Source organism: Rhopalosiphum padi, chromosome 2 (assembly GCF_020882245.1).
Source record: "Rhopalosiphum padi isolate XX-2018 chromosome 2, ASM2088224v1, whole genome shotgun sequence".
NCBI lineage: Eukaryota > Metazoa > Arthropoda > Insecta > Hemiptera > Aphididae > Rhopalosiphum > Rhopalosiphum padi.
In genome coordinates this window covers 62,917,808-62,989,896 of record NC_083598.1, presented here as the reverse complement: position 1 = coordinate 62,989,896, position 72,089 = coordinate 62,917,808, and the positions used below count along the sequence as shown (strand labels likewise).

The window sequence follows — 72,089 nt, the reverse complement described above, 5'->3', positions numbered from 1 at the left end:
CGTCGAAGGACGTTCGTACCTAGGACACTTAGGTATATAACTATTACATATACCTACGTAATTTAATGATATACGAAATTAGGAGACGTCTTCCGACCATTGTCATGTAAAATTTAACAAGTATATACTCGATATATTAAACAGAATAATAATATGATAAGACTGTTGTAGACTGTCGCGGAATTCCGTTCGAACTACGACTAAATAACAATACGTGGACCTAATATTATTATGGTATTAGGCATATTCCAGAATGTCTTCATTAGGTACGAACAGTTACTCAACATGGCAATATATATATATATAATACTATGCTACAAACGTATAGGTGATTTTTTTGTGAATATATTATATTATAATATATAGTCAAGATTTCTTGAATTCATGACGAGGAAAAAAGAAAACGACCCCCTTGAACTTTTTACAAAAAAAAAATATTTATTTTTATTTATGAATTATTGCAATACATTTTAAAACAAATTATAATATTAGGTCATACGTATACAGGTAATTTGTAAATAATTATTATTTAATCTCTAAAGTATTTATGGCCGTTGGCGCATTTTTCGTTAAAAGAAATGTTTGGTTGAGTTCGTGAAAATAAATGAAACCCATGCTATACTTAAGTATTTGCGTTTTTAAGTAGACTTTAATAACCTTCGGTTCACAGGTGTGTTTCATGTCGTTTATTTTAAAAACAAACTTTACAATGGGATAAAAAATAATAATTACGTTTTTTACGCTTTCCATCGCACTTTCTTAAAGTTGGTTGAATTTTATGTTAAAATAATTTAAAAAACATTTTAGCTTATATTGGGTACCTTTATCTAACAAGCTCAAATATATACTGTAGCAGTGTAGCTTATACGTAGGTCAAAATATAGGTATGTTTAGATTTAGCTAATAACGTCTATGTCATTGATATTATATACATATATATATATATATTGAAAAAAAATGTCGCCGCTAAATTGACCTTAACCATTCGTGCAGTATATATAAGTTGGCTAATAAAACAAACTTTGTATGTATAATTATCGGACTTAAAAAGTAATCATAATAATTAATAATGCATTATTCATTAAATAATTATAGTTGAATAATAAACATTTGACATTTACTTTTAAGTATCAGTTATATAAAACAACATACCAAACACTGAAATACATTTTATTATAATATTTATTTCGCTTTATTTGCAAAATAAATTAATAACTTCAAGTTAACTATTATCTTGTTCTATTTAATATATCGTATACAATATATTCTGAAATTAATAATATTATATAACAGAATGTGTCTTTTATTAGGTATCAGATTCGACCGCCCGGACAATGTATTTAGGTATTATACCTACAATCTGCACTCTGCTAAACATATTTGTCCGGGAGGCTTGTTTATAATTGGTCAATTAAATCACCAGTTTGAACTAATCGCTTACTCGGAATTTGAATAGTTTAATATAATTTCCTCTTTCCACTTAACAAAAGTATTATTGATAACCAGTAGGTATTATAATTTGTTATTACCCATTATATTATTATAATCACACAATAATTCGTGTACGGTGAATAATATTGTGGATTATCGTGCGGTATAATACTATTAAACCGACACGTTTCACTGTTTAATCAATTAGACATTTTCACGTCGTTTTTCATTATACGATTAAAAAAATGTAAACACATAAATTACAATAAAATTATATTATATCATTATTATATTTTTATTGAGATACTTGATTACAGAATTTAATCCATTTATTTAAAAAAATAAGCAAACAATAATTTTGTTAGATTATTTATTAAGCTGCAGTATTTATCACTATTCTATAGGGGCGTATAAGACATCATTAATTTGAATTTGTACTATTTATTTACTGTAAAGAATAATTTATATTTTACCAAACCGGTGTCATCGAGTACCCACGCCATATTATATGTACTTGGCAATTATTTTTTTTTTATATAACTTATATACAATATACATGTATAGTAATGGTAGATGATATATTATTATTAAGTGTAAGGTATCAATTTATTCGTTTTCACATAAATTAATAAATTATATTTTATTATTATTATTTAACAGCGTTTAAGAACTTAAACTGCAACCTCTATTTTTAATGTCAATACCTATAACATATCGGTATGACTAACAAGTTCTATTTCTAAATTTTAAATCATATAATAATGTCTCAATGGCTGACGAATAAACACAAAATAATGAATAAACCAGTATATATCATATGAATAATTATTTAGATAGTTATTATATATAGTTTAATAATTTAATTTAATTACATTCGAGTCACGATTACTTGAAATAAATGACACTCGGAACAAATTATAACTATAGCAATATTAATGAACCACACTATTTTAACTCCTGTTTTACCGGATTATTTCGATTAGTCAGCGTTTATGAAGTATAATCATGGTGTGTATTATCAAATTCTCCAAGATTATAACTTATAAGTTATAACGAAACTACCGTGAAAATTCAGAACTTTTGGAAAAATTACAATTAGAATTTAATTTACTTGTCAATTTGACGAATATTACTATATAAGTATCAAAAAGTATCTTACAATTTTAACTTCATACCTATACATAAATAAGCATCCTATACAATTTACAGTATGTATATTATAAAATATACGCAAATCATAATATACAACGTAGTAGTAAACAATAATTTACTCAAAAAGTATTAATAACATATTTGGGAATTTTTTTTCTTCATATATATATTTAAATCATTACAAAAATAGAAATAATTTGGAAAACAATAATATTATTAATATTATACCTATAGGTACTTGAACATATATAGTGATAATTTATTACTAATAACTATATTATACTTGTTCAAAATTTGATATTTATAAATCAAAATTCTCCTGGTAAAATTATTCTACAGATTATGAAAATATAAATATATACTGTCAGTCAAAAAAGTGAGAAGCTCAAATATACGATAATGATGAAAAATAAATTTTTTTTTTTTGAAACTTTTGTTTTGTAATGACTTCTTATGAAATAAAATATAATAACTAACAACGTAAAAATGTTCTAGAAATAAATTCACCTTTAAAAGAATAATTGTTCCGTAAATATATTTATTACTCGTCCGAGGCGTATCAAAGTTTTTTAATATCACGTCCATGTACTATATTATATGATACACACATTCGCCTGGTATTTATTTTTTACGTTTTGTCCGTTTATATCAAGACATCTTTGAGGGGCGCGACGAGAGGGAGGACGCGACAGATATAATATATAAGTTTCCGGCTCGTGCAGAGGTTCCGCGATCGAAATTAGTCCTGCACCGAGTGTTTCGATCGGAAACGATCTATACACGAGACACATCATATTATATACATATAGTATAGCGTGCTGTACGACAGACGAAAGAAATCATAAATCATGCGTAGGTCATTACGTAGCAATAAAAAACATATAATGTATCTAAAAAAAAAAAAAAATAGTTTATATATCGGACAACCCCCAAAAAAGTCGTTATAACCTCATAGGCCATTAGTCGAGTCCGGTAAAGCGGAAAAAAATAACATATATAATATATATATACACACGCGCGCGTGCGCGCACAAGGGGAGCGGACCACGCAGTATGGAGAGGAAAACGCGCTAAGCAAACAACGATGCGATTTTTTTGTTATTTTTTATACACACACACATATAAATAATATATATATATTGTTTATACAAATCGAGGGGAATGTTTTTACGGCCCTTTTGTTCGCCGTCTTTAGCGTGCGCTAAATTTCCGGGTGCTCGACTTCGTCGACTTCCTGACGAGCGCCGTCGTCCCGGATACCGTTCGTCGTTAATCACCCGGTCCGGGCGCGCGCAAGAGGGACATTCGCCCCCGACTAGGTCGCGTCGCCAAAAAGCGTTTTGTGTGGAGAAAAATATTATATAATAATAATAATAATGACGATACTATACAATTTTTTTTATCCTACTATTTCACGTTCTTCTTCTTTTTCTTCTTCTCCTTCTTATTTAAGACCGCCGCCGCTACTGCTGCGTTTATGAAATCGGCGGCAATGTATCATCATACACGACAGGGTTTGTAAGCACATCCTGCCGCTATGCACAGACTTCTCAACCCCCGACCAGCTCGTATTATAATATATACGCATGATGGTATTATATTTACTATGTACTATTACAATATAAATATAAATACATATCACGACCGTGAAAATATAACTGTGCGCAGCCATTATCATCGTCTTTAGATATTTATCTATACGTGCAACACACGTTATAATAAATATGTTCGTATTCGTATACTGCATATAGGGCTGAAGTTTCGATAGACTTTACATTATTTTTTAATGATAGTTATGTATATAAAATAATGGTTGGTTTTTAAAATATCCGTTTCTAGTGGTTTTAAATGAAAATATGAAGTTTTTATTTTGAATTTTTATAATATTTTAGATTTTTTATGATATTTAATACGAAAATCCAATTTCACATTATTTAACAAGGTTTTTATATAACAAATAATAATATATATTATCATTTATTCATTGAACGATAGTAATTTTTGAAAGGTATCAATCTAACGTCATAATCGTGATAATAAACTGAGGTGGCAACAGATATATAGAATAACTATAATACCCCGTTCAATAATTTAACTGGGATCTATAATCTATAATCGATATCGATGCTTCACTGTACCTGTCACTCGCCAGCACTCATCTTATCACGTCAAACACCACACACATATAAATGAATGCATATTTTTTTTTCGTTAAAAACTTTTTTTAAATACATTTATATAATATGCGCATTATTTTAATTTTTTATGACGTTTAAAAGTATTTATTTAATAGAAAATATCACATTTCCAGCTTTATAAGTACAGATGGATATAACTAATAGAATAAAGCAAGGTAAAATATAATAATAGTATATTGTCATACCATCAGAGAACATCAGTGTAGCAAATTATGTGTTATCTATACAGTGCATTTGTGAAGTATCTGTTGTATATCAATTCAAGTTATGGTATTATTCAAATCGTAAAATTTTTTTTGTGATATTAGAGGATACATTTTTTTGAAAAATCTCATTTTTCGACTCGCAAAACTAATGTCCTCGTGGTGTGATACATGTTTACACGTGGCTATGCATGAACCTAAAGAATTTACGTATTTTTTCTTATAAGTTATAATTGAATAAAGAAGGAATTAATAGTTTAATTGGGTTTTAGTTAGGTAATAAGTATAATACTACGACAGTAGTAGTGCAGCAGCATAATAATTAACAAAAAATATTCAGTTAGGCGTTCAGAGGTTTTTTTTATGTAAAATATACCTACGTACAACTGTACATTTTTTGTCTTTTAACTGCAGTTCGTTTTTATTTATTCGTGAATAAGTACATCAATGATTTAATCATTTAGTGCATTAAACCCACAACCCCGATTTTTATTAAATACAATACCTAAATGTCGCGCCTAAAAATAATATCATACCTACTGTATAAACGCGGGTGATCATAATAATTATTGAATTATTTAACCTTACGGGCAAGACGCGAGAGGAAACATGTACGAATCGGTATCCTGTATAGTTATTATATGTACCTAATATTATACGGCTTTACTCTCGCCACCGTATAGAGGTATATCGCGTGTATAATATAATAATATGTACCTATAAACGTATATTTCGCAAACAGTAAATCGTCACATATATGTCCCCATCGTTTTTATCCAACGAACACCATCATCCGGTGCCGCAGAGAGCAAAAAAAAACATATAATATAATAACGCGATGTTCATTGAAACAACATTATTTGACGTTAACCGCGGTATGAAAAGCTGTTCCAAAGACTACTACACGCACTGCACACAATATAATATAACGCGTGTGTATATTATACGCGTAAATGGAGAAACGACATATTCGTCGCATATAAATCTACCGATATATATTACATTATTACGACGATATATGTAGGTTATGTGTATGCTGTTAATAAAACACGACCGGCGAACAAACAGTATTATTATTATTATTATTATTATTATACAACGATGAGTGTATAATGTTATTATATTTATTATCGCTGCGTCGCGGTGTCTGCAAATTTGTTTTACATATCATTTTATCGGTTATCGATTTCTGCGACGCGTAACGTTTTATAATAATACTAATACAATAAATTGATTTAAAACTCGTTTTACATAACATATTATGTATAATATTATAAAAAAACAAGAAATAAAAATAACATAAAAACACCGTTATTATATGTTATTGTATACACAATACGTACACGAATCATTGTTATTATTGTGTACGAAAACATTGTTGGATATACAATATAACTAGTTAAGACGTTTTTATTGATTTAATGAATTTTTTTTTTTATTTAGGCCATTTTTGTGCGTCTTATTGGGATTTCGGACGACGACCACAACGCATGACCACAAAATATCAATGATCACCCCTACTGTAACGATGGAATACAAATAAGTACATACAAATTTTAATTGCAATTGCACATAACGGAAACAAAGTGATATCTTCAAATTGATAATTTTTAGTTTAAAAACAATTTTAAAAAGTTTTAGAAAAATTCAAAAATACTAACTTTTATTTTTATTATAAATATTTGTTATTTTTTTTTTTAATAAGTATAACGCAAGTTGAAAAAACTGTATATTTTGATAAGCATTATAGTACCAATACCTATATATTCAATAGTATTTTATATATTGTATTTTGGTATTAAATATTTATATATGCTATTCATTTATAAGTTATTTAAATACAATTGGTGACTAATCCACATTTTTCCAACGCTTAAATTTATAATTTTATAATTTTTTTATTTTTAAAAAGTACATAATTTTAAACATTGAATTTAAAGTTGAATTACTGAAAATATGTGTAAAAAACCAATAAATAAAACAAGGTAGTTAAAACTCATTGTTGAATTAATAGAATATGATAATATTGTTTTCGCCAAAGTTGGTTATGAAATAATTATATATTTTGTGACTTACAATCATAACATAATAATATATTACGTTATTATAGTGGAGTATTGATTAAAAATACAATAAATAATAATTAATACTTATAAAAGCATATTATTATATATCTGCTTATAATATCTTATATAATAAAATATGTATATTATATAAAACACATTCACCAACCACAAGCATTAAATATTATTAATTCAGTTAAAATTGGCAATTTAATGCAATGTATAATTGAAAATTATTTCATTGAGAATTTATTATTATTTCTATTCGTTAGATTATTATGTAGATATCCATAAATTTAAATTTAATACGTTTACTTTATTTTATAACGATATAATATTTTCATCGCAATGTTTTTTTTCAAATAGCACAAGCTTCTTATAAACTGTACAGGTGTTTGGACCCATTTATTTTGACAAAATAGAACTTTCAGAAAAAGAAATCAGAATTGCATCGTTTGCCCCATAAATGTACTTTCTCAGTGTGTATTATTGACACCTCAAGACAAACAGGAACTGTCCGTAGTTTTTTTTATGTCTAACGACAGCGACGTGACACACAACTCAAGTGAAATGCATTGATTTCCGAAAAGACGTCGCTTGAAGTGAATAAAAACCGTCAGACGTATACAAGAAATGGATATTTACTTATATGGTATTGACGCAGACGTATACCGATTGATTGGTTGCTACATAGCACACCATGTAAGTATAACTTCAAAAAAAATCCAAACAACTTATCAACGGCGACTTAGAAACTTCTGAAGTGAAATTTCTATCGACTGCGAGTCTCTTCTAGTCAGTGCACGCCACACAAAGGCCGACAGATAAGCTAACAGTTTTGTTTTTTCGATTTTATACAGTTATATCGAAAACAATTTTATTTTGTGAAAATTTAAAAAAAACTACTATTGTGCACTCGTGTGTAATGAACGAAATGTTGTAATGCACGTAAACTACATTTGGGTTTTGTGTATATAGCTTTCTGGTTGGGTTTTTTGAAACTGCGTGTAAACATTGAGATTGATTTTATTGTAAATTGAAAAACGATAACGGTCCGTTAGGTCTGATCGGTATATATATGCCTAATTAATTTCCAAATAAACGCGCGCCTAGCAGCTTTATTACACATCGCATACTGCAGCTAGATGCCTATACCTACATACACAATATTTTCCCCTTTTCTGTTTGACCGTACCAAAAAACACAATATGTTTAATTAGATTTATGTGTCTAGACTGAGGAATTGCGGTCGAGCCCCTAAGAGTTACTCGTTTTCCTCATACACAACAGGTCCTCCGCGTGTTTTATTGACAGCTATTTTTTAACTCCCGCGCGACCCGCTCGAACACATAATACCCGAGACGGGGCGAAAAAAAATAACTAATAATAAATAAATACCTACATTTGTAAAAAGAGAGTGAGCATAACATAACATCGGAGGCCCGTCCGCGATCGAAGACCCGGTCGCGCGGTGGCTACTATTTCTTTTTTCTTCGTTTCTTCCACAGGGCGGGGTTAATTGTTAGCTGCGGGTGGTAGCTCGGCCGATTTGGAACCCCGTCGGGCAAGACGGCCGTACTACACTACATACTACACACACACACACACACACACACACACACACGCATGCTGCACTCACACGCGCGTGCACACTTTTTATATATGCGCGGAGTTATTACAACGATTTCGATGTCGGAGAGTGGCAAGCCTTTTTATTATTATTATTATTATTATTACTATTACTATTATCGTTGTTGTTATATTTCGTAAAAGTTAAATGAAATGAAAAAAAAATTGATATTATAAAGAAACACTGCGCCGCTGCCGAGCCGAGACAAGCGTGTCATATAGGATTTTCGTGCCGTATAGGTGATTCCCACGCAGGGCTCAGTCGCTTACACACATCATATATATATATATATATATATGGGATTACGAAATTAAATAACGGTCTGACAGCTCAATTTTTTAATGCCGCAAAATCAAATTGGACTGTTTTCCGTGAGTAATAGTCTTGGTATTATATATCATATAATGTACCTATTTAATACACACACACACACACATGTATAGATATATATATATAAATGCCACGCCAACGATAATAATCTAAAAGATATAAAATATTACATTAAACGTTTAAAACAATAAAAAGTATGTATGCGTGATTCGGTTCGCTGCCCGCAGCCGGCGCGCGGCTGTTTGGACCGTTTACTGCCATGTTATCATATTATATTCTATTAATAGTTACTATATTATAGATACACGATGTATATGTTTTTAAAACGATTCCTCGTAACAACTAATCCGGGGAAAAGACTTTTAACGAATTTAAACAAAAGTCAACTACAGTCTTATTTCTTCGTCGACGGTAAAACATTAACCTTAGAAAAAATCTATTATAACTTAATATATTTTCATTTAAATAATATACTTCATATTAGGTAAAAATATGTTCTAAATATGTTCTAAGATATTATTGAATTTGTTTTAAAATATTAGAAATATTCTGTAAAGGCTGTGTTATAATTGTATCATAATATAATAATACAAAAAAATTAAACAAAAAGTTGATTTAAAGTGTTGGAACTCGCGTCGTATGCTATCTACCTGAACTTTGATCACGTTATATGTTATCTACCTTTCGGTTGATATCTACTTAATACTTTGTACGGAGACTAATATTGCAGGTGTAACCGTATAATTATAAACATCAATAATACACTCTACAGTCTACACTTTACACATATCATAGCTAGTAGACATATGACTTTTGTAAAAGTGGTGTATGCTTAAATTATTTTCAAATTAAATTATTTATGTAATTATTTTTTGTTAAATCAAAATGGAACATTTTATTGACTTTTATAGACATGTTATTTACAATGATGAATCTTGCACCAATTTTTAAAACAATGTGGTGTCTTACCCACTGCTAAAGTATGCCAAAAAGTTAATTCAAAATAAAATATGGCATAAAAACACGTGGTGCCACTAACTTATTGGAACGGCAGTTGATGGAAGAGTGGTGACGTTCACTCAATGCATCAAAGAATCTTTTTGACCAGTTTTTTGAAGACATGAAAAAGAGTTCTTTAATGTAATTACTAATTAATGTCTAGATGCACAGACGACACCAACAATCTACAAATTGCGGGGTGGAAAATTGTAGATAACATACAACGCCAACACACAATTTTGGTAGATACATTTTTCATGTAGATAGCATACGACGCGAGTTCCAAAGTGTTATCCATAATGCTTAACTTCCAAAGTAATATTTTAAGAATCGATTTGCACATTATAATATGTATTATATGTATACCAATTTATATTGTTATTACTTACCGTTAAACCTTTATTTAACCCTAACTTATTTAGTTATCTAACTATCTTAACTCTTCTTTCAACTTTGTTTATGCTTTTAATATATATTAATATTGTTAACAGCTGTCTTTTGAATGATAATTATATTTGCTAACATATAACGTGATTTAAAATGAAATACAAAAAAATGACATGTGTGTGCTTATTAAAAAAAAAAAAAATGAAACACGTTATGTAATGTAATGTGGGCGCATGTAAATCCCAACCTTTCTTTGTGTAAAATACATGTTTTTTACACGAAAAAAAATAAAATTCCACCGTTTTTTATACAAATTTAAAAAACATATATAATAATCAATAATGATCACTAATTGGTAGTTGGTCGAAAAAAATACAAAATACAATTAGTAAAAAATATTTATATAATTATTAATTATCAATAATTAATGACTAGTTAATAGTAAAAACTTAAATCAAATTTAAAATTTGGATTCATAATGGTAAAATGTAGTTTTAACAAAAAATAGTAGTACCTAGTGGATTTTACCAACGGAGTATTGTGCAGGTATAATATTATAATTATGATTAATGTGTTATAGGTAGGTAATAATTAAGTTAATAATATATTAAAGGTAATAGGTATCTATGGATACTATTACTGAATTACTCTAAACTGTCATAATAGATCTATGGTTTTTGACATATTATACAATTATGGACGTTACAATATTTATAACGATGTTTTATTTTTTATTAATGATTATCAAGTAAGTAATATTATTATTCATCACTATATTTATGATCGTATTGCCTAATCGTCCATCGTGTTTTACCGAGTCCTCAGCTACAGGTTATTAATATTAGATATGTATTATAATGTTAATATAATAATATTACCTATGTCATCTTCACTAAGTTAATTAGTGATTTTCGAAATTGGTAGTCAGACCCATTTTGTTATGTTCGTATTATTATTATTATTATTATTACTATTACACACACCGTAGTAATAACCCTCAAGCGGCTACGGCCATCACACACTCCCGCGCAACTGGTTGATTTTTATGACCAACTGATGTCACCGCCATAATTATAAAAGGGTCGTGTTTGTAATATAAACGACGCGAAAACATCGTCCAGACGTCAAATTATATTACAGGAAAAATATTTTCACTGCGCGGCTCAATATTTTACTACCAGTTTTCATCGTGATTTCAGAATACGTGCATTATATATATATATATATATATACTATATAGAAATAATTATGGGTAGGCACCTTTATATAATAGGTAATAGTACCTACGACGACTGTAGCGAGGTATGCGCATCGCACTATTACCAGAAACAAATAACGATAATTGCCCGCGCGCGCATTTTGACGACTACCGCTACACTATATAATACACATAATACGACTCCGGCGACGACGTATAATACGTTGTTATTACTTATTGCGTATTACATAGACACTGATGGCGTTTTGTCGTCGCCGGTCTCAAGTCCTCATATATACCTACATTACATGCTATATATCTATACCAATATACACGTATAATATATCGTACGTCGATATAATTTGTGCTCGTCTGCTGGGGCGGTAGTAATATATAGGTACATCATGTTCATGTATAATATTATGTACGTGAATGCGCACGTTGCCCATATCGTATAATATATTATTTTGTTGAACGACGCGACGTGTACTTATTAATTATTATAATTGTGGTAGACGTAACTATAATATACGTGATATTATCATGTATACGTACGACGGTTTTTTACTCCACACTTGTGGAGGTATGGTCATTACGGTCCCGTCGAAGGATTTAACATATAGTCAGTGTTATTATTATACTCCGAAAAACGTATTACAGTCGACCGTAAAATAAATATATCAATTACGAGTAGGTGCCTAGCGCTGCAGTAGCTGTAAAATATCGTAGTGACCATTAGGTATAGGTACATAATATACAACTACCTGTGTAGGTAGATGCAGATTTACGGTGAACTGAATACTTTTTCAATGGTAAATGTTTAATATTGTTATGTTGAAATAACCGGCATGTGTTTAGAATTCATATTACGTTTAAATATACGTTAAAAAGATATAAGATAAAAAAAAAAATGAGTATAAACAACAATTATAAAGAATAAATAATGTTTCAATAGTTTTCCGAGGATTGATTTGAGAAATTTAATTTAAATTCATATTTTATAATTTTTGTCAATATTATTGTAGTCGAACACTGTACAGTCTCTATGCATAATTTCTTATTTCCTAGTAGGAAGGTACATATGTCCCTACAATATACTTCAACTAATCTCCAACTATTTGTATCAAACATACTCTTATGTGAATTTATTCAGAAACATTGGATAGATATACATTTTCACTGTAATATCATATAATAAATATTAATAATACATTAAATATATTCGAATCCTAAGATCATAAATCATGAACAATTTTAACCTGAATTGTTTTAAGTGAAATACATATATAACTATATGATTAATCAATTGTCATTATTATTATAAATACTATTATCGATTTTTTTTTTCATTTAAATTATAAATGTATGAGCTATACGAATAATTACTTCCTATAACGATTCCTAAATGTTGTATTTCACTTATATAAACATTTTTTTATTTATGAAAAAAAAAGTAATGATATAATCTCAAAAACTGTTGTGTTGTACCTACCTATATATTATTAAAATTCGTGGTGTGGCGAGGAACACACAATATGACACATATTATTATCATCATCATGACTATCGCCATAGCCCGCGCATACGAGTACAATAATATAATATAGTTACATGCTCACATACATATTGTAAGACCGTCGTGTTTTCGCGGTAGTCGTGCAGCAGCGAGCGTTACCGTTACCGCTGTCGGTATGTATACACTTATATAATAGCTCTACCCGCCAAATGAGTATAATAATGTCTATAGGCGAATATCACACGAGAGACATAATAGTAGCAATAGCAGCATCATCTGTACATTTTGTATAAACATTTATATTATCATATAGGATACCGCGCGCGGCTGTGGCGATCCGGGAGACTGCGATTGTCAGCGGCGAAGAGGAGTAACTCAGCTTTGGGGAGGGTGAGGGGAGCGGAGGGGCACGCAACAATAAAATATCATATACATATAAGAACCGCGTGCGTGCGAATTCGTTTATGCGCACACGTCGTGTCGCATACACTGCAGTTACGTCGTACGCACATAGTATTATATATATATATATATATATAACAGTATATATCGTCGCAACACATAAAATAATATAATATGAGAATTCCTCGTGGGCGCTCGGAAGGAAGGACTAGAGAAGATAATGTGATGGCGCGTACGAGGAGGGGCAAAAACGCCGTAGCCGAGGAGACGCGGAAAGAGTAAAGCGAAGCGAAAAAAAATAATATATAAATAATAATAATAATAAAACCGCGTGCGTGTATATTATTATATATATATAAATATATATTACATAGAAAAGACGGAGAGGAGACTCGGGCGCGCGCCCGCGCGAACAATGGTCGCGAAGGTATACAAATAATAATAATACGTTGGAAAGACTGAAAAATAATGGAAAAAAAAAAAGGAATACAAACACGCGCAGCATAGAAGTCGCACAAATATATATAAAACGTCCGAGTGAATTATTATACGGTCTGTATATACATATTATACAAATAATATACGATTCAAAGAAAACCACTGCGGCGGCGGCGGCGGCGGTGGCACTCGACCTCGGTGGTGCTGGGCGGGTGGAGGTGTCGTCGTCGTCGTCCACTTGCGGTCTCGCGCATTTGCATAAACAATGACACGAACCGGCTACCGGATTCCCAGCTCGCGCGGTGGCGGCAGTGGCGGCGATCTCGACGACCGCGCGTGGGTTAGCCCCTTCGGCCGTCTCCGCGCCTAAACGCGCACGACTTCCTCCCGTATATACGAGTATAATGCGTATATAATAATAATAATAATAAGTAATACGATTTTATTTTTATTTTTTGACGTTAGACATTATCGTTTTTAAGTCGACCACTACGCAGTCCCGCGTTGAAAAAAAAAACGTTTTTGATCCGTTCGAAACGGACCTACCTATATTAAATACATTTTACTTCAGAGGACATCGTGACCGCACGGTTGTCTCCGATGTATAAATATATTAGATACTAACAAATCTGCGTATTGGATTTTGACTACAGTTTATGATTTATACACAAAAGTTAATATATTAGAACAAATTTATTGATTGTCGGATTTTCAGAGAAGAATATGGTATAACTTTGTTCGGATGGGGAGTTGTTTTTTCCTTTTAAAATGAGTTATAATTCCTCGAGTAATTCGTGTTTTCCTTAAATTTCTTTAGCTCTTTTTAAAATTTAAACATGAGAAAATAACTCTTCACTTGGGCGCAATGTATATTCTGCTCTACAAATCCGATAATAAGTTAATTTTCTCTAATCTTAACTATAAATAAGCTTTGATATAAAAGTCCAGTACGTTAATTATCTTACTATAATATTACACGTGCGAGTAGTTTCTGTCTTACAAACACGTAAAATGTAGAAAATCTGTAGTCAGTAAAACCGATTTCGTGTATTGTTTGCCTTTATATTTGAGTGATCTGACCTATTATAAAATTAAAAATAAATAATATTATTTAAGGGCTTAGGGAATATCATAGGACATGAGCTTTTGTTTACATAATTTAATTTTAAAATAATTCCTGGAAGATTTCAAATTGTAATATTATACTTAACTTAATAACTCACTTTAAAATTGAAATAATAACAAAATTCTATGTGAATAAATTTCCAAGATAATATGCTCATATTTAAACCTGATTATAGATCAATTCATTTTATTACGATTATATAAAAGTTACACAATTAATTCTTCTAAATGCAAATTTGATATAATAATATTATGTTGTACGGTTTTGTAAGACGTTACTAGGTACATACATGCGTTCAGCGTTCTATACATTATAATATCTTAAGTTTAATAATATTAAATAATTAAAAGAATTTTGTGAAATACGTATACATGACGAGTAAAAATAAAAATTTTTCAGGAAACGATTTAAGAACACATTTTCTTCGTGGAGAATTCGCGGTGTTGAAGTTCCATATTATATTATACTTTATAATACGTGGTTAAATTTTATCACTTGCAATTATTTCATCGTCCGAGCAATAAAATGGTGATTATCTATACCGTTTTGATTTCTTCATTGTTTATACGCCTTCGTTGCATGCATCATGTATTGTACTAAATTGATAGTCGTTTATAAATCTAGAAAACTAGACTTTTTTTAAATGTATCGGTGCATTTTATTTGTGGTGTTAATCTTAAGCACATCACTTCAATACACATACGAAACTAAAGATATGAAAACTAAACTTCAAGCAATTATAACACCATTTGATATGCAATTTCATGAAGAACTAAATTTTGTAAATGGAGTGCCTATTCTTACCAATCATATTAAACGGAATAACATTAAAACAAAAGGAATCTACATAACCATATGGTTAAAAAAAAATACTCAAGTAAGATTGTTTTACAAATTCTCCAGTTAAATAGGTAGGTACTTTATGGAGGACGAACATCTAAACTGTATAGTGTTAAAACAAATTGTTAAGTCGCTTTTGTACGAATTACCAATATGTTGTCTACATTTAAACAAAATTTTAAATACTTACAAGTATAACTATAATTAACTAATCGTTCAACATTTTATTTTTATTTATTGATATTATAAGAAAATAATATTCTAAAATTTAATTCACGTTCAAAAACTAAAAATAATAAATATATAATTATGATTATAATATAATTTGTAAAAAACGTTAATACTTCTTAAGTAAATGAGTTGCTTATTTGTAAAAAAAATACCTTGTATATGTATAACAATGATATATATAAACGTACTTACATTAAACTTATACAATTATACAAATATGCATAAATTTTAAATACATAATATATTTATATTTTATATCATAATATGTATATTTATAATAATACTTAGTAATAATAATCATAATATTATATTCTAAACAGAAATTAATCACAGCAATTTATAACTGTTATAAATTTATCATGATTAATAATTCTTAACAATAGCTCATTTACGATGTATTAAAAACCATTAGATGTTAAATAGTATTATTTATTGACATATTTGGGACCAATATAATTTCTATTATTTATTTAAATAAATACTAGAGCTACAATTCAACACACGTTATAGCGATCCATCTGACTACTTACAATGAAAAATAAACGAAAACTGTGGGAAAATGTCCATTTTTATATTTTATAAACTTTAGTAATTTTATAATTTTTTTCCTAACTATTTATACAATTATTTTTACTATTCGGAAAGGTCCTAATATGTTTGTCCTTCTTACAAGAAACTAATAAATACCACTACGATACTTATTTAGTACCAATTTCTATATAAATGTTTAAAGGAATATTTTTCGAAAGATCAAGTGGTTATCATCGATCAAGTGTACGATGCTGTTACAGACAAAATTAGCAAGCTCATAAATCCGTACATAGTAGTTATTCAACAAGACGAAGTACTGGAATCGTACAAACTTAAGCACTTAAAGGTTAGCTTATGGAATTGAAATGGTTACTTATATTTATGGATATATTTTTAATGTTATTTTTGTATATTATCAGGTGGTCAACTCTGAAGTAAAGGAAATGGTGTTCAACAAGGAGTCGAACAGCCATTATCCTGGTTGCTACGCTGACTTAAAACGATCAAGTTGTAATTTAACGACGGCGAGGGAAGTAATCCCAACGCAATACAGTGAAGTGGGTATACGAGGAAATATAATTCTTATAATCTTATGACATTAATATAGTTAATAGTCATATATACATTATATACTATGTTATTGTGTTTGGTTTTTTTTTTTTTAGGGTTTTTGTTGTTCTTGTAAGATGGCGGTCAATATCGAGCGACAGATGCATGACTGTCAAGGACGAAGCCGGTTTAAGCACGTTATCCACGCAAAGAACGCGTTAAATGAAGACATCGAAATGCTGATCAGTCGAATGGTAAACAATCTTGATTCGGATGACGAAATAATTGCAGAAGTCGCAAACAATACAGAATCATCACATACTTATAAGGAACAAATACGTGGGGGCCAAAACTGTGACTCCACAAATACGCCAGAATATGTCGACGAAGCGTATCGATATCACGAAAGCAGTCATTGTTTGGAATTCAGTGATTTATGGTTGGATCAGTATAATATTATGTTTATGTGTCTATGATTTATCGACACACGATATAATATTATTCCTGTGTCTAGCAGGTACAAAGTAAATAAGTTGGAATCTGCGTCATACCATCATTCGGTTACAATAAGTGTTTATGAAAAGTATACTAGGGATGATAGTATACCGTTGTACAGGAAAATCATTTCCAAAGTTAAGTGAGTATTTATCGTTTCCAAAAATATTATATAATATTATCTGTTACATGTCTCTATATAGCTATAATAATATTATAATAAATAGTTACCTACGGAAACCTGACCTTCGTTACTGCAAATTGATATTTAATACTCAACGTTTTCTTTAATTACATGTCAAATGAAAGATTACGTTGGGTATGTGATAATCATCCTCCTGAATGCAGTTAAAACCTAAAGAATGTCAGGTTTCTGTCGGCCACTTTATATATATATTATATGGATTATAAATATAATCATATATTCGTGTTATATTAAATACACAGTCATTAATCATTATTGTATAGGTATAAGTAAATTTGTATATCTACCACTTGGATTCCTGGTTACGTGTTTAGAGTAGATTAAACATCGCATTAAACTATTACGCTTCAATCTGCAGAACACTTTTTTTATAATTTTTTCGAAATTTAAAAAAAAATTAATTTCTACTATTGCCTCAAAATATTATAAAAATGAATGTAGACAATAAAATAATGCACTTTCTGGAGGACGGTAAATAATTATACTACAACCAAGTTGACGCTTTACATTTTTAAAACTAAACACCTATTATTAAAATAAAAATTTTTAAATTATAATTTGTTACATAATTAGGTAAATTACCTACTATTTATATTATTATAGTAATTCATAAAGTCGTATTTCATTTACTAAAAAAGCGATGATGTTGGTAACACCCTCTATTATTATAATATTATCATATTATGTCATTAGTCATTACTACAGTTATCCTATTACAAAAAAGCAAAAACATAATATGGCGTTGTAAAAAAGTATATTTGTTAAGTAAGTAATATTTTATAAACGCTTGAAATAAATAAGTGTTTTAAAATGTAATTTAAATCCCAAAAGTCATAACATTTCCATGATATTTTAATGTATTTTTATTATTTAATATAATTTAAATATGAACAAAATTAAAAAATATTTAATCAACACTTACCAAAAATAAATTACACACGTAAAGTAATATTGAATAGTTATTAAAGTACTAATGAATCATTTGAGTATGCGATTAAAAAAATAACTAAAATTAAATAGGTTAAGTAACAATAACCAAACTTATGAAAATGACGAGACAAATGTGGAAGCAAAATATGTAGCATTAATATTTGGTGATGATCAATACTATAGTTTAGATATAAATAGCGACAGAATTTTGATACCAGAAAAAATATCATCTATAGATGAACTTCATAATCCACAATCAATAGGTGATTAAAAAAAGAAAAACTGTATTTATTAATTTTATAATATTCTAAAAACGAAAAAAAAAAATACTAATTAACAAAACATATTCTAGACGATCCAAAGAAATATTTGATTGTAAATGCAAAAAATATAAGTATCAAAGGTGACGAATGTAATAAAGTTGGTGTATCATATGAAGCGTTCTTCAAACAATACAATAGATGTGGAGTGAAAAGATCTAGCTGTTTGAATAACCAACCATCACATTTGTGGAAACATGATATGGTATATTAAGCATTGTTTAAAAATAGTAGTATATTCTTTGGGTTAGGTAACTAATAAAATAATGTTTAACAAATAATTTAATAATTTACTGCAGCTAATAAGTAATTATTCGCATCGATATAATTTCTTTTTTAAAAATATAGAGTATTTTACTAAATGCATTAATTAAATATTAAATGCAATTACTACAATTATCTTATTTAAAAATCCACTGTAGTATTAAATCCTGTTTATTAAATTAAAAATATTAAGATATTTTATTATTTTGTATTATTACAAGGATGCAATTGAGTCAGAAATTCCAGGAAGATATTTTTTAGAAAATTTTGTTAAATTTCCACAAGATGCAAATATAGTGCAAAATATTAACGGGACTGAAACGTTAAATTTGCATTATGAATTGGATTATACTAGTGAATTATTTATCCATAAGGAAACAAATTATAATAGTATACTTTCGACAAGGTAATATGTATATTTTATATAAAAAAATATTTTTAGAGTTTAATAATAAGATTAAATAATTATATAGTACATTGTATCAATAGTTAATTTGTCAAGAATAATCTGTTTAAGATGCTTAAGAGAGCTTTTAAAATTATACAATTCATATTTATTATATAATTATATTAAACTTATAATAAATACAAATTACTTTTTTTTTATCTTTTTTATAATCAATATTGTATACCTTCATTCATAGTAGGTTTATAATGTATAACTTTATTACATTCAAATTTTAATTTAAATAATACATACATTCAATGATTTTTTTTTTAATTTAAAAGGTATTCTTAAACATTTAAATTTATAAATATATTTTTAATTATCCTTATATAATTATTAAAATAAACAAAATATTTATTATTTGATCAACAATGTATAAACAAATAAATAAATATCATTCCTAATTGTAAATTTGTTAACCCATAGCTTAATTAATTTAAGATATTTAGTTGTATTGCAATTTGCAATAATGTTGATTAAAATATATTATATTTGAATAATATTATCTTTATAAAATTAATATATACATATTTTCCAGGATTAATGGACAGAATAAATTATTGCTCAAACACCTCTAATAATATATTTTATATTTTAATATTATAGATCTCTTATAGAAATTGTAGAAATATATTCAGATGCAACTAAAAGTGATCAAACTAAGATAGTCGCAGCAATCTATAATATTGGAATGAAGGCCGAATTATTCCAAGTGCAATTATTAGAATTTCCATTAAATCCAAAAAAAAATTGTACTCAAATTCAAAGTCGTGATGTATACATTTTCCCTTTTCACCGACATAATCACATTTTTAATTTAAATGGACCACTTATCAAGTCCAATATCAATTGCACACGTAAAATGATTTTTTTGAACGTCTAGTAATATAATATGAAAATTTAAAAATTTAAACTATTTTTTAAACAGTGCAAGTATTGGACAAATGGAATAAAGTAATGGCTTGGAGACACGTTCTTATTAGCGAAGCCAACCGTTGTTTTTGTGTGTGGAACTGTGAATGTGCTTGTACAACAATTGAAGATCAATTATTTGCATCGAACTGTAAAACGATGTCACAAAAAGCTTATAATGGTGCTGGCTTTCGAGGAGCTAAGCCCCAAATGAGTACACTCGATTCTATTTCCAAATTGAATATAATTAAATTTATATTTATTTTTTTATCATCATTTTTCACCATTAAGTTTTTAATTAGTATAATGTACAAAATGTATGAACACACTTGAAAATGTGTCAATATATTATAATATTATACAGATTTACAAAAATAATAAAAGCAAAAATGATAAGTTAAAAATTTAAAATAATATTTAAAACCTAAATATATATTATATTATGTATACATATAGTATATGTTATTCGGTGAGTATGATAAAATAGTTATTCCTTTTTTTCTGTACCTCCGTAGTGTAAAACAATTTTATTGAATTAAAAAAAAAAATGAGTTCAGATTTAGACATTTTTATATTTTGTTAATTGTTTTGGAAATAAATGATTAATTGTAAATATTTTCTTGATCGTTACTTATATAAATATTTCTATAATAACAATAAAAAAAAAAAACAGTATGAATAATATTATGTATACATTTCTACTAACTATGACAGTATGAAATAAAGAAAATTATATATAAAAAAAAAAACGTATAATATGTATAACAAGGTTACTTTTTTTTGTGATTTTAGGGATACTTAATGAAATATATTAAAATAAATTTAATATTTATTATTCAACTACCTACTTATTTTATTTCTACTCGATATGTTAGAACTTAGAAGACATCAATAATTCAGATTTTTAAATACAACAAGTTATACTGAAACAATAATCAACGCCGTAGGTATGAATTATGAATAGCAAAAAACCAAATACAACATAATATTCCGTAAACCCTCCTCAAATACGTGACTTAATAGTAAACATCATTAACCTACCTAACTCAATTTATTTCTTCCTTCGACAATTCAAGATTTGTAATTTATGACTTTCGACTATTGTAAACATCATTTCCTGCATAACTGTCGAAATAATATATTAGCCTTCGACCGACGAAAATATACCTACCTGGGTATACAATGGTTTGGATGGTAAACGTAATGTATACTATTGTGGGATATTTTTGATAATTATTATGACGGATGTAGGACGAGTCGCTATTTTGACTCGACGGAAACGTGCACAGAGGTGACGGCGTTAGGTTAAAATAGTGAGTAGTGTTTTACAATAATTAATGTATATAATACGACTATTTGATTGAAAATATGTAAATTTTTATGTAATTTATTCCTACTCCGATGACTATAACATTCCCATATTATATCTGTATGTATAATATATCAAACATAGATTCTCCCCTATATTTCTTGTGTTGAAATTGTGCAAAAATAACGATCAATAAGTTAGTTTCACATAACACTCGTAAATAATAATAACAATTCCATAACCATGAGCCACGACTATTAAATAACACTAAGAAGGTACTTTAATATAATATAACTACGCCTATTATTTATTTGTGAACAGTAAGGAATCGTCTCAAAAGTGTTAACATATTTGCCAATATTTTTTTTACACAATTTGAAGTCATTATAAAATAATATTTTTGAAAAATAATAATGATAAAAAATATAGCGCTTATAATTTATTTCCATATGTATATAGGTATTTCAAATTGTTTTAAAAGAATTATTTTCAAAAACTTAAATACTTTTTGAGATAATAATAATAAGTGTATACTGTTGAGATGATCACCAATATATAGCAAATAGCGAAAACACTCTACAAAAAAGATTAAAAGGATACAAATCCCTCAAAAAAGGATAAAAAGTTCGGAAAACTATATTTGAAATAAGTTGATTGTTTATTAAGTAGGTACTATAAAAATAAAATTAATTAATGAAATAGATTAAACATTACATATTTATTATTAGTCATTACTACTAGTAATAACTTCAGATTATTTTCGCAATAGGTATAATACATATTATACCGTATAATTTTAATGTCATATTACATTATTATAGGTAACGATAATCGATGATATGATGAAATAATACCTATTAATTATTATTGTAATAAAAAAATTCGAAACACGTGCATAAATTAACCAAAAATATTTCCGGTGTTTAACTGTACCTACTGCAATACGAAAATAATGACTTATCCATAATGCCATAATATATAATTTATATATGTATAAAAAGTATTGTTACAGATACCGCATAATACTATATTATATTATGTTAGCAGATTTAACATTATATATGTATTTAAAATACGATTTAAGAATGAATATCGTGGTCACATTGTTTTTGTTTATATTATATTATTACATTCGTTTGGTTTATTATTATGATTTTTTTTTTGCAGTTTCTACATATTGTATATTTTACTTTATAATATTGTGCCATATACGAGCGCCGCTCGCGATACCTATATAGGTATATTAAATGCCTGCCGCAAGAAAGACGTGTGTGGTTCGTGACCAGAGGTCGATTTTTGAGATCAAAAGAGTGGTAGATAGAGGTACACGCGGAAAATGCGGCCTTTATTATAACTTATAGTATTATAGGTACGCATATATTATGTGGTGAATATTAAGGCGATATTAATAATCCTATACACGACGAGGTAGAGAGCTGGTCTTCGGGAGGCACACACGAACTTGCGTTTACGCACGAGCTGCAGGAAATCAAAACCTTAAGCGAGTTTCATTCGGTCGCGGCATTATAATTTAAAATAATATTATTGTTATATATTAGGTACCTAAACCTAAGACTGGACGATACAGTTCAATTTCGCGAATTTGTTTATCCGATGTGCTGGCCATACGTTTAATTCGGGGTTGTTCGTTTTCTGAGAATAATAGGTATTATTATTATGTACCGTTGATCCGACAAACTTCGAACAGGACGATTTTTATCCCGTCTCAATTTTGTACCTTTTCTACCGTATAGTGTATATACTAATACCGTATAGTTATATAATATAGCGTAACAGAAAAAAAAAACCCAATAAACAAAAAACAAAAAAAATACAAAACAATAATTTTACCGTTTATTAATGATACCAAGGTTTTACTTATGAACAACAGTTTTTGAGTAACAAACATTGTCGAACGATACTACAGTTAGGGTAATAAACACGATACGTCATGTGTTATATAGTACAGTGCCATGATATTATTATGAACCCGGGCCACAATCACCTGTCCCAACCACTCGCGGGCCATTATTTAAAAAATATAAAAACCACTAGACGATAAGTGGTGGTCTCATATTTTTTCTTTTTTATAAATTGTTTATCTCTTTCTAATAATAAAATATATTATGTTAAGTTTGTCTAAGTGTGTGAATTTCCGTGATCTCAAATAAATCCTAAGTACGATATTAATATTTAATAGGTAATAAAATAATTATCACGGCGTCCTGTATAGGCTTTCTGAGTACACGACTATTATGGGTATAGTTTTCTGGTATCACAATATAAATCTCATAATAATAATATTATAATGAATTAATGACTAAAATGTGCAATATAGTAAATAACCGAGAATGACGTAATATGTAACTAACTGGCGACATTAGATTTTATTACCACGTTAATTTGTTACATCAAAATTGTAATTTATTTCATGTGTATATAGTGGAAAATTATCGTTATGCTAACTTCAAACCTGTTATAGCCACTTTTATTTTTACCATAAACTTTTCTCCCAAAGAATCTTTACGGATATAGGCTATAATATATATATATATATATATATACGAATTAACGTCAAACGAAGTTCACCTTTTTTGAATTATCATACGATATATATTAGTATATATCTATTAACCCAGTCACACTCATCATCTAAATTACTAGATGACACAATAATAGATTTACAATAGGTAAGTACGCGCAATATATTATTATTATTAGAATTTAGAATTAAGAACTATAGTACTCGTTTTAATCGAAATACTTAACTTTCTACAAATTTTAAAATGTTTAGCTGTCATTAATGTCGTGTAAATAGGTTTATTATTATATAACTTTACCCCGCTAAAAAGTGCTCACAGTTCTATTTTATATATAATATGTATATAAACGATTACATTGCGGTCGGGGACGGATGATTTATTGAAACATTCATTGTACGACGGTTCGCAAAACGCGACAACCGTTTGACTCGACAATTGTGTGAATCGCGATTTATTTCAATCGCCTACACGACCAAACCTGTTCTTTCATTTGCATAACATAAAATTAAAAAAAATATCAGCCAAGTAGCTATACTATGTTTATAATATATATAATATATATTATACGTGCTCCTTTCCGCCAAACGTGCTAATCTATCATTGATTTGCAGTCCGTAGATAAAACACACGGCGTGCAAATAACGTTTATAAATTATAATAACGTCGTATTATAATCCTCTACCGGTGTTTTTGAAAATGCTATAAAATACTCATGAAACGCCACTGGAATATAATAAACGCGTGTATAAAAGAAGTCGTACACGTGCGACTAGCGTGAAAAAATTCAAAATAATGCTTTGGTGACCAATCCGTGAATAAATTTAACAACGCTCGTTAAAAAAATAAATACACGATTTCGAAATTGTTGGAGCTAAACTGTCAGAAGGTTTTGTTATGTTTGCCTTCTATCTTAAACCGAATGGTCAATTTAAATTTTATAAAACGCGAAATATATTTTATAAACAGTGGAAGTCATGGAATATTAAAAATTTCAATTTTAGAATGTATTATTATTTACGTTATGTAATATATTATAGTAGATACTATAAAGGTAAAATATTTATGTATGATTTATGTGTTATTTTAATTTAATCTAATATTTATTCAGTGCTGTAAAAAATACTTTTAAAAAGTATTTAAGTATATATACAAATACATTTTTTTTTCAAGTATTAAAAATACTACTTAAATACTCTAACTGTATATTATTTGAAATACTTTTCAAATACTTTTGGTTTTTTAAAGTACTAAACTCAATAGTAACTTCTTCTTACTTGCTAATAATTTGTATATATATAATTAATATTATATTATTTAATATATAATAGATAATATTATATAATCTAATGAATTAAATCGTAATATATACATATTATGTAGTTACCTACATAAACAATTATTGTAAATATACATGTTTATTTTATGCAAATTTGGAAAATGGGACCAAATTTTTATTTTTATACTTAGTGTCAGTAGTATCATTATATTATCAGACGTATTAAATAATTCTAGCACTATTATCCATCTGTTTGTCCACTTTATTGTGTCTGGGTGACTTAAATGTGATGAATAAATTTAAAATAAATATTGTTGAAGAAAGTATGTCTGTGATAAACACGCGTTTCTTCAATAATAATTATATGATGAATTCGTATTTGGATAGGTAGGTACTATATTATAGGAGAGCTAGTGTATAATGTACGAAATGTTTACGTTTTTTTACGCGACTTGTTAAGAAACGACAACGATAACCATAACAATAAAAACTGAAGTTATAGTGGTCACTATTAGTATGATTATGCGACCGAGAGAGATTATGGGTAAACCTTAAATCCAGAACACTACGACGACGACGACGATCAGGGGCTCACGTGGAAGTAGGGTTATTATAATATTACGCATACACCTGGTATAGGTTACATACCTATACATCGCGCGGGTGTGCGTGCATATGTTGGCGAGTCGGTTATAACCAGTCGCAGCGGGCGGCTTTAAGCACGCATAATAATATGATACGGCAACAACAACAACAATAATCATAGTAATAATAATAATAATAATAATAATTACGGGCCACTGAGCATTCCTATATAGCGCATCTCCTCGCGACGGGGTGTTGAACGCTCGAATGGCCGGCCGGAGGTAGTAATACCCCGAAAAGCGATATCGTACGTGATTTTTCCCACTCGGACGAGATTTAGAGTCATAGTTAGGGTATGGTCATTTAACGCTACGGCCATATACAGCATCTCGACGTCGCGCGAACAACAAGACTCGCCTGCAGCAGCTGCAGCAGTGACGCGATGCACGCATTATAATCATAATGTATCATTTATTGTTATACCACGAACATATAATACATACATTATAGTAATGGATGTACATGCGGTGGGTCTCACCTATGTACGAGATGATGTGCAGTTTCTGACTAGGCAATGCAAATACCGAACATCCGGCGATATAGATCAAACGCATTACACGATCATCGCTACGACGACCGCATTTTTCCATTAAAACAGGCGTATACGTAAACCGTCATATTATGCGTGATTAATATATTTGTACATAGTATTACGTTTACATAAGATTAAGCATTGTACCACTGTAATAGTGCAAGGTAGGTATACTGAGATAGAAGTGACCGGCAGACGTAATTATAGGTATAATAACTTTCGGAACATCTGAAAGCCTTTAAAAGAGCCCTACCCCCTTTATACTTCCGAGTACACCGATTATTAGATATTAAACATTGTTTTATTTTCTTCAAAACTGTTCAATCTTTTTAAATTATTTTATGGATTTTACTTATTTATGTGATGGTTAATTGTTGTACATTTTAAACGAAATTTTTCTATTATTTTAATATTCCTAACAGGTTTTAACCTAACAAACTCTCCTATAATATTTAATATTAATTAGTTATAAAATTATGTTTTCAGTTTATCGTACAATACAACTAAGAATAATTATCAAATAAAAAGCGGAATATGGAGTTCATTTTATAATATTTAAAAAAACAATTTATCTGGCTGAATTAAGAATAATTAGTTACGTTATTTACGTGAAACTATTGACAACCCGTGTTTGTTCTAAAACTATTATTGATTGTTATTATATGTTCATTAGTTGAGTTTACATTCAGTTCGTTCGCGGTAATACAATCAACAAAAATGAATAAAGGGCATACATTTACCAAAAAAATTAATTTGCTTTGGTTAAAAAGATGTTATCATTGTAAAAAGATAAAATTTTTTAAAAAAATGTACAACTGTTCATGTGAGTTTATATTATGCCATAAAAAATGCCATGAGAGGTTTATACAATTGGAAAAGTCAACTGAAATTACAACCATTCAAAGTGAAACTATAGAAGACAAAAGAGACGATTTAAAAACTAAAGAAAATGAGCAAAATCTGATTAACCAAGTACAAAACACTAGCTTAGTTGTTAACTTATTACAGATAAACCCATGATCCATATAATTATAATAATAATATGAGCATAATTGAACATACTAATATTTACAATTTGAATAATTGCATGGATAATTAAATTTGGACACCTAGACTATAGTATCTTTGTCTATTTCCTATTGCCCATTTCTTAGAGTTTTCTTGCATAAAATGTATGTCTATAGTTGATCTATACATTTATGATAAAATTTTTTTACGATGTAACACTCAACATTTATAAAATATAATGCATGATAATATTTATCATTGTTTAAAATCATAATTGCGTAAAAACAATATAATATATATAATTGCGGTAACGCCCCACGTAACAGAAATAAGATAGAGCAATAGGAGGGGCCCCATTCTAAAAAAAGATTAATTCTGCTAATCGCGACTCTAGTAAATATACCTTCAATAACTAAAAATAATTCAATCATAATATTGCTTAGGATATACACGAAATGGAATCTGGTGAAAACTTTTTGGACAAGACAAATAATATATTAACTTCAGCTGTTAATGGAAAAGATCTGCAGGCTACTGGTCAAACAAATAAGTAAACAATATTGTTAATAATATCACAGGAATAAGTTATATACATTAACTCTTTCCGGCACGGTGGGATACACGTAATCCCACCAAAAAAATAGCCCGTCCGACACGGTGGGACAAATAGCATACCACCTATAATCTATTTTTTTTCTATTTTTAATTCGTCTGTTGGTTTAATTTAAGATATTTAATATGTTTTCTATAATATATAGCTAATGCATATAAATTCTTAGAAGGCTAACATTATTAAATATAATTTAATTAATTTTCTTAAATTATTATTTTTAAATATTTATTCTTAAAACTTGATGTTTAGTTTTCTCCTTATTGACTCGACCGATTTGCTTGATTATTATTTCATTGAATTCCAAATATAAAATAGATTATTTTGGTTTTGGTTTTAATTAGCTATTCTAAGTATATGGCTTGATATTTGTGTAAAAGTGAGCATCCATTATATGTCCCGCCGTGCAATTACGCGTGAGTATTCATAGTGGACACCACTGGTGGTACGCGTACTGTGCGATTTCGTTTATTGTTGGATTTATTGTTTATTATTCGTCGAAGTGTGCGATTTTATTATTTTTTAATTATTTTATTACAATGGCTAAACGTTATTCAGACCATGAAGTAAATGAAATGTTATTTGAAGATTTACCGTCAGATGACGAAAGTTTATCGTCTATTGATGATACCGATGACGACGAAACATATGTTCCCGAACCTAATAATAATACATTATTAGTTACCGACCCCGATTCAGACAGTGATGAAAATGTAGAGATTTTAAACATAGAAGAAAATGTTACTTATATTCTCCCAAGTCCGCAAAAAAATCGTTCGTCAAATCGTCGAAAAATTCCAAATAAATTCACACCAAATGCTTTCCCTAACTGTCGTGGTCGTGAACTTTTTCCTAGTATTGAAAATTATCAAATAAACGATGAACTTGCTGTACCTTTACTAACACAAAATATGTCAAGGGAAGTACAAACTTTTGACTCAAATTCAAATTTTCAAGACGAGTTTATGGAACCTGTTTGGTCGTCTAATGAAAATATAAATATTGAAATTTCTTCGTTTGATTGTTTGGAAGGACCTACAAATATTGTAGAAACCTTATCTGAAATAACTCCATTTTCAGTTTTTAAACTTTTACTGACAGATGAAGTTATTTCGTATATTACCTTTCACACTAATTTGTATGCAAATCAAAATTACATGCGAAATGGAAAATCATACACGGAAACAAATAATAACGAAATAAATGCATTTATTGGATTAAATCTATTAATGGGGATTAAAAAACAATGTAGTTATAGAGACTATTGGTCATCCGCCCCAGATTTACATGATACATATATAAGTAGTATTATGCCATTAAATCGTTTTAGTTGGATACTGTCTCATTTGCATTTGAACGATAATTCGGTTATTCCAAAAAGAGGTGAAGTAAATTTTGACAAGTTGTATAAAGTAAGACCATACCTAAATTTTATTTTAAAAAATAGTCAGGCATTGTATAATCCTAATCGAATAGTGGCTATTGATGAATCGATGATTAAATTTAAAGGTCGTAATTCATGTAAACAATATATGCCTAAAAAGCCCATAAAAAGAGGTTACAAAGTATGGGCTTTAGCTGACAAGCATGGGTACTTATGGAACTTCGATGTGTACACAGGGAAATCTGGTGACATAACTGAAAAAAACTTGGGTGCTCGAGTGGTTAAACATTTGTCTGCTCCGCTTCAAAATAAAAATTATTTTTTATACTTTGATAATTATTTTACGAGTTATCCACTTATAACTTATTTAAAATCAAATGGTATTTACGCATGTGGAACTGTGAATATGTCAAGAAAACATTTGCCTAAGTTCAAAGATGATAAATTGTTTAAACAAGGAGATTACGATTGGCGTATTGATCAATTTTCAACATCAATCATCAAATGGAAAGACAAACGTATGGTAAGTCTTTTATCAAATTTTCATAACCCAAGAGATACCGAAAATGTGCAAAGGCGAGCTAAAGATGGAACAGTTTCAATAATACCATGTCCAAAAGTTTTGAAAGATTATAATCAAAATATGAACTGCGTGGATAAACTGGATCAAAATAAAAAATCATGTCAAATAGATCGCAAAAGTAAAAAATGGTGGCATAGAATTTTTTTTCATTTTCTTGATATTGCAGTTGTAAATTCGCATATAGTATATACACAAGCTACCGGAAATAAAATGACAATGAAAGATTTTCGTCGAAATATTTCGGGACAACTTCTAAGTACAACAATTGTTAATAAACGTAAATTAAAAAACACAACAAAATCACCAACAGAAATAAAAAAATTCAAGCCATCGGTTCCCGATTACATCAGACTCGAAAAATCCGATCATCAGCCAAAATTGTCGACTAGAAGGAGATGTACTCGATGTAGCACAAAACAAAAAGAAGTTAGAACAGAGTGGATTTGTTCAATATGTGAAATTCCCCTTTGTATTACAAAATCTAGAAATTGTTTTTCAGATCATCATAATGCGTAAAAAATGGTAAATATTTAGAATAAAAATAATTAAAATACAGAAAACTCATTATTTTATATGGTTGTTGTTTCAGTTTTGAAGAATACATACTAGTATCAACGTGGACACAAAAAAAGTATTATAAGGAACGATTTTTTTATAAGTGTATAATTATATTAAAATATTTATAATAAGTATTGTATAAACATTTTTTGCTACTATATTTTGTGCATCAGCAGTTTATATGTTTTATTTTGCAGTTAAGTTTTAATTAGTATTAAGCTATCCTGGTTATTTTTTTAAATTCATTATATAATTTATTTTAATTGTTAATTATATGCATATAGATAATTAAGCAAATTGTCAAATTAAAGTTATATAAATAAATTAATTCGTATGAAATGACAGAAAAGAATAGTTACTCTATGTAGATGTATAAAATATATGAAACGTTTATTGCATGGTGGGATTTACGCTGTCCCACCTTTGGTAACTTCCTAAGTTTTTAAGTATTTTTTGTTTTATTTCTAAAATCTATGTTTAATTATAATTCTAAATACAAAATAGTAACGAAAAAAAAAAAAACATAAAAATTTATATGTCCGTGCAACAAGGGTGTAGAACATACTCAAAATCTCGTGCATTAAAGAGTTAAGAGGACGCAAAATCTGTCTATTTGTATTAAAAACAGTGCGTTCGTATTTCAAGTGTTACGAATTCATTAATTATCGTAGACACTTATAATACACTTGTTACAATTGTTGGAATCAGATTTTTTAAATTATATACAATTTAATATTTATAAAACACTGTTTTGTGGTGCCATAACTCTCACTTGTTAATACTATCATCAGAAATCTGTTTCCAACAAAACATAGAAAAATATATTTTATCTATAATAGACTTGATGCTTGATAGTGAGATGTTTTAATTCTACGCTATAATTTTTATTTGAAGTTTAGAATTTTTGGATACTATAGTAAATATATTATTATATACATATTTTATTATAATTTATAAGTGATAAGTCTACTAATATATAACTAATTAGTTATTACTTATTACCAAAATCATAGTAATATAGTTACATAAATACTGCAATTTGTAGGAACTACCTATGTCTATATATGTCTATGTATATTCAATCATCGATAAATCGACTAACGAAGAATAGAAAAAAATCTATTTTTGAATCAAATTAATTTTATAAGCTAGCTTCTATAATATACAACCGAAAATCTTAAGTTTACTACTAGTCTTCAAAGCCTTTTTGTCAGTGTCAAGGCAATGTAGTTTTTTTCAATTTATTCATTTATTATTTAATTTTTTTTTAAACGGATAGCTTGCGTAATTCTATAAAAAGGCGGATAGCGCCGTCAAGACGTAAAAGTTTCAAAAAATAAAATTTATCTGAGTTAATAATTTAAAAAAAAAACATAAAAATGGTAAGTTTCTGCCTAATTATTTTATTAAATATAGAGTACATTTTTGGATCAAAAGGATTGCCCCCCCCCCCCTCTCCATAGAAGACAAATCAAATCTGCTACTGTCATAACGTGTATTTTGTTAGAATTAGACACATACCTAAATCATTCAGTAAATACCTTTTACATTTGGTCAAGAATTTTAAGCTATTCAATTTATAAAGTTAGGTAGGTACCATTATAATAAATTAATATAAAATATAAAATATACATAATTATTTCACATTAATATGTTTAAATTACTTATTTTTTACTTGGTCTATTATAAATACAATTTTCCAACCAGTCAATAAAACCTCATGAGTAATAAAATCAAAAATTGTAAGTCATATACCCTAATTCCACGTCATTAAATCAAATAAAAATTATTGATTATTTATTTAATTATTTCCATATTTATGGAATTTTGTCAATTCTGACTACATTTTTAATTATAAATAAATTCCTAAATATATGTATAAGAAAATACGTAGAAAAATGTATAAATGTTGTGTAGTAATCTATTAAATTGATAGAACTAATAATTATAAACAATATTATATGTTTAAGAAAAATCAGTATGGTTAACATTCATGTGGCTACTGAAATATGCAAAAATACATATGTGGAAAGTGACGTTGAAACTGATCTTGAACAAGATTCAAACATCGGTAATTATAAAATATATTAAACTACTTATTATAAATAACTGCCTGAAAAATGGTACAAATAACCCTAACTAATGACCAACGGAGCTTTACAATTTTGTTGATTTCTCGATGAATGAAAAAAAAAATAATTATAATTTAATCAATTATTATTATAGATTATCGTACTACTGGCGATAGTGGAGCTGATCATACCAATAAGATACAGAAGGTAACTGTATATGGAACAAATGACGTAGAATTTAAAGAAATGAAAATATCTATGAAGTATAATGGTATCCATACAAGTGTGTGTGTCAATCTGGCACACCTTCGGTACAAAAGAACTACTGTGCTGCAAAATTATGCAATACCGATTCTTCTAAGTGGAAGAGATATGATGGCAAAAACACCGACCGGTTCAGGGAAAACTGTAAGCACAAATATTTATAGTATAAACGAATTTGAAATGGTCCATTAAATCTATTTCTGTTATACCGGGTGATAGGCACGTAAATAGTTTTTTATTTTTAGGGAGGGGGATATTGACCTATAGCAGAATAGTCGAGACTTAAAAAATCTACAAAAATTGTTTTCATCGTAATTACGGAATCGGTTACTTACGTTTGATGGCCATCATAATTGGTCATAATCAGAATTCTTTTATTAACTTTTATATTTTTTATTGTTGATTAGTTATTAAAATATGTTCATTTTGGGGGGAGGGTAAATTACTCCTACCGCCCCCTTGAATTACGTATCTGCCGGATGATTCACCAAGCATGCCCTCAACCATTTTTTTTAAATTTATAATGAATTTATTCAAATTTTTATTCATGACATTTTTAAATAAACTTACAAACCATGTTCTCAAATTTTTTATTTGTACTATTAAAGAAGTATCCCGTATTCCTGTGATGGCCATATAAAAACTTCTGCTACTTAGTTAAATTGTATACTTGTGTTTATTATATTAATTGATAAAATATGTATTTATGTTATTTATCAGACAGCTTTTGTTGTATCAATACTGAGTTGTATACTAAAAAATTTATCCGATATAAATGACGACGGTCATCCTTCCGAGTGTTTCGAACCACTTGCTGTAATCGTTGTACCCACGATACAACGTGTCAAAAATGTTTATAATGTTGTAAGTCGTTTAATTACAAACACAGAATTAAAATGTGAACCATTGTTTAAAATAAGTTCAGTTCCTGACCCAAAACGTAAAATTCAGGTAAAAATAATAATAATCGTAATGATTTTTTGAATCATAAATGATATAAGTATAATTTGATTTCTTCTCTCTTACAGAACGGTATTCATATTCTTATTTCCGATCCAGAATGTTTAGCTGGTATCGTGAGCCGAGGTTGGATAACTTTTTCTAAATTGCAAATAATTGTACTTGACGATGTGGATTTATTGTTAAAAGCCGGCTATAAGCCTGAAATTGAATTTATTTTAAACAATCAAACCATGGTATCGACGGTAAGTACATATAATACTCTCTTTTTTTTAGTAGTTTTTAAATAAACTTATAGGGTACTTCTGTTACTACATACAAAAATATCATTGTGGCATAGTTTATTAAAACAATTTAACTTAGTATTAATGATAACTTTTAGATTCTGGTCCTAGTGATGATGAATTTATTGATTTTACAATTATCGATGTTTTTTTCTGTCTTTCATTACCCTTTGAAGCAATAACAATATTTCGATTTTCAACCCCTTTTGAGGGTGTTTTCAAGTAGGAAATTGGATCTATAGTTAGTACTTTATGGAGTTCAAAAGTATACATTTTTCAGTACTTCTCTTAATAATTGAGAAAAACAAAAAAAAATTAAGGAAATACGGGAATTATTTGATAAAATATGTAATTTATTTATTTTGATATAATTCAAAAATAAATGATAACTGTAGAAACTTGAAATTTTCACCAAGTATTAATGTTATCATTTTCTATACCTAGATGGGTATAATTTTCAAAATATACTGACCTTTTTACAATATTTATAAAAAATTTTATTTTTATTTTTTTTCTCAATTGCCAATAAAAATCTTTTTAAAATTGTTTTATTTAAGAGTTAAAATTGCTTATAAAATTATGTTTCTTATAAGTTGATACTGAATTCAAAATAAATTAAAACATAGATGTTTAAACAAAATCTAATAATTTTAGTTTATTTATTTAGTTTCTATAAATGTCGATGAGAAATGTATAACTGAGAAAAAATGCATGATATGTATTCAGGGTTCTTCACTAATTGTTTATTTATACCAATAAAAAATATCGAACATTTTTAATCACAATATTTTTTTATACGCGTTTACAATCACTATTTTGACAAAGTTCGTTATTCAGAGCCTTTCCAAGTTCACCATTTTCAATACTTCAATATGCAAAAATCTTTATTTTAGTATAAAAATAATTAAATAAACATACATAATAATAGTAAAAATAAAAATTCATTTAAAACGCTATAGTAGTTGAGCATACACAAGAAACCGGAAAATCATAAGTTTCGGAAAGCTAAAATTTGATTAAGACTTAAAAATTAATTATTTCCACGGTGTTTTGAAGCGTGACAACCAAATTGAATTTGTTCCTAAATCACCAACTGGCTCGGCTATACATTTTAGTACAAATATAATTTTTTTTTAGGACAAAAGAACAACAGTTTTGTTTTCGACCACCGTGGACAAGGATGTTCAACAAATTGCAATGACTTATTTGAAATCAAATCATATATCAATTGATGTTGAAGAGATGGTAAAACTCGAAGAAGCATATACCACGCAAAAGACAAATTATTAAAAAAAATATATTTTTACATTATTATTGTATTTGTTAAATTAAATTCTTGACTTCAATATATTATATTATTATACGTTACAATTTTAATTTTATTTCATTAACGTTCTAATACTTTGAAAGATACTATCAATGTCTATAAAAGTGCAATCATAATAATGATAATTGTCAACAATAATATTTGAACATTAATAAAGGCAAAAATCCAAATAATAAAACATGGAATATATTGAATTTGATTAGGTATTAAAAAAAAAAAATAGTATAAGTACCTACTTATATAAATATTTACTCATTTACCCCAGAAAATTGTTTACAAATACTTATTTTAGTTGTGTAGGTATTTTATATTTGTTTCAAGACAATATGTGAATGTTTGTATGACTAGGTACTTTGTTCTTTTTCTTATGCAATTTGTTTTGGGAATTTTAGTATTGTCCACTATACCTACTCATAAAAAGCTTTCAGATCAAGTGAATCTGATTGTGGTATTGATTCATAAGCATAACACTACTTTTTTGTATATTTTATATGTTATATTACTATTTATGCTTTTAATGATTTTAAAGGAAAAAATAATAATAATGGTAAATCTACATATTTTTTTACAATGTCTGAAACTTGAAGTTTATAGTTTCTATATCCATAAATATTTTTGTCTTACTGTACAAATTTAATAGCACGAACATCTTAATACTATATTATACTATTTATTATACTTTAATATTTAACCAGATATAATAAAAGGGTTAATTAAAGGTTTATTTAGGTTCTATAGCAATTTTCACCATCTTGAAGCAGTAAATTAAGACAATTTATGAAATTAATAGATGAACTATCTAGATCAGCGGTTCTCAAACTGTGGTACGCGTAACACTATAGTGGTACGCGAAAGACTTCATGGTGGTATGCGGAGGGCCGTTTTTGGATAATAAACCCATTCAATTATTTCTTCCAATTCATATCTTATTTTAAAAAACTAATAAATAAAAAATAATTATACTGCAGTTGTAGTATTTTACTGATTTATTATTTAAAATAAATGTATTTAACTATACAATTTGGAATTTGGATCGTTCTATTTTTAATCATTAGTGGTACGCGACTGATTGATAATATAGTTAAGTGGTACGTAAAAAAAAAAGTTTGAGAACCGCTGATCTAGATGAACATTTTCATTTGTAGAAAAATATTATTACGACTAAATCAAAAGTATAAGGATAGATATGTATAAGTGTAATATAATGCACTATTTTTTAGAAAATGTATTCATGGATTTTTTAAAACTGTTAAATATATATATTAGTTTAAAAAAATATCATTAAAATAATACTATCAATTATATTATAAATATATTATGTAAACTTAATAATCTAGGATTTCCCCACACCCCGCTCAATTGTTTCTTCTACTCGCAAACTAATATATAATATAATGCAATGAAGTGGTATCGAAACGTTACAATGATATTATGCGACCAAATTGAGTGGAACAAAATAATTGTGATATCTAATCAAAGATGTGCATTAACTAGTTAAAAAGTTAAAACTTAGTTTAAAACTTTTTAACTTTGTCTAGATACATTTAATTTTCTTAAAAATTTAGCTTACCAACTATTTCAATTGACTTAAAAATAATAAGCCATCAAGTTAAAATATTTGGTTGCATTAATTTATTAATGTATACACGATTTAAATAAATATATACTAAGATAATTTAATAGTTATAAAACTACAATTTCCTTTGTTTCTTGCATTCTAATATTATAAAGTAAAATTGTAAAAATTATTCTTAAATAGTGTTAATAATTAACACTAAAATATATTTGGTGTGGAGGGAAAACTAATGAATACTCGTATTATTACTAATAGTTATTAATTAAAAAATTACCAAAATACAATGAATCCAATTCGTAAGCAATAGAATAAAAATTATATTTAAATTTTTAATGTTAAATAATCTTTATGTTCGCTCTTAATATACTTAATATACATTTATTTAAAGAACACTAATAAAAAAGCATTCCAATAAGCATACTAAATAAATAAAAATCAATAATTTCTTGTGAAGTGGACATATCTATATTATGTAACAGCCCTATAATGCATATACCTATTTAGTACAAAGTCATGGTTTTTTTATGTTTTTAAGCTCATCGATTGGTTTTGCGATTATGACATTTGACGCGAGAGTTGTGACCGATTCTATTATTGCTATTAATTTGTATAAATCGCTTATCTCCTCGTTTGAAAATAGAAATTGTGATATTTAAAATGTTTATACTTAATACTATGTTGTATAGCTTAAAAATATATAAGTTAATGTTAATTGAAATTTAGAAAAATATTTTATTAAGAAAAAATGGAACGTGTTCGACCTTCTTGTACTGATCAATTATATATCAGACAAAAAACAGATTTCTCGGTCTACGATTTCCGTGTTATAGATATGTAACAACCTGAACATTTGATTTGTATTGATATTTTCTCATTGGAACACTAAACATTAAACATATTATGTTTAAAAAACAACTTTATATAATTCTACTAATCGAATTGTCTCTATACGATTTGAGCATATACTAAATTCTGTCACTATGTTTTACTGAAATCAAACAATGATAATAAATACACATACACAAATAAATAAGTATATTAATATTATGATGTTCGATATAAGAATCTATAGTGTGGAAAATATTTATCCGGCGATGTTCGATTTCGAAATATACGACACCATCTAACGGATTGCCGACGCACAAAACGATCCCAACGATCGTCCGCTAGAGCGCAGTGAAAGTACTCGTGAGCGAACATCGCAACGATAACATACAATAATAATATTATTAGTTATTACTACTAAAAAATCTCCCCGATCTATATTGACGCGTAGTCATTGGCAACTGTTAAAATATGTTTACTGTTCGATATTACCACGGGGCCGCACGTTTCACCTCATAACAGTAGTTTTTTAAACGCGTTTATCGTCGTCGGCTACGAAATCTGTCCGTACGGAACAAAACGTCAAATTACGAACGAATAATTAGAAAAATAACCGACTACCGGAAATGATCAGTTCGGCGCGGCAAGGGAGTCCCGGGCCCGGACAACGTGAGACCGAAATGTTACAGTTCCGCGGGGCCGGCAACAAGAAACCGTACACGTTTTCCAGCCAACCTCAAGCCCTGTCCATTAGAGCACAGTTGGATCGAGACAAGTGAGTGGACGATTATTAAAGCGTTGCGACGAGCGTAAAACGCAGTATTATTAATTTGGAAATTCCGTCGTTTTCGTATACCTACACAACAGCGATATACCTAGACCGTGTCACATACGTTAAACCGAATATAATGTCGTATAATATCATGATAAAATACCTATACATAAATGAAAAATAAAGGTTGAGAAATCTGCGACACATTTCGTTTTCGAAGTTTGCCTATATTTTTAAATTAAATATTTAAACAGTGATGTAATGTACTATATATTTTACTTAATTATTCTGTTATGGAATTATTCAATTGGTATAAGTTTAATTTCAATATTTAATTTGCAATTATTAAATCCGGACCATTATATAGTTAAAGTATTTTTCACAATTTAAAAAAATAATATAATAACTGCTATTTTGATTGCATTTTTTTTTTTATCATTACCTAAACACTATAAATAAATATATTAAAAATGATTAAAAATATAAATTCAAATAAAATTGTTTAAAATATTAGACGCAACAATATTTAATGTATTATACTCAAATCAATTCAAAACATATTATAAAGGTACGTTTATTGATATAATAATATACCTATACAGTATACAACGGTTAACAAACATAATATTAACTTGTGGTGTTAAATCGACAAAAAAACATTCGTTAAATCAATCGAATTAACTTTTTATTTTTAACTTAATATAATATGATAAATATATCAATTTAAATTTAACACAATATATCAGAAATTTATAATACAACTACTTACTTTCTATATCTTATGTTTGAAAAATTGTAGAGTCCTTATCATTAAAGTTATTTTTAGACTACATTTGTTTTGTTTACAATAATATTATACATATTATCTATGTTAATCTAATTATTATGTTGTTTTTTTATCGAAAAAAAAATATATGTATATTTTTATATTATTTGTTATTTGTATTATTATTAGATATTCCAAATAAAGAATATATTATATAGATCGAAGTATAAATACAGTATGTGATATAACAATATTAATGTTAATTTTAAATATTTTATTAATGAACTATTTTTAAAATTAAGTGCAAAAAATTAATTGATATTAAAATCAATCTTATATGGTAAATATAAATATAAGCAGTTAAGTTATTAAATATTTAAATTAATTAGAAAATAAACTTAACTTATTATTTAAAAAGTTAATCACAACGTCGTTAAATATTTGATAAAGTTAAATGACTGTTTCTGTATTAATACATTTATTTAGGTTATAAATGTATCATATAAATATATAATACATCAAATACAAATGTAATTTTGATTGAAATTTAAAAATGATTTAATTTTATCAAAATGTTATTAATTCATCCGATATAAAACAATACTCTTATTATTATATTAGAGTATAATATGTTTATTATTGATGTTGGTAATTGGTATGCAGGGATGGGCAAGTTACTCAAAAATCAGTATCGCGATAATAGATACTCCATACTTGATACATCTGAAATAATTAGTCATAACCTATGACGCGTAGGATTTTTTAAATGTTTAATTATATAATATGTATAAATATATAGTATAAATGTATTATAATATTCACTAGTTAAAGTTTAATTTAATTTATATTGTACGTAATGCCTTAAAAAATAATTATTTATTTATTTTCTATAATATATTAATATAACTTCTTATTTCCTTTTAAAAATACTAATTTTTCATAAGTAATACCAGATAATTTATTCCTGGTAGGAATATGAATAAATTCTACCAGGGAAAACATACGCTAAACTGGTGCTTAAAATATAGTCAAAGAGTCGCGGTTGATATATAGGCGAGTAAAAATATTCCTAAAAAAATAATTTTTCAAAGTATCGCATTAATGTCTCGAGTATTTTTCGATAAAATTATTTTATGAAATACTCGATACATTGACTAAAAATGTATCGCGATACAAGATACTCGATAATTCATATAATTTTATCAATAAGATAAAAGATACAATTGTATCTAAGATACGTATCTTAGATGCTTGTATCGAAGATACTGCCCAACAATGTTGGTATGTTTGATTATTGAATACATTTTATACTGCGTGTTACATTAGTATTGCATATAATATAATACTGATCACGACCCACGCTACATCAGTCTTGACTTGAGTTTAATGATATTATATATTTATTTATTTTATTTTATTTACTGACTTTAAATATTAATACATATTTAGAATAATTTGCTAAGACTATAATTTAAACAACTCGCTTTTTAAAAACAAAATTACTATAACACGGCGTCATGAATAGGCTATTTAGCTACACCAGTATTGGAAATTGCATTGCCTTATACAAGTGGTTTCTTAAAATGTAATGTACCCTACTACCTACACATTATTATTATCATCGAAGTACAATAAAATTAATAATCATGATATTATTGTTACGGTTAGACAACATTTCTAATTTTTCAAAATGTTATGTTATGAGTATAAGTGACTAATTCATTTTATAGGTAATTAATAATAGTATTTCAATAGCTTAGTTTAAAACTTGAAATAATGATGGGTGGTTTATTTTCAATGCGTAGTATTAGAACATATTTTCTAATTATTCAAACTCTGAACACTTAGATTGTTGTTATTACTTATAATAATCATTCAAATGTATCATTTTAATTATTCATACAATTGTATTAAAACTTGTTTAGATAAAATATTCAACAATTGCAAAATTGCAATGGAAAACCATGGTACCGTAATGTTTATCTTATCAGTTCCTTTTAATCAACTTACAATTTTGCATGCTTTACACAAGGCATTGTACGCATTCTAATACACCTTTATTATCCAGTTAAAAACCTTCTATATAAGTCAACTTTGTGTATATTTAAAAATAATAGCTATAGGTATTTATTACTGAAAAATGTAAAATGTTAATGTCAATGTTTTATTTTTATTTTTATTTGAACTTAGGTATTGTATAGGTATTATATTGTAGTTATTGTGTTAAAAAAATATTATTATTATTATGTTTCAAAATATAATTACGCTTCTGATCAATATATTTCCTCAAACACGTCCGTAGCAATAGGCTTCCTTATATCTTCATAACCATCTTGAACTCATATCTCTCTGTTACAAAAATAAAATGGCAATTTTAAGTCATCAATCAAAGTTCTCGTATACCATATTTAATATACTTTGCGTCTTCATATTCTTTGTCCTAATTTCCCATGATAAATCTGGAAAATATCCCAATTTTTCTCTCTCAATCGCATTAGGATTAAATGACTCCCCTTAAATGTCCGTATCTGTTATTGCATCACCTAGTAACTATGATATAGTTATATCATAATATAAATATATAAATTTAAAAAAAAAAAATAATTATAAATTTGCTTTGTGAATTTTTGAGTGTGTGTGTTTGTATAAATTCTAATTATTTTAAATGTATACTCGAATACAATTTTAAATGATTTTGATTTTCACTTTAATAATTACATACATTATAATTTATAATATAAATTAATAATAATTAACTATAGTAAACGTATTAATAGATCAACAAAAATTTCACGCAAGAATTATATTTCATTAGTAGGAAGGTATGATTATTTAATAGCTACTTTAAAACTATATTGCACGAATTTCGTTTCGTGACTAATAAAGTTCTATTATATTATGAACACAGTTCAGATATTCTGCAATTAATTTTTACGTTTTCAGTAATAAATAAAATGTTATACTATGACATCGTTAAATTTATTTTTTATAATTATTTAAATTATTTTACTTACCTATTCATTTAATAAACCAAATAATTTTTACGCCGGTCAAGGTCTGTTCGTGCTATCGTATACTTTATAACTTCTTGAAAAAAATATGTATGGGTAGAGGTAAGTACTCTTGATTTCTGTTATTGTAAGTAACAAACTCATTAAAGCGTAACGCGTTGGAAATGGTAGCGTTTCTTTATTGACTATGATCTGAAAAAAATTGTATTGTTATGAAAAGCTATCAATTTAAAATTAAAACGATTTCGTTGTATACAATGTAATTATTGACATGGTATTATTTTACTATAGACATTTAATAACTTTTACACCTGTGCCTTAATTTGACCACAATAGAACATATAAATTATAACGTATTTAAGGGCTCCCCAGAAACATGTTCAGTACGACCCATTATCGTCTTGAAAAAATACCACGAGGTATTGTTGAAGTGCCTAATAGAAAAAGCTACGCCATAAGTACCCTTTTTGTAGTGTAAACCCACCAAGAAAAAAACAGGCAAAATTGAGTTCATGTAAACTTTGGCAGAAAAGAAAAATTCGATGACAATATAAAATTAACTTTTTATTTTTCCATATAATATATTATTATTAAAAAAATATAATTTATACAATAATTATCGTCCACAATAAAAAAAAAATTACGTGTAATAAACTTAATATACTTAAAAGTTAAAAATATGTAAGACTAAGAAATTAAAAGTTAGTTAATAATGTACATTGAATATAATACAATATAAAATAATCATTTTTATATTAATAATTTCCCACATTATATAATAGTTAAGTATTATGCGTAATAGTATACCAAAAAATAAATAAAACATAAAAATAAAATTAAAAATAATACTTGTCTAAACAAATCAATGATATAAATTGTAATGTGTAGTATTACGTCAAATAACCATAAAATATGTATAGATACCTACTATCTATTTTATATTAAACTAATATCAACTTGAGAAATTTTGACGTATGTCATTGTAACATTCGTAATGAATAAAACGTATTTAATGTAGAAAAGTCTTTGCACTGACGGAGTCTACATTAGAGTATGCTTTTCATTGCTTTTTTAATTAGCCGGTATTCTGGCGGAATTTATAGTCGGCCGGGAAAGTATCACCTAATTACGACCCATCAATACTTCTCTAGAGGTTAAATAAATATGTTTATTGACCCGTTCCAGTAGACTTAAAATGGTAAATAACAGCAGTTGTATTTATCACGTGACACATATTACCTACTAGCCTACATAGGTATAGTAATATTTTTGTCAAATAATTATTTAAACTATAATAAATATTAAATATCGATTTTTTAAGCATATGCACCTATGCGTGTGTATGGTACGCCTAAACGGCCTAAACTATAAAATAAAAACTTTTTATAATAAATTGCCTTATATGAACAATATAAATGCATTACATACGATGGGTTTGGACGGTTTGGTGTACCTGAAAATATTACTTTTACGAATTGGTTTTTGACAGGACTATGACAAATATAATATATAATATTACCTGCAAGTAGTACGTAATTATGTTTGTCTAATTTTCTATTAAAAATAAATAACGATATTATTTAATTTAATAACAACGATTATAAGGATGTTATGTTTAGTTGTTCCTTGACTACTTGAGTATTCTTGACACGTGCCGTGAAGGACGATGGAACTTTTTAAATCACTTGGAAAACTTCTTCGTTAGTTTCTGCTGAGTAGTGCTTGAAATCCCAGACTGATTGTATTATGTTCGTGTCATTAAAATAATACTAATTATTCTGGCTGGTGAATTTTCGAAATAACCGATACCGTATATTATTTATATAACAGTTAATGGTCTGCAACGACTATTAGTTAAAGTTTCCGTGCCAAAAATGTATCATTTCGTAATCGATTAAATAGGTACATAACATATAATATAATATATTATATTATTATTAGCTGTTCATAATATTGCACAATTGGTCGGTTAGATATCGGTGCGCCTCTATTCTAAATTATACATCTAGGCGTATGTATATTATAGAAGTTATTTAATATGTAAAAGAAAAATACCCTAAATTAGTGCTATAGTATTAATTATTTACGTGCCGGAAACTCCCGACCTTATTCTTTGGGCTCAGCGGTATAAATTTATTCGACTCGCGAGTCGTCGTCCTTCTTGTGTCGGGTCAACGTCTGGTCGCGGTCGCCGGTCAGGGTTTGAGTGTCCGCTCTCGACTTAATAAACTATATTATAATATATCGGGTGATTCATTTAATGTAGTAACATATTATTTCAAAAACCAGTAACAATCTTAAGGAACAATGAGGATATTGGGGTACCTCCCAAAATGTTGTACCACTATTCCACTTTTCTAAACTTTAAATCCTCACAAGTTCTGAATCATAACTAGTAATATGAACTTTACTATTGTTCAAAATTTAATTTGTATAGATTAAAATACTTCAAATTATATTTTTCTTTGGAATACTAAATTAAATATTATGTCTTATATTAAATAGGCCGTCCCATGTAATAAGTAATTACTACCTATCACATTTTTGGCACCTGCCTCTCCCATAGAATAGGGAGGGCTACTTTATTAGCAAGATTTAGTTAAAAACGTCTATGTGATTCAATGCATCTATGCTGGTGAATAACTTACTAACAATGATAGCTATACCAACACTATCAAATTTACTGGTTCTGTGTGTAGGCAAATGGATGCTCAACGAGGATGACGTGATAACACTGTGGATGGCGATCGTGACCGAAAGTTTTAAGGACTAGAACTGCGCTGTCGGTCATCAATCAATTATTTAAATGCGTTATTTGTAAGTGTATATAAAGGTACAAGACGATATACGGGTGCCGAGAGGCGTACGCACTTATATCATGTTTTTGTCTGACCACCACCTCCACGACCGTCGACCACCGGGTGTCAGTGCCGTGCAAACGCTACCGTGTTCGGTGGCAATTCATTAAAATCCCGAATTTTCAGTCGCCAACGCAATATGCCACCGAGGTCATCGTGCATTATACAAATATAGAAAATATATGATATACACCATACATATATACAAATACGCATACTATGTATAATACATAAAGAGGTGTGCGAAAACTGCATGACAAACCTGCACATGCATACAGAGTGTACGTATAGATAAATGTCATTTAGGAAAAATATAACGCATATTATCTTAATTTCCGTACTATCCTGCCATTTTTATTATCGAACTAACTATCAACTAATTGATACATTCAAACCTAATCGAAATTAGGTGAATTTCAAACGAAAGCTTGAGTACATTTGAAATGTATTTTATTTTTAAACTCGTTGTCGTTCGTGTATTTGGATACTCGGTTATGATTAAAAAAAAACTAAAAAATAAAAAAAGCAATAATAATTGTCGCTAATAGGTAAGAAAATATCGTAAATAAGTCGAACACAATAATAATGCATGATATGCGCTATCGAGTACAGCTATCATTAAATATTAATATTAATAAATAATTATATAAATACGTTTGGACTGCAGTGAGCAAATTAAAGTTTCTAATAGATTTTATTTTCGTTTGGAAACTTTTTACTAATGTCTGATGGAACCATCGGTCAAACCATTTCACGACGGTCGCCCTGTATACCGGTCTCGTCCAATACAGCAGTCGGTCGTTGAACAGCTGAACAGCAGCGTTCGTTTTCAAAAATATTTTTTATTATTATTCCAACGCCGACGTCGCTCCGAGCCACTGACCCGCGCGCGTGTGGTCAACGGCGAGCGCGTGCGTAGCCCTCGAGCACGAAACCCTTTAGCCCACGTCGCACACCCACACCGAATCACACGCACACACTCGAATCGCTCACACGCACACGCTCACACGCACACGCGCGTCATAGTCATAGTCGTCATCGTCGTTGTTGCCGACCAGTAAATTCAGTGCCGTTCGACCCGATGGCCGTCGCGTTTGTCGGGTGTCGTCCTCGTCGTCGCCGTCGTCGTCGTCGTCGTCACCGCGGCGGTTCGCTGGCGGAAATCCGTCATCGCGTTATTTCCGGCTGTTAACTGACCGGAAAAACAAGACAGGATGCAAGAGAACAACAGTGGTACCGACGGCAGCGGCGGAGACGATCGCACGTCTTCGTCATTTGCGGTCATCAACGACGATCACGACCGCCGCGGCCGTCGCCGTCACCGCGATCACCACGATCACCACGAACACCACGAACACCGGAACTACCGAGATCAGCACTCACGTGACCGAGACCCGCGACATTTTGCCCAGACCCTGGATTCAAAGCTCAAAAAGCTGCAGCGACAGTCCGGCAACGGTGTCAAGCACGCGTCCAGGAAACCCGTTTTCGTGACCACGGTTAAGACGGGAATTTTCCTGGACCCACCACCCGACCTTGCCGCTCTGCTCGGGCTTGACGACCGTTCGTCCCCATCCGCTGTCGACTCAGACCGATACTATTCGTACTCGAGCAAACCCCGCGTACTCCACGACAGACAACACCAACGGTGCACTGTCTCCTATTCATCCCGGAAAACCGATGTCCAACCCGAGTGAGTATAAATGGGACACCGCAGTATGTTCCAAGATTCACTCCGATATGATCTTTCGCCAGAACAATATTCACATTTGAAAAATAAGTACCTATTTAGGAGTGAAAAAATTGTCAGTTTATATATTATTATATGTGAATCTTAAAAAAAATAAGAAAATCCCCATAACAATTAAGATTGATTTGGATAAATACAATCAGTTTTTATGCATAGTATAACCATTATTTGACGAAAATATAAAAAACTTAACCAGCTCCTCTCTAATATTTTCTCAATTTAGATATATATTTTTAATTATATAAAAAATGGCTATTTCAAAAATTAAATTGAACAAATATTATTTTTGTATTCAATTTATAATGTTTAACTGTTGATATATTTAAGTTTTTATCGATTAGCTACGGGATATTTTGCATGATTTTGGGAGTTTTGGGACATCATATTTATGTTATACGAGATTGCGAGGGCCTAAGAAATAATATTCTGTTTTCATGACTTGTACCACGGAGTATGGTGAAACGATCTTACCCAAGTATTGTTAAAGACCACCGAAAATTAAACCTACACACAAGGCCGTAACCAGGGGAGGGCTCAGGAGTCTGAACCCCGGGACCCCCCGAAGTTGAAAATTGAAACATTTCAGTGGTGAATATAGTATAGTTTATTGACTATAAATTGTTTGTGTTTATATTTTTAAAAAAATGTTGGACCCCCCCCCCCCACCGGAATTGTTCTCAGTTATGGCCTTAGTTACACAAGTATAAAATATTAATATTATATAGAATTAATATATATATACATATATTATATATTGTATGGAATTAATATTTATATATATATGTTGGTGTGAAACTTTCCTACTGAAAAGGATGAGTGACCGAATAAGCGTTTTCTGTATAGACTATGAGTGAAAAAACATTGTCGAGTAGAGTCAATAATTACATAAGTTCTAGCTTGACGTCTCGTTTTTTTGTTACCTTAAGATGATGCCAGCGTAGTATTTGTTATCCCTCTCTAACCTACGCACAACATAGCAAATTTTACGTTCACAAAAACGACTATAACCATATTAATTTCTCAAATTAGAGTATTTAAAGTTAAGAAAATTATCTAGGGCATCTCATAAGCGTTTTATTATATTTTTATTTTAAAGCGAGGTATGAGTTTTTTAAAATTGTTTATACATCTTAAAAAACGCATACCTCGCTTTAAAATAAAAATATAATAAAACGCTTATGAGATGCCCTAGATAATGTTCTTAAATTTCTCTCTAATTAGGGTCATTTAAATAAATTCAAATAAGGTCATTTCACTCTAATTTGAGAAATTAATATGGTTATCGTCATTTTTGTGAACGTAAAATTTACTATGTTGCGCGTGGGTTAGAGAGAGATAACAAATACTACGTTGGCATCCTCTTAAGGATTTTCCTTATCGGAAGTATATCTTAATAGGTGTTTTTAGTATGATCGTCTTAGGTATTTTAAATCCATATAATGAAAACTTTTTAGGCGTAGATGTCTATTATGACTTATGAATGAACGACTTGGTGTATAAATTCAGATTTACGACAATTTTTATTTTGGGTAGATAAAAAAATATACATTTTACTCTAATAGTAGGCACCATCCATCATCAGTAGTTTATTAGTATTTGCTCATTTAAATAATACAATTATATACAATATACTATGTGAAAAAAATGTAAATTGTTAAAATAGATTTAAAGAAATAGAGAAGAATATACTGATCTGTTTTACTATGTCCAAGGCATATTAAAATCCGTTATATAAATGCCTTTTAAACAAAATATTGATTTCAAATTCTTCTAAATTTAGTTTACATTTATTACTACAATTATTACATTATAATTTGATTGATTTTGTAGAAAACTAATACCAGTAATACCTATATATTTTTATACAACTATCACAAATATTTCTATGGTAAATAATAAACAAAGTAATTTGTTGATCACATGTAGGCAGCATCAAACTTATTCATTGGATAAGGTATTTGTGAACGAGCTAAGTTATATTAATTTTTATTTTGTATAATAAAGTATTCAACAATATAGAATTTATTTTACATTTATTTATGTATCATGTTATAATCAATTAAAAGATCCTTATAAAATGACAAAATGTACGTATTAGTGTAATAAATTTAACTAAAAAAGGTTATTAAGTGAGTAGATAAAATAAAATATTATTTCTTGCTATATCTGAAAAAATAGTTTTAAATTCCACTCTGTGTATATATATTGCTATATGGTTTCGAGTGGGCTATGCATATTGCATATCAATATGAAGACGGTCATAATGTCATATTGATATCAGTGACCCAACTCATTTTTGTTACATTGTCTGAGATATTAATTTCTTTCCTAAAACGGTTTACCGCACACTCAAATAACTATAATCTTTATTATTTGTAAATATTCTATATAAAATAAATACTGAACTATGTATAATTAAAATGAGAAAAAATATGAATTATTAACATTATATTAATCTGGTAGTAAATAATTTATTTAATATACATCACATTTTATGTTTTAAATTATAAAAATAAGTTAACCAATATTTGTTTACTAGAAATCAACAGAAAAATATCGATACAATAATAATTATATTTTTATGAGCAACTCAGTTGATGTGTAATTGCATCGTTATAATTAGTATAATTAAAATATATTATTTAGACAACCGTGGTTTTTACAACTATAATAATGTGAATTTATGTAATTATAACAGTATGCACTATTACTATCAAATACAATAATATTAGTTATGGATCAGATAATATCGATTCTCATACGTATATGGTATATATAATATTATAATATACTACATTGCATATCATAATAAACTTGTAAGTGACTCATTAAGCTCCCGCATTACTGTAAAAAACAAATTTAATCCTAGTGATAATGCATACAAATACAAAACAGACTAAAAGAAGCAAAATAAAAGAATAATAACATAGTCCTAATCTGGATTCCTAGACACATGAAAATAATTAACAATGAAAGAGTAAATAAAAAAGAAAAACTAGTTATCTTTTTACCGAAATCACATAACATCAACATTTTCACATACACAAATGTAAAAAAAAATGTTTGAAATAAAACACTATCTCCATCTGGAAAAATAAATGGAACATCCAAACGAACAAATTAAACAAAATGTCAAAAGATGGAAAAGAAATTCAAGTATAAGTATCAGAAACGAAAAGAAACTAAACCGGGACATAATTGGCCTCACAAAGCTGGTGCATAGATACTTGATGTCAAAATATGATCCACCAATTTGCTGATTGTGTACGGTACTACGATCGCTTATAAATACATATTTGAGGAGTGTAGAAAATTCGAAAAACAAAGAGAAGAACTCAACATAAGCCTCCTGATTAGAACAAATCTATGTCCAAACCCAAACAATGAAACAAACACAATCAAATTTTTTAAATTAATCGTAATATTAAATCTAATATAGCCAACAATTATTACAAAAAGTACATAAATATTTAATTATTTAATTTAAAATTGTATTTTTTCTTCTTTTTTTCTTAAATACAATAATGTGTATATAATGCTAATGACCTTAGTAACCGAAGCAGCAGAAATTACATAATTTCAAGACCAATAAAAAAAATCAACTTTATAATGACCAATGACCATTGACCATGACCCTTGGCCATTAAGGGTATTCTCCTTGGTAGAATTATTTTTAGAAGCAAATTTATACGCTCTACATACAATATACACTTATCTTTATAATGGCTATAACGAGTAATACAATTTAAGATTTATATCTAGACATAAATTTGCTTGAATAGAGTGAACAAAATATATAATATATTTATAAATTAGGTATACCTTTCTAAATTGTATAAAAGCAGGCAGGTAATACCTACATAATATAAAATAGATTACACTATTATAACGATTTATAAATTTATGTGAGTTGCAATAACGTCATGAAAATTAAATAATGATCATTGGACACTAAAGTAATTATTTTAGTAATTTTATTAAATAATTAAAAAATAAAATAATTAATAATATGCATTTATACAAATAATAATATACAATTTAAGTACCTATCTATAGTTATAACTCTATTAAAATATTATGTCTCAACAAAAATTTTAATTTTAAATCAATGGTGTAAATTTTAATTTTATATTGTCTAAAAAAAAATCAATGAATTTTGAAATATTTGTTTAACAGTAGTATTTAGTATTTACTAATGGTAACTGGCTAGTTAAAAGAATCGAAAAATTCTACACCCTCGAAATGTTGGTTTCATGATTTAAATAAAATTCAATCGATTTCAGTTTTTTTTTCAGTTAGATTATAGTCCCTTCGGTTTCCTATTGACGTGTCTTAACACTCATTAATAATATCAAACATATATCTTACATGTATTACAACACCTGTGAAATTTATAGAAAAATGTTTTTTTTATTAACTCGTTCACATAAAATAAAATATTTTTTCTATTTTATAGTGGTTAACGTTGTATACGTTTTATTAGGTTGATTTAAGGCCGTGCATTCTTAATTCTCATAAAAAAAAAACTTTTTCTAGTTAAAAACACCCAAGTTGACTTATGTCTTACGAACTAAGCACGCAAACCAGTCGTTAAATATTCATACCTTTTTTTTTTTACTAACCATAAAGCATTCGCTTGTCCTCTCGACAATCTTGCACACCCCATTTGTTCAATCAATTCTTAAATAATTCGAATTTGGGTCATAACAACGTGTAAATTATGTATTTTTTTGTTTAATCTTTTTTTTATTTGCTATTTACAGTATGTGCAAACAAATGGGTTACACGAACATCATGCACGACAAACGGGTGGTCAGAGGCAGTAATTTTTCAAAAAAACCATTCGTAAGTGTTACATATTTTTATTTTTTCGGACATAATGTCTTATTGTTATTATATAATTTTGTTTTACATGATAAATACTATAATAATATAATATCATTATAAATATTTAGCGTCCAAAATGGAACCCATATTTTGGGTATGCTAAACAATTGTCGTCCGAGGTGAGCGTCTTGCTTACACGCATGCGCTACAGATTTTTGGTTTTTGGTTTTTAATTTTTTTAATTTATTTAATTTTTAAATATAATTTTACATTTTGGCTTTTGAAAACGCTGCAAAATATTGACATTAGCTCACTTTTTGCTATTGCTACAACATTATTCTCTAAGAATTTATTAAATATCGTGTACCAGCGGCATTTGAAGTCCACAATATTATTATTTCACAGTTGGGTAAAGAGTCATATGCGTCACGGGAAACAGAAGCTCGTCGACGGGCCATGGCCAGGAAAAAAGCCATAGACTATCAAACTAGGGCGTTGCGATTACATCTAGGAGCGCCAAAACTTACCAGAAGACGACAGAACGTGGACATCCAAACCGATGTACATTTAGAAGAAGTAAGAATTAAAAAATTGCATTTAAATGTTTGTGTTTTTATCAAAAATAGGAAAGTTAAAAATAAAAAAATCCCGTCTGATTAGTTGTTACATAAATAATAATTAGGTTGAAAAAATCTTATATTTAATTATAATTTGTATTGTACTATAATGGTTTAGTCAATTATTAAAATTAATAAATATTTAATTATTAAATCATAAAATATTTATTTACTTACTTTTGTTTCTTAATTATTTAAATTATTAACTCCTAAAGCGTGATCAATCTAATAAATATTTAATTAACTTTTAATTTTAATTACATTTATATAATTATTTATTTCCATGATTTTAACATACTCATAATTCTTCAAACTAATTAAAAACAGCTATAAGTTAATACAATCAATAAATTGACAGTAATACTTATTAAATAACTAAGTTAATTAGTCAATTAAAAAAAAACTTAAGAAGTTAACAAGCTTAAAATAAATAATTGCTTACCTTTTCAACCACCTTAAAATTCCCCATTTATATATAAAATGTAGGTATAGCTAGTATTCCGTTAAATTTAAAAAATATTTTTCCTTGTATAAACATATATACATATTATATAAATATATTGTATACATTCTAATATAAAATATGTAGTCCGTTTTTATTTCAAACGCGTTCTTGTACATGTTTGTATGATTGTTGAAACTGAAAGTAACTATCTATAATAATTAATACATACCTATTAATTTATAATTTCAATAATGAGTTTCGCCATAGAAATAATATATTATGTGATTTATTGAACTCAATAGTTGTATGATTATCCAGTATCTCAGACGTTCGGAGCCCAAACTGAGTTCGACCAAGAGCTGTTCTCGAATCCGGGAACTGGAACGTCCGCTGGTACCGATGCATCTACCCAAGTAGACGACAAAGATGTAAGTTCGTTGCCGAGACACGTCCAACGGCGGTTCCGATAAATAAACAACAAGCCATGATCCGAGAAATGATTGTTGGTGCACTTTTTGTACGATATATTTTTAGTTATTCGACTTTGACACCGAAGTGACGCCGATAGCAGAAGCTCTAATTGCCGACGTGTTCAGACAAGCTATGCGTGAAGTGCTGTATGAAGACGAGCTGGAAACAAGGGCACGGCAACAAAGAGCACTTTGCATGCGACGCACTGTCGAGGAGATCGAAAAGCAAAGACTGCAGTACGAAGATGAAAGGCTGAATAAAGTTATCGTGAGTATCAACATTCTTAGATTCTGAGCGGAGCGATGAATGTGTTGATTTTACAAAGATGTGTATATTTTTGTGCTGTATACACTATAGGAAGTCGAAAACAGTTTAGATTTTCAATTTTTAGTACGGTTTTGGATAAAAAAAATTGGATCTAATTTGTACTTAAGACAGGTCAAAATTAAAAACTCCTAGTGTTTTATTTTATTTTCGGAAAGAATAAACAAAAAATTAAGGAAAATAGCAATTTTTCTCAAATTCAATATTATTATAAAAATAATTGTTTTGTAACTATATAGTTATCTTAAAACTTTTTTAGATAAGTTTTTATACAGAATGAAATTTAAAAATATGTAGATTAATTTTAAGATATTACCTACCCTACCTATATAAATCATAAATTTAATCACACTGTCTTATGGCAAAGTGGTATTGACTCAAAAGTTAATTACAATAATATAATAATATGGTATATATTATGTTATGTGTATTTTATTTTAGCTACATCAAAAAAACATATTGTCACGAAATATAATTGTTAGTAATACTAACTGACCGTATCCGATCAGAATATACTTTTTCGCATACAATGATGTGTCATTGAATTGAAATTTAACACACACCCATAATAGTAAACCACTCTAGATACCTAGTGTACAGCAGAGTGGTACCCACTTGCCTATCTATTTTTCATAATTTTTCAATAAAAAAAAATATTAAATCATTATTTACGAAACCGCGTTCATCAAAATGTAGTCAATACAAAGAACAGTTCATAATATTGCATACATATTATATACGAGTCATACGTTTTATTTTAATAAATATAAAATATTTTTAAACTTAAATTTTAATATATGATTTCATAATAATTCAGAGTACAATTTTTTGTATTTAAAACGTTTTTATTGGAAAAAATAGTGTTTAGTATGTTATTAATTCTATATCTTATGTACCCGTGACATTGTTTAAAACAGTTGTCCATGAGCCGTATTCATTACTCAGGAATATTCCAAAACACTTTCAAGTTTCAATCATAATTATATTATATTATATGCAGATCAGATAATATAATAACATTTTTAATTTATTTTTATTCCAACAATTATATATAGAGGTTTAAATTATATTAGTCATTGTCTTAATATTTAAGACTTAAATATATAAATGAATCAGTTATCCATAAAATATAGTATATTATAAATAAATGTAGGTACAGTCGAGTCGTGATAACTCAAAGTTGAAGGGAGATAAAAATTTGCTACCAGATATCTAACAATATTCTAACTCAAATTTATATAAATTTATATTTCTAGGCCTCTAGGGGAATAAAAAAAAATCAATTTGTAGAGTTTTTCGAGTTATCGAGGTTCGAGTTATGACGACTCGACTGTATTAATAAATAAATAATAACTACATTTATTTAATAGTATTATATGTAGAAACAAATTTTTTTTTATTTGAATAGATTATTAAAACCACAATACATTTTAATTATAGTATTATAATAATATTACTGTATTGCAGGCTGAACACGCTCAATTGTTTGATGAAGGCGAGAAAAACGAAAAAGCAAGAATGTCTATCTTGACTAAGGGCCGCGTGACTGATTTATTGCCCAAAGTACTTGAAGATCTGAATCAAGAAGGAATTTCTACAAATACGACTGTTAATAAATTAGAAAGTAAGAATACATTTTTCCTACCACACTTTAATTCTATTAAATCATGTACCTATATGTACCATCGCCAATAGGTCCGGAATTCGTGTCATGGCTGACGGAAGAACTAGAAGCTGATAAAACGAAACACGCCGACAGTGACGACATTTTAAAAAGTATGATTTATCTAATGATAAGTTCGGGACTTAAAAATGCACTGAAAAGCGTTGAAATATGCAATTAATTATGCATAATCGACATAATATATAGTTAAGAACTCATTATTGACGAAACATATATGGAAAAAATATATGGCCAAAATGCTGTAAATATTAAGAAAAATGTAGGCAAATATATTATAATGCTCTAATGTAAGATGTAACTAAAGGTATCAAGTGGTGACTGTTATGAGTATGTTAAATTAGAATTTAATGATATATCTATTCTATATCATTGTTGAAAAACTATTCTGATATATGACAGCTCTGTTAGTCTATATATAATTAAGTATATTTCATGATATACTTTTTTTTGTTTTAGCTATTAAAGTTATTGTAACTTTAATACATGTTTTCTCTAGGTAGTTTTAATTTTTTCCGAAAATATTGAATTTATTATATTATTTGTATTTAATTTAATTATTATGATAATATATATTTATTCCATATTATATTATATAAACTTAAACAACTCAAAATATAATAACATCTTTCTGTAATACCGTAAAAGAATAAAAATAAGTCTTATATATAATAATATCTTAAAACAAATCAAAAATGTCATTGCATATGGTAAAATTTATAATAATATGATATACGTTTTAAGCGTCTTGGTGGATCATGTTTTTAAATTAAATTAAAATAATGAACATGGTTATTTAGTGTTTAAATAAGTATAATTTTGTCTACAAAAATCTATAAAAAATAATTTTCTTTCTATATATTTTAGATTTTATTGTTTCAGTATGAACTACATACGAGAAATTTCGTATTAAATTTTCAAAACTTTTATTTGAAAATAAAAGTTTTCATGAACTTTTAACTATCTATACTCTATAGTCTATAATATGGTTTCCATTTTTTTTTTAATTTTGACAAATGTTATAAAAATTCAAAATTCAAATTTCAAATAAATATAAATAAAATTATGCTATGTATTTTTAATATTTTTTTGTTTTTGTATATTATTCAAATGTTAGAAAAATTTGATTAAGATACCTTATATAACATTTTCAAGAATGTCTAGTTAAAATTCGAACGAAATTACTTATTTAAATTGTAAAATATAACTATGTTAATAATTAACTTGTTATCATTTAAAAGCATTATTCCTGAGGACTTAAAACTTATGCATATATTATAGTATTATACTGTTATTAATTTTACTATACAGCACCTGGAATAACATTTTAGTGACAGATTGTCTCTGCTCGTAGCCGTTTTTCGTGTATAATACAATAAATACAATAAATAGGTATAATTAAATTCAAATTTAACACATCTATAAAGCCATAACAGTGACCAATTCAACACTTAATGTACAGTAAAATATAGTATCCAGTTGCCTGTATTTTTTTATTCTGTTTTTCCCAACCTATTAATAAAAAAAGGACTGAGAATATTTTGCTTTTTACCCACCAAAATATCGATTTGTTACAAGAAACTACTTTCAAAATTGAAAATCGAAACTTTTACTTCTAAATGTGATAAAAGCCAGAAAAAAACATGCATCATTGTAAAATCAATACAATATAATGCTCTAAACTAAAGTAGATTTATCTGATTTTAAGCATTATAAAAAGAATAATTAAATAATTAAATACAATAAATAATAATACAATAATATTATTCAAATATATTACAATAACGTCATAATAATCTCAGTTTTATATTACTATTGTTATATTGTATATTTCTAACGCTTGAATATTGCATATTTATTTTAAGTTTTTTAGACTTATTTTTAAACGACTATCTATTATTTCCATTTATCAATACAATATTTCTAACAAGTTAAATTCAAATTGTTTTAAATTAATTATTATTATTTTGGCTTTATTGTACTTAGGTATAATCCATGATCTTGTAAAGCGTCGTTTGGATTCATACAATGAAACTACTGATGTGAAGGATATTGAACAACCCGAAGAACTATTTAAAGAAATTGAATCAATAACGTTAGAAACTGACAAAAAAAATGAATTGCCTAATCTGACTACCGATAGCTAGAGATTAGGTACTTAAAAACAATCCGATAAGAAGAAAAAGAAAGTGTCTATAACTTTATAGTCTACTTTATCCGACCCAAAATATTTTTTGACAAATAATAACGATAGGTGTCAGTATTATACAAAACATACTATTTAATATAAACATGTATAAACAAAAGTTACCTTAAATGAGACAGTAAGACACTGAAAGAAAAACATTTACTTAAACATATACTCAGCGAGTTACAACTAAATCTTTTGTTTTTTAATAAACATCATAAATCGCAATTCATCATGTCAGGCGAGTTTAATTAGTTTTAAAGTGATTAAACGAGTATTCATATCATAAATACCTATGAATATAAAGGTTATATTATGCATATTTTTATTAGAGACAGTTTATAATAATTTAATTTATAATGTAATAAAATTGAATACCTAATTAGTTTTTTTCTGGCGCTAATTTAAAATATATAAATAAGTAAAAACAACTATGGACAACTTTCAGTGTAAACGTATTATATATTATATAATTAACTAGAAAAATATTTTGAAAAAACGAAGACGAAACTTCATAAAAAATATTTTTTTAACATAAAAATAATCGTTGTTGAGTAGTTTTAGAAACATAATAAAATGTATGAATAGATAAACACCGAGACGATGAGCTTCAATCAAAAAATATGCCATTGTATTGTTGTATAGATTAAAAAAATCATATACCTAAATAAATTATGTGATTAATTATTATTAAATATTATACAATATTATTAATTTGTTGAGTCGTATCAAAAGTCTATGTATTTTCGAATATATATATATATTAAAATGATAATAATAAAAAAACATACTAAAAAACAGTGATTTTTCCATGTACATACTATGGGAGTATACATCAATGGTTGATATATAATGCCTATTAAATCATGATTAAGAACAATTATTGTGTGTTCTATGTAAATTCATAAATTTGTAGAGGGTTATTCTTATTTATCCTGTCCCCCTTTATTGTGTGGGTGTTCTGCTCAAAGCAGAAGCAGCTAATGATTTGCAAAATACATATAGTTCATGTAAAAAAATTATAATAATAACTTAGCAGTATAAAAGTTTTGGTATAAAATTAGTATTGCATTAAGTGAACCTAAAATATAGTAATTAGTAATTACTATGTATGTAATTACTAATTAGTATAATAATAATTAATAATAATTATTATTATTATTTTAATTATCATTATTTTATTATTATTATAATAATACAGTTATTATCAATAATTATTTACTGACTTTTTTAAATGGACCTAATAAAAATAATAAAAGCCATATACAAAAACTGAAACTCACCATGGGGCATTGGTTTGTGACAATTTAAAGCAATAAAACGGTAAACAGGTACACTTTATATTACGTTAATAAGAAATAACTATTATAATATGCATGAACGCATATTATAATAATTATTTTTTATATTTTACTTTTAAGTGCGATACGTATTTAGCATTTATTGTGGCTAACAAGTTATAAATAAGACATATGATAATTTATTAATGCTGATGACAAGACAGGTATAACTTAAGTTATACACTATTAGTGTGACACGATTATCTCTTTACACGCCATAATATAAAATTGATTTGATATTTATAACATCTTAGACGTAGAATTTACAAGTTAAATAATAAGAATCAAAAAATAGTCTAAAAAATGAATGATAAAAGTTCAGACACACCCTTTGAAAATTTCCGTATTTACGATGTCGGATTACGTCAGATCAGGCAGTATAGTTGGTGCAATGGCTACCATATATTTTTAGCTCCGGTATCCGAATAAACGCCTCGCGATAACAGCCACTGAAAGTGACCTCCCCTTCCCGAAAATTTATCCTGAATACATGCTTGCTGTCGAAGAAGTGTATAACATATAGAGGACATCAGTAATTATGCAGTGTCCTATGTCCTACGCATAATTCCAGTGAATCTGACGAAAAATAAAACACCTATATTTTTTAGGATTGGCTGCATGGACAGCATGATCAAAATAAATATATAAATCACTGAATTTACGTTAGTGCTCTAACATTACAAGTATAATATGGGTGGATCTGAGTAGTACAAGTGGCAATAAGAGATTTATAGCTCCGATGGGTCGGCAGTCTCGACATCACAAAACCGCACCAACTGTACATCTTACAAACAGTAGTTATTACATGTATTTATATTTAAACATCCTATTTCCTATATGTCTGAGTTCAAATTTAAATTTTAAATGAGAACAATATTAAAACGCATAATTAATCATATTTTAATGTATTTTTTTATTAAAATGAGCATGTAGTCTAGCCAGAGGACTTTATTGCTTCATTTGAAATTGGGTTTTTTACATTATCTTTTGAATTTCCTACAACAAAATAACAAAAATTATTTTACGTTTAAATATTTAAAAGTTGAGGTTTAAACTTCAAAATTCAAATATAAATAATCTTTCAATATAAACCAGGGTAGCAACTTCTGTGCCATGATTGTGCCAAATCGTCAATAACGACAATAAAAGACAGTGTATTTAGCATCTTCGCACAGTGTTGTAGGTCATTTTGAATACCAAATTTTTACATGGGTAGCACCCAGGGCTTAAAGTGTGGTAAAAATTCCAGGGGGACTAATGTCTCTATATAAAGTTCCATTTATCATTTTATGTATTGCGTATAATGCATATAGTATAATATGTAATGTATAATCAGTGATTGTATAAATCATCCCACTTTTATCTCTGAATAATGTTCATATTTGTAATTTATTTCATGAAAAATTTAAATCACAAATAATATATTTTTAAGAATAACGAATATTTTATACAAATTTAATATTTTGAAAGAGAATTTTTATTTTTTATTTTTTATTTTTTCTCATAATATTAAGTTGTGAGTATTGGTTGTCTTTTAAAAAAACTAAAGAAATCAACTAGACAAAAATATTTATATCATAAAAATGTAGTACTTTTAGTTCTTTATATTGTACAAGAAAAATTTCAAATTCTACATATGGCGAGGTGAGCATGCTTAAAATAATAAAATATCATACATTCACACTTAATATTATTTAATAAAGAGCTATTAGAAAAAAAAACTATCACAAATATTTAAACAGGGACATAAATTGTATTATCTTTAATAAATGTTTACCATTAAATAACATGAATTTGTAAAAAATAAAAACTAATAAGATTTAATCTCAACGGATTTCTGAATTATATTGATTAATGTTTGAATATAATTGAAGCGTTCCAGCGTACCTTACGAATAAATTGTTAAAGAGGACGCTTTTTAACCAACATTAGAGATAGAGGGACTGAGTCCCCTTGCATCCCCTCACTTTAACCCCTGGTAGCACCACGTCCCTGAATTTGACCCACCCACTTTACCCAATCTATTCCAAAAGTATGCCAAAAAAACTTTTTTGCAAATTACAAATTTAAAAAAATACTATGTCATCCATCGTGTCCAAAATATTGCTGCCCACAAATTTTATTATGAGGTGTTTTCCAATGAAACCACCCAGTAAGCAGTGCCGCAACTACACCAATTTGGGCCCGTGTGCAAATAAAATTAATGCCCCCCCCCCCCCTGTCTTGAAAATTAATTTTTCCAAATTTGAAAACATACTTTGGAATTTTGAATTTTTACTCATACAAATATAAACAAAAATAAGGTTAACATAAGGAAAACACATACAGGTATGTATTTACAAATAAATAAATGTAATAATTTGTAACCTTTTTTTATTAATTTTAAATATAAATAATTATCAAGTAACAATTTAATTGAACACACTATACATAAGCATTAACAGCCAATTAAAAAATTGAAAAAAAAAATACATTACTCACTTTAAAAAATTCTTTTTTCTTGCCTTTTTGTTGGCAAAATTGTCAATTATATTTTCTATGTTAATATCATTTGTTTGTTGTCTTTCAATATTAAGCAAAGGTATACTTGAAAGTCTCTCTTGACCGATGGAGTTTCGTAAGTAATTTTTGATAAGTTTAAGCTTTGAAAAGGATCTCTCAACTCATACTATATAGGCCGGTCAAAATATGCGTTCCTTCGCATGACGCGCTTTAATCAATTGCAACCAAACTATTTTTAATTTCGGTTATACGGGCCGCAAAAGAAACGTTAATATACGATAACGTGTTGTACAAGACAAAATCGATCTATTGTTCAATAATTATTAATTATTATTATATTATTATAACAAAATCTTTTTATTTTTTTCTTTCTACATACTTTTCAATTTTTATCATTGGGCCCCCCATTATAGGTTGGGGCCCTGGGCCCGTGTGTTTGACACACGCAACACACCCGGTTATTGCGGCACTGCCAGTAAGCGGTATTATTGAAACACATGAACGTTTTTATGCCATGTTTTTCGTAGGTTCGGCATCCTCTTAATCATGATTCATGATGAATGATGATTATTCAGTTATAGATAATAAATTATAATGATTTTTTTTTATAATTTAATAATAAAATTTAAAGATAAATTAAAAATGTCTTTATTGTTTATATTCCGTAGAATATTGCCAACCGCTGCCTGGCGAAACGTGTTGTGTTTTATTTTGATATCAGTCCGACCGGCTGAGGAGCATAAACAATAAACACATTATATTTCTGAGTATATCTATTAATAATTATCTATGCCGAACAGTGAAAGTTAGGTTTTTTAGACATGTTTGGGAACACTGCAATCAATATAAATATTTTCTTATTGAGCCATTTTTAGATATTAGATTCATCCGGTGAAATCCGAATGATTTAGAATTTACTAACACTAGTAAATAGTATTACTCAGTAGTCAGTAAAGTAGATTGAGAAATCTATAGGTACCTACCATCTATCGACGTGCTCGTTTGTTGACAAATTACAGCACTTATATTATAAACTTCAATATTTTTACATTTAACTGTACATAAGCTTTCAAATGGATGAAAATATATCTGACGAAGATGAACATTTGACATACGAACAACAAAGACTAAAACGTATGAAAAAAAATGAAGAAATGTTGGAGTAAGTTGTTATTTACCTATTAATGTACCGTTTATAATATTAATAAAACATCGTAGGTATCTGCATCTGTTGTCTCTTTTACAGACGCGTAACAGTACATTATTTTTTAATTCTGAAAATTGTATTTTGAGGATTTTGCTCTTTTATTTAGTATATTACAATTAGTGAATTGATTTAGCTATGGATTATTTCCTTAAAAATATTATTCAGAGTTTTACTTAGGCTATTTTGAAGCTAATTATGAGAATTTTAAAAATATAATGTTTTATTTAAATCACCCTACCTAATTGCTAAGATTATAAATAACAGAGTAAAATTTGAAATGTTACCTGTTGTATTAGAAAAAGTCCAGGAAAAATAAGTGAATAAATGGGTAGAAAGTTTTATGTCAAGAAAGAACGTGCAGCAGTTATAAAAATTGATTATATCTTAAGAACCTGAAAGTTTATTTGAATTAAGTATGACTAGTGATAGGGCTTTATATACAAATCAACGCTTTTATAGTGTACCAGGTTCTAATGAATGACAATTTTTTTGCTTAAACAGATGATTTATATCACTATTGCAAATGATTGTTTTTACAATAAAAATTGTTTATTAAATACTAAATATCATATTTTACAATTTTAATATCATATTAGAAAATAAAAAAGGCATATTTATGACTGCTGTGTATTGTTTATTAATAAATAATTTTAATTTTAAACAACAAACAACTGTTTAGGTAATTTTTAATTTTTAATTATTTATTTTAAATAATTGTTCTGTTTATTCATTTATTATTTTATGCTCACTTTTTTACTGTTTTCCATTATATGTGTGTAAGACAGTCTTTTTAATTCAAATATACAACTCTTAAATAATTAATTATTTATATGGTTTTAGAAACATCTATTTTTAGGTTGGGACGAATAGACAATCCAACCTTTCATTGAATACCTATCTTATTATCTATACAAAATTGACATTCTTAAAACCATTACTAGTAGTCAAATAATATATTGCTTTACAATACTTAATAAGTATAAAAATCTATCTAAATATTTAAAAATATAACTTTTGAGTATACTAAAAAATTCCAAAACTCAGATTTTGAATAAATAAAAATAAGGTGAACTTGTTGCATCACCCAGTATAATAATATAAAATATGATTGTGCAATTTTTTTTACTTAAGCATTTACATATTACATACCTATTGTATTAAATTAAATAATGTATAATATTATTTCAGTATACTGGGTATAAATCAGGCTGCAAAGACGTTGGTAAATTGTTTACACAAAAAGACAATAGATAAGAAAAATAAATTAAAGTCTGTAACTGTGTAAGTATTAAATGTTAATAATATATTAATTAAATATTTATAATGTTTATATTTAAATTAATTTCTTGACTTTATATTTTTTCCAGAGAACCTGTTAAACGGTCACTGAGAATAGCTCATTCACCAAACCCTCAAAAGTATTATTACAGAGGTAGGTACCTAATATAATTTTTTTGTGTTGCTTTATTAATAAATTAGAAAATTTACATTAGACATCTTTATAGATGTTATATGTTGTATGTCTTAAGAGTTTAAAAAAATACAATTGAAAATGTTTAAATTAAAATAGTTATTTTAGTAAATAATTGACTGTTTTTATGTAAGAGCTTTGCTTAAAATAATTTAAGAATATTATGATTCATAATAAATTGATAACTCATTTTTAATTTAAAATAAATATTGATTTTCTTACTAACATTCAAACTACATAATATTGTCTAAAATCTTAAAAATAAATTTATTATAAAAGAAATTCATTATCTTAATAATTTTTTTACTAACCATATTTTAACAAATATTTTGTGGTTTTTTTTTAGTAGATTTGGTTAAAACTATCATTCTAAATTAAAACAATTATTATGAATTAAATGTTATATAGTTGAGTATGCATTGTTCATTTATAGCATAATATATCACAATCACACTTTATCATGTTGATTATTGTAATTATAAAATGAATTATTTTATTTTTATTTTAGGAAAAGTCTCAGATTTTATTGAAAAACTTAATAACGACTTGGCCATTAAAGAACCTGTTAATGATTTTCATAAGTTACCAAGTCAAAAGTATGCATTAAGTTCTATGTTATTAATTATTTAAAATTTCCCATAATTCTAAAATTGAAAAAATCTATATAACTAAGAAAATGTATCTTATTGTTTTTATTTGTAAACTCGTTTCATTATGTTCCATTCACATTAAAATGTTAGCTTATAAATTGATTATAATAATAAACCATGTATGTACAATATATTTATTACCAATAACTTTTACTTGATTCTCTTTGCTTTCTTATTATTTATAAGTAGTACATTTTTCTAAGTCTTATTACAGATGTTTTTATTTTCAACTATTGATGTGTTTAATATTATATTACTAATATTTAGATTTGTTCATGTGCTAAGAAGTCTTGATATGAATATACCATCAATAAAAGTGTCTGAAACTGGTATCCACTCTCTTGCTATTCATCCTTCAGAAACATCTCTGATGATAGCAGCGGGAGACAGGAGAGGAAACATAAGTGAGACTTGATATATGATAAAATATTTGTTTTACTACATTAATCATATAACAATAATATTATCATAAATATTTTAATTGAGTTACAATAATTTAATTTTGTAGATTTATACAATAGAAATTCAGAAATCCAAAGATTCATAGCTCATAAAGCTCTAGTCAATTGTATGTCATTTTGTTCTTGGGATCCAAACAAATTGTTTTCAACTAGTTATGATGGATCGTTTGGGTGTAGTGACATTAATAAACACACTTTTGATATTGTTAGTAAAATTGTTATAATTGTATAATTTTTGTTTTTAATTATGTTAATTAAACTTAGACTATTTAAATAAGTAGATTTATAAGACAGAACGGAATATGTTTAGTGACTCAAACACGGTTAGTAACTCAAAAACCACATGGCACAATGAATGTGAAAGAAATTTTCTCATTGGAAATGGTATGTCTTATAACTAATATCTGTTAATTGTTATTTATGGTATATCAATTTTTTTGAATTATTATCAAATGTTTAAGGTTCTGGTCATGTAGATATGATTGACATACGAATACCAAATAAAATTATCAACTCTGCCTGGTGTCATAGAGAATCAGTGTGTACAGTTCAGAGTCACCCATTGAAAAAACAATACTTTTTAACTTCATCTAAAGCTAGGTAATTACTAATTGCAATTTAATATCTTATTATGAATATAAAATGACAGAAATGGAAGTATATTTTTAAGTTATTTTTATTTTGTGTCATTCATTAATGATAATATTTGTTCCATTCACTAATAAATTATTACTATACTTTTAGAGTGGTTTCCTTATGGGACATAAGAAATATGACTGACAAATCAATTAATCCAGTTTTACAATTTAATCATCCTAAAGTATTAACAAGTTCATTTTTTTCTGCTCATGGTACCAAGATGGTGTCAACATGTAATGATAACAAAATTAGAATATTTAACACTGAACAATTAAATTCAGATGCAAGAAGTAAGATAAAAATCTAAAGGTTTTCTATAATAATGTTCAATACATTTGATTATTTTCCAAGCATAAAAAAATTGTGATGTTAAATAAAAATTACCTACTTAGTTTTATACTTGAATTTTAGATAAAATAAATTACTTCATACCTAATCGATTAGTTTTGTTAGAATTGATCCTTAACATTTCAACTATTTATACAAAAATTTAATTTTTATAATATAATAATTTTTTTTAGTTATTATTTATTAAATTATAACCATCAACAAAACATTTCTAAAAACAATGATCTAATGTACAAAAATAATTATGATTTAACAGTAAATTTAAATAATCTTATTTCAAACAATAAATTATCATTTGCGATATTATCATTGTGGTAGTATGATTATAACAATATGAATTAAATATTAATTCAAATATTTTTTTAGAACCCATAAAGATAATTCCATTTAACCCTTTCAGTCCCGAATTATGAAATGATAAAAAAAAAAAATATTTTTATCAAGAAACCTTATATTTAGGACATCATAAATCTATTAAAAAAAATTAGGGGCATTTTTACCAATTTTTGCCAAAATGGGGGGATTGTCCATTGTAATGGACATTGTGACTCGATGGAAAAATATTTAATGAGAACAAAATTATTAAGTTGGTTTAGATATGAAATGTAATTGAACAATATATATAAACATATAAAATGGTAAATACCAAAGTTGAAAATATAACATATTTTTCATTATAACAAAAAACATAACAAAATAACATTAATTATAAATTTATAATAAACAAATATTTTATAATAATATTCCATATAAAAAAAAATAAAACACCCTGAACAAATTTTGAAATTGAATAATATAGGTATAACATAGAAATAATATTTTATCATTACAATTTTTATAAAAACAAATGAAAACATAACAAAATACTAAATAATATAGGCAATATAGTATTTATAACATAATATAGAAACATGATATTACCATATTTATAAAAAAAAACTAATTATAAAAACAAATGTTTAAAATAATATGTAACTGAATAATATAAGTATAGCAAAATAGTGAATACTATAATCCTTATTCTTGGAAATTTTGTACACCCCATTATGATATGAAGACCAAAAAATATTTTAATTTCTCTTATATCTGTATTTTTCCATGGTTTTCCTTTTTGTAATGCATACATATTAGTGTATTGAACCATTGATTCAAAATCAACATCAGTATAATATTTTGAAAAATATGTAATTGGAGGATCTATCCTATCAAAACCAATAACTTCAGGCATTACATCATCAATTGGTTGCAAATTTAAATTAAAAATAGGAAATGGACTCCTTTGCCATTTTATATCTTTTTTTTCTGTTAAAAGTATTTTATTAATTGAATTATGGTAAGTACTTGAAGATGTATCATTTACTGTTTCAATATAGCTAACATTTTCTTCAAATTGATCAAATTCAATTTCTTCTAAATTTTCTACATTAAATTCATCCATTAGATGTTGAAGTTCTTCAATAGGAAAAGTATCTATGTATACAAAGTTAATTATTAAACATTTTTCAAATTTAATTTCTTAAAAATATATTACCATTTTCAGCTTGTACATCAAGCTCATTTCCATTTTCATCATCACTGTCCAAACCATCCATTTCAGAATCGTAACCATTTAGCATTTCAACAATATCATAGTCTTTTAGTTTACTCATTTTAAATATTTTTCAAACCTATTTACCTTGGTAAAATTTAATTTATATTTTTTGTGGAATGAAATATATAAATAGATTCAAAAACAACCAGTACCTATCGTAATTTGATAATAAACATAACAACGCACGTGCATGATAATAACACAACAATTGAGTCATAATGTCCATTGCAATGGACAATGTATTCACAGCTGTTTATTCTCACTATCGTTCATATTAGGCCTTATCAAATAATTTTAAAACGTATTCGATACACATAACAATCGATTAATATTTTTTCCAGTGCTACCAAATCACGCAGGTAAATGATATTAAAATCCAAAGTTGATTACATTGGTGCATTATAAATGGATATATATTATCGAATATTTTTTTTAGTACATTGGTTATAAATGGTATTGTAACACATGTTATTGTTATAAAAAGTAATTTATGTATGCTTAAGAACATGCTGAGTAATATAATTCAAGTTTTATATCGTTATCTATTACAGATAATTTATAATTTATATTTAAAATATATGTCCATTGCAATGGACAAGGGGACTGAAAGGGTTAAGAGGCGAACTTATGATTATGATTATCAAGCTAAATGGAATCCTGGAAGAGAAGATGCATTTTTCATTTCATCAATGCTATTGCCAATAAGAGTATGTTTAATAATTAAATTAAATTATAAATATAAAATATTTATAACAAAATTATCTTGTATGTAGTAACCACAGGAATGTTGATTTTCCTAACCACATAAAATTTAACTCTAAAACTTGAGGCCTGTCTATTGTATACTGATGAACGATAGTCACTTATTGTGTCACAGAATTTAGTAATATACCAGAAAATAATAATAATTCTGTGAATATACTAATATCACATGATATTAATAAAAAGTAATAGTACAAAGTCTAAACAAATACCTATTTCCAAAATAGTTTTTATTTTGGTTCATAGTTTTTAGACTTATGTCTAACCTAACTTAATTTAACTTTTAACTTTTATATTATCATATTATAGGTTTTCACATGTAAATTTAAAAAGTACTATACTTTATATTTTATACATATATATATATATATAAATAATATGGAACATACCATATTTTTTTTTTTAACACAATATTTAACCTGTTGTCACTAATATTTTTACACCGTCAGTGTCGTGTTAGCGTTTCGCTCACCTATTAAAATACACGTGTAAGCATACAAATATACCATGGTACTGAAAAATGTCAATATTAGACTGCTATAGTATAATAATAAAATAACAAGATAATAAACCGAAAATAAAAACAGTATAATTATAAAATATACACTAAGGCGATCAGTGACGCTAACTACACGGTATTATTACGTATAACGGTAACATTGGACTCCGATAACTTTGTAAGTTTATATATAACTTTTAATATTTTTCCATAATAATTTTTGTAAATAACTCAAGGAAGCATTTATTTAATATTGTCAAAATCCAATAATATTTAAACCAGTGGTTATTAAAATGGCAATTGTGTGAGCGAAATGTTCATAGCAACACCAACGACCGATTAAAAGGACAACATTGTACCCACATGTGTTGTCACTGTTTTCGTCTTATTAACATATTATATATCAAATTTGCATTCAGCAGAATCCATTTTATGTTGTTAGCTTTAATTTACAGTCAAATGATCTATTATCAAATTTAAAGTTAAGAATATTATCTTGGGCATCATGTAGATTTTTATTGATGTTATAATTTAAACTGAGTTATAGCTATGTAAAATATAAAAACTTTAGATAATATATTCTTACCTTTAGGTATGTTAATAAGACAGAGATATGATAATGTGGTAAGACATCTTAAGTTTAAAATTAAATTATTATTTTTTTTTTTTTTTTTAAATACTATTTTTGGTTTTAAATAATTTTAAGAGGTGCTCAAGCACACCTAGTATCTTCTCTGTACATGCCAATTATATATGATAAATATAAAATGCTTACTGCATCTGGTATTAGTACCAGTTATTAGGTTCCTTTGCTATTAAGATAAGAATTTAAAACTATTTATGAATTTTACTAAAAAATTTGATCAACACCAATTAACATGATATCATAAATACCAAATCATTGCAATTTATATCTTTAGAAAAACCATCTAGATTTGAATAAATTTCTACAGAAGTGAAAATATAATTAACTTCAATTTACAAGTGTTTTCAATAATTCCAATTCTAGTTTCTCAAATTTTATGGCTGAGGGTCATGTCTCCCCTGGACTCGTCATTAAATCTTTAATCAAGGCTTTCAGGGGGAAAATTTGATCAGATTTATATCATACTTTGGGTATAATGAAACTAAACAAAAAAATTGATTTAAAAATAATAGACTGGATAAAAGAAATTGTATGTATATAATATAAATAATTGTAAATTAAATAACATTAATAATATCTGTGTGTAATATAAATCCTGTAATTTTTAATTAAAATTAATGTTTTGCACTTTTGATTTGTCTTTTCTTATTTTGTAACTTGTTTTTTAAACTTTTACTATAAATGTTTTCCTATTTTTCAGATGCAAGTTTTTGATTGTAATGGAAATGTATTACACGATCTAATATCTGAAAATATGACTTCACGTTGTTTAGTCATAGAAGCACATCCTACTCAAGCCATTTATGTTGGAGGAAATACATATGGTCGTATACATATATTTAGTACCAAGAAACAACTAACATAAAGATTTTTTTATTAAATTATTTATTTTTTCATCTTTATTAATTAGTAAATTAATATTTACTCAGCAAAAATATTTCAATTTTCTTTACAGATGTATTATTTAAGCTATTCTTGATTTATAGATATATATTCTTGATTATATCTTATAGCATATTAAGTTAAATAATAAATCAATAAATAAATTCAACCACACATTGTTATACTTTATCCCCATTAATCTAAAAAATTTCACTCTATTTATGATATGAAATATTACTTAAATATAAATATACTTATAAGTTATAACACTTATAAATTACAGTACCAATCTATTTTTTTTTATTTGCTTTATTTCTGTTTATCTTGAATAAAGTAATTAATTTTAGTATGTTAGTATGTATCCTGTATGAAACATTAACCATTAGATATATGTATTTTATTTATATTTTATTATTTGCAAATTTCCATGATTTTTACAATTTTTACAATCATAACATTTGTTGCCTATATGCATTTTGAATGTTCTTATATTCTTATAAGAAATAATTATTATGGCATTTTTTGATGAAACTTAAGTTTTTTTATCAATATTTAAATAAATCGATTATTTTTAATGCTAATAAATAACCTAGAATCTGGTTTGATTATTTTAAAAAAATATTCTTTTTTATTAAATTATTTATATTATCTTTTTATAATAATTATTACAAAGCGACACAAATTCAAAAATATTAATTTTCTTCAGACATAAAGCTATTTAATAGTTTATTCTTATATTATATTATGTCTTATTTAGCATCATTAAATAATACTCAGATTTACCTAAGAATATCAACAATTGTATCTATAATCCACTATTTGATTACA

The 72,089-nt window shown here is 27.4% G+C and overlaps 5 protein-coding genes across 6 annotated transcripts; all 5 read left to right on the top strand.

The window, feature by feature from the left end:
* The first annotated feature begins 15,715 nt into the window (after window positions 1-15,715).
* LOC132919027 (hapless 2-like) lies at window positions 15,716-28,664 on the top strand. The gene is made up of 11 exons (XM_060980380.1): window positions 15,716-15,949; window positions 17,094-17,231; window positions 17,340-17,662; window positions 17,741-17,860; window positions 18,944-19,116; window positions 19,206-19,378; window positions 19,659-19,843; window positions 20,492-20,637; window positions 20,814-21,011; window positions 27,776-28,074; window positions 28,554-28,664. Exons 1-11 carry the CDS (start codon window positions 15,716-15,718, stop codon window positions 28,662-28,664), a joined length of 2,100 nt encoding a protein of 699 aa, XP_060836363.1.
* A 595-nt stretch (window positions 28,665-29,259) lies between these two features.
* LOC132919026 (piggyBac transposable element-derived protein 4-like) lies at window positions 29,260-31,213 on the top strand. Its single transcript, XM_060980379.1, has 3 exons — window positions 29,260-30,395; window positions 30,519-30,787; window positions 31,038-31,213. Exons 1-3 carry the CDS (start codon window positions 29,260-29,262, stop codon window positions 31,211-31,213), a joined length of 1,581 nt encoding a protein of 526 aa, XP_060836362.1.
* A 2,012-nt stretch (window positions 31,214-33,225) lies between these two features.
* Window positions 33,226-36,115, top strand: LOC132919025 (probable ATP-dependent RNA helicase DDX4). Its single transcript, XM_060980378.1, has 5 exons — window positions 33,226-33,316; window positions 33,472-33,725; window positions 34,302-34,532; window positions 34,610-34,786; window positions 35,963-36,115. The coding sequence occupies exons 1-5, from the start codon at window positions 33,226-33,228 to the stop codon at window positions 36,113-36,115; spliced, it is 906 nt and encodes a 301-aa protein (XP_060836361.1).
* Window positions 36,116-46,972: 10,857 nt separating this feature from the next.
* LOC132922673 (radial spoke head protein 3 homolog B) lies at window positions 46,973-59,049 on the top strand. Of its 2 annotated transcripts, XM_060986305.1 has the most exons (9): window positions 46,973-47,653; window positions 52,474-52,555; window positions 52,666-52,716; window positions 52,943-53,113; window positions 53,902-54,027; window positions 54,134-54,337; window positions 55,862-56,018; window positions 56,090-56,170; window positions 58,062-59,049. In XM_060986305.1, exons 1-9 carry the CDS (start codon window positions 47,175-47,177, stop codon window positions 58,220-58,222), a joined length of 1,512 nt encoding a protein of 503 aa, XP_060842288.1. In that variant the 5' UTR covers window positions 46,973-47,174; the 3' UTR covers window positions 58,223-59,049. The 2 variants fall into 2 exon arrangements, with proteins under 2 accessions (XP_060842288.1, XP_060842289.1); XM_060986306.1 differs by lacking the exon at window positions 52,666-52,716 and having other exon boundaries at window positions 46,975-47,653.
* A 3,683-nt stretch (window positions 59,050-62,732) lies between these two features.
* Window positions 62,733-71,430, top strand: LOC132922901 (WD repeat-containing protein 76-like). Its single transcript, XM_060986645.1, has 12 exons — window positions 62,733-63,267; window positions 64,501-64,593; window positions 64,680-64,744; window positions 65,292-65,379; window positions 65,701-65,837; window positions 65,942-66,099; window positions 66,176-66,278; window positions 66,356-66,494; window positions 66,639-66,823; window positions 67,248-67,272; window positions 69,089-69,179; window positions 71,080-71,430. Exons 1-12 carry the CDS (start codon window positions 63,179-63,181, stop codon window positions 71,242-71,244), a joined length of 1,338 nt encoding a protein of 445 aa, XP_060842628.1. The 5' UTR covers window positions 62,733-63,178; the 3' UTR covers window positions 71,245-71,430.
* The last annotated feature ends 659 nt before the right edge of the window (window positions 71,431-72,089 follow it).

What these genes read in the sequence shown, in the direction of transcription:
- LOC132919027 (XM_060980380.1), top strand. Translation starts at nt 15,716, where the DNA reads ATGTATCGGTGCATTTTATTTGTGGTGTTAATCTTAAGCACATCACTT. An exon ending in AAAATCATTTCCAAAGTTAA is followed by an intron (nt 17,861 to 18,943) that starts GTGAGTATTTAT and finishes AAAATTAAATAG; the next exon opens with GTTAAGTAACAATAACCAAA. An exon ending in AGCAAAATCTGATTAACCAA is followed by an intron (nt 28,075 to 28,553) that starts GTACAAAACACT and finishes AATATTGCTTAG; the next exon opens with GATATACACGAAATGGAATC.
- LOC132919026 (XM_060980379.1), top strand. Translation starts at nt 29,260, where the DNA reads ATGGCTAAACGTTATTCAGACCATGAAGTAAATGAAATGTTATTTGAA. An exon ending in GCTCGAGTGGTTAAACATTT is followed by an intron (nt 30,396 to 30,518) that starts GTCTGCTCCGCT and finishes GAATATGTCAAG; the next exon opens with AAAACATTTGCCTAAGTTCA. An exon ending in GGATCAAAATAAAAAATCAT is followed by an intron (nt 30,788 to 31,037) that starts GTCAAATAGATC and finishes CGATTACATCAG; the next exon opens with ACTCGAAAAATCCGATCATC.
- LOC132919025 (XM_060980378.1), top strand. Translation starts at nt 33,226, where the DNA reads ATGGTTAACATTCATGTGGCTACTGAAATATGCAAAAATACATATGTG. An exon ending in CGACCGGTTCAGGGAAAACT is followed by an intron (nt 33,726 to 34,301) that starts GTAAGCACAAAT and finishes GTTATTTATCAG; the next exon opens with ACAGCTTTTGTTGTATCAAT. An exon ending in ATCAAACCATGGTATCGACG is followed by an intron (nt 34,787 to 35,962) that starts GTAAGTACATAT and finishes ATTTTTTTTTAG; the next exon opens with GACAAAAGAACAACAGTTTT.
- LOC132922673 (XM_060986305.1), top strand. Translation starts at nt 47,175, where the DNA reads ATGCAAGAGAACAACAGTGGTACCGACGGCAGCGGCGGAGACGATCGC. An exon ending in ATTTTTCAAAAAAACCATTC is followed by an intron (nt 52,556 to 52,665) that starts GTAAGTGTTACA and finishes ATAAATATTTAG; the next exon opens with CGTCCAAAATGGAACCCATA. An exon ending in GACTGTTAATAAATTAGAAA is followed by an intron (nt 56,019 to 56,089) that starts GTAAGAATACAT and finishes CATCGCCAATAG; the next exon opens with GTCCGGAATTCGTGTCATGG.
- LOC132922901 (XM_060986645.1), top strand. Translation starts at nt 63,179, where the DNA reads ATGGATGAAAATATATCTGACGAAGATGAACATTTGACATACGAACAA. An exon ending in ATAAACACACTTTTGATATT is followed by an intron (nt 66,100 to 66,175) that starts GTTAGTAAAATT and finishes TTAAATAAGTAG; the next exon opens with ATTTATAAGACAGAACGGAA. An exon ending in AAATTTTCTCATTGGAAATG is followed by an intron (nt 66,279 to 66,355) that starts GTATGTCTTATA and finishes CAAATGTTTAAG; the next exon opens with GTTCTGGTCATGTAGATATG.